The sequence below is a fragment of the Coffea arabica genome, chromosome 2c (assembly GCF_036785885.1).
Source record: "Coffea arabica cultivar ET-39 chromosome 2c, Coffea Arabica ET-39 HiFi, whole genome shotgun sequence".
Classification (NCBI taxonomy): Eukaryota; Viridiplantae; Streptophyta; class Magnoliopsida; order Gentianales; family Rubiaceae; genus Coffea; species Coffea arabica.
The window spans coordinates 35,284,322-35,356,410 of record NC_092312.1 but is presented as its reverse complement, the minus strand read 5'-3'; the positions used below and the strand labels follow the sequence as shown (position 1 = coordinate 35,356,410).

Here is a 72,089-nt window from a genome sequence, read left to right as displayed (position 1 = left end):
ATAGACTGATGCATCGCAATGAATTTTTTGAAACTATCAATAGGTAGCCAATTCAATAAACTCTCATTTCCATTCAATTCATTTAATCAAATTATCCATCAAATTCATCCAATCTATTTGGTCAATTCATTCATTTTTAGGACAATTCGGTCAATTTTGAATAAATCGTCATTTTCATTTATTTGACCAATTTATCCCTTTTTAGGGTGATTCAATCAATTTTGAATAAATTAAATTTCATTCAATTCATTTGATCAGTTTGCCTATTTTTAAGGTGATCTAGTCAATTTTGAAATAAATCATTAATTTCATTCAATTCATTTGACCAATTTACCCCTTTTTAGGGTGGTCCAGCCAATTTTTGAATAGATCCTCAATTTCATTCAATCAATTTGATCTGTTCATTCACTTTTAGGATAATTCAGTCAATTTTGAATAAATCGTCAATTTCATCCAATCAATTTTACCAGTTTATTCATTTTTTAGGACAATCCAACCAATTTTTGAATAAATCCTCAATTTCATTCAATCCATTTGATCCGTTCATTTACTTTTAGGATAATTCAGCCAATTTTGAATAAATCATCAATTCCACCCAATTCGTTATTCTTTTTAGGACAATTCAATCAATTTTTTAATAAATCATCAATTTCATTCGATCCATTTGACCAGTTTTATTCACTTTTAGGATAATCCAATCAATTTTTGAACTAACCATCAATTTCATTCGATTCATTTAACCCATTTATTCTCTTTTAAAGTTTCGATCTATGGTTCACCGAAGAAACTAGTCAAGACATTTCAATCCTTTCAAAAAATAAGTTTTTCACACTAAATTGATTTTTAATATCACTTTATATGTCAATCAAAATAATCAATCCATTCGAATTTTGTCCTCATTTTGTTAGTTATCTATTATTTTCGAAAAAAAAGATCCATTTAGTCCAATTTTTTTTCAAATGCTCTTCAATTGAATCTCAATAAGTCGATCGGATCCATCAGGTATTGTATGGTGCCTACCCCAGAGGATTGCATTTTTCATGTTAGGCCAACCCTTGGCATAAAAGGGCTCTCCCATAGGACATGCATACCAATTTTACAGTTTTGATTACTAACTCTGGGTATTTTTCTTTTAATTTTTCCCCCTCCCCTGCATTTATAAAAGTTGTTTTAATAAGGTAAAAATATTTTTCCTATATCTGATAATATTTTTTGATCTGATAAATTTTGAAAATTACAAGTGTTACTTGATTTTGGACAGATCCTACAATGAAAAAAAAATGATGAATGAAAAATTTCATCTGTAAATGCCAATCTAAAGTATCTCAAAAATCTCTTGATTCATTGTTTCTAATACATTTTGTCTCAAAAGATAGAAAGAGAAAGTGTGTATATATTTGAAAATATATTCTTTGGAGATTTTTACTTTCTCATATATATTATATTTGAGCAAAAAAAAAAAAAAGAATTTTTGAACAATAAAGTTTTTATTTAGACAATTATTATTTTGTATATATATTCATTCTTTATTTGCTTATTGGGAGATTTCATGATGAATCCTAAGAAATAAGATTAAATTGAGATTTTTCGACCTCTTGTTCTAAAATTCATGAGTGTATGTCCAATCCCCAAAATTCTTTGCATACACTAGATTTGTGGTCTAAACTATTCAATGGGGATAGTCGGAAATAAAAGGGTCATTCAAATTTGATAGCTTGTCATAAAAGATCAACCCTAACACTTTTCATTTTCATTTTTTGTCCACTTCTATTGAACCTCCAAGATCAGTCGCATTGGTTGACTAGCTTCAAAGTGAGATAATTTTTTTCATGAAAATGTCTGGTGTGTCTAATCAGATTCAATCCACATCTGAGTGAAAGCAAAAATGTACATTACTGCTTATTTTGTTTTGAAAATTTGGAATGATACTTTAGGCTTTCGTTTCTCTATCTATACAGATGCTATCATTTGTTTTCCCATTTGAGCCTTTAAAAATAGAATTTCGTTTCAAATAAAATCCTAAATGATCATGACCTTCCATGGAAAATTTTTCGAATGTCAAATGGAAATGGATTTTTCCAACGGGTTATTCTTTACTTTGGTTGTCATGAGAAATAAGAATGATGCTTTGGCCATCGTTTCTACCATCTAAACACTTTTATCCTTTGCATCCTCATTTGAGCCTAAATTGGTGGTTCGTTTCAAAAGCACTTATGATTGCACCCCCACACTGGGGAAGGAGATTTCAAAAAAAGAAAAAAAAAAGAAGAAAAAAAGGAGAAAATGCTACAAGTTGGGGAATTTGACTCTACCATTGATATTTGGTCTTCAATATCAAAAGAAACAGGGGCCATCTACACTCCAAATAAGGGAGTTTTCAATTTTATCATTGACATTGGGATATCAGTATTGGTAAAAAAAAAAAAAAAAAAAAAAAAGGGAAAAGAGAGAAAAGAAAAATGTGAAAAAAATGAAAAAAAATGATGAAAGAAAAAAAAAGAAAAAGAAAAATGCGAAGACATCCAACGCTGCATTCCTCTTAGTGATTGTTGAAGAAAAAAGAGGATTGATAAGAAAAAGGGAGTCAAAATGGGGTCCCGGATTTTAAATCCAAAACTGGGGCAATTTTTGTGAAAGAAGGTGATTTTAAGTGCATTGTCCTTGAAAGTTTTTTTCCTAGCTATCGTTGTTAAACTACATTACATAGCCCATAAAGTCCATTGCTGACTTGTCTTTCATGACAATTTGAAGTGAAAATCTTGCCTCTAAGGGATCTACCAATCACTCATGATCAGAAGGCCATAACCTGTTTTCATATGTTTAGCTATCGTTTCTACCCATATATTACAAGCATATACAGCTTATATGTTGACTGAGTTTTCTTAGAAAATAAGAGTGATAAACTATTTGCTTTCACCAAGATGTGATATTGAATGTGTTGGGTACAATTTGGCAAAAAAAAAAAAAAAAAAAAAAGACAAATCCTAACATACCATTCCCCTGAGTCACCTCAAAATCATGAATAATACCCATTTGGTTGGTTCTAAAAGATGAACTAACAAGAAAGGGACCCCTTTTCCCTCAACACCGATCCCAAAATGAGGAAGAGATCTTTTGCAATTTGGTCCTATTTTGAGAGATTTAGCATGGAATCTTCTATATGAGTTTGGATATGACATTTAATTTTTTTCATTTGAAAAATATAGTTTCTATTCACATTGCATGTTAGTCTTCTAAATTTTGAAAAAAAAAAAAAAACAGTTTTCTGGTTTTGTCTGGTTAAATGGAGAACCATTCGATAAAATTCTATAATAGGCCCAAATTGGGGCAAATTCTTTGTAATATATTTGTGAGATTTTTGTCAAATAGGTTCAAATTGAGGCAAAATTTTACAATGCATTTGTAGGGTATGTCCAAGGTCAAGTATATTTTTCAAATTTTGATAAGTCAACACTTGGCATGAATCTTAATTGTTACATCATTGCTCAAAAAAAAAAAAGAATTTTGAAAAATTCAAGTGTTTTGAAAAACCCCCCTTGTGCAGGTGTTTATGGTTGAGTTTGAGGAAAAGACGCAAGTGAAAATCTTGCAAATTTGGAGGGTAATCACGAATAAAAAGGGGGCAATAATACTACCTTGCAAAGTGGAGGATCGGCTATTTATTCAGAAAGAGTGCATACTTCAACAATCAACTTGGAAAAAAAAAAGAAGAAAAGAGAAAATAAAAGAAAGGGGGAATGAAAAAAAAAAGAGAGAGAGAATAGTAAAAAAAAAAAAAAAAGGGAAAAAATGAAAAAAAAAAGAGGAAAAAACGAAAAAAGAGAGAAAAAGAAAAAAAAAGGGGATTGAAAAAAAGAAAAAGGAAAAGAGAGTTTTTCCTTCGATTTTGCAAATTTTGCAATTGAACTCTGGGAGCATTTCATTAGAGATTACATTTCTAAGTTGGGGCAACACCTTGCCCTCTTATGTCGAAATGGAAGTGGTAATGCATGCCAAAATCGAGATCCCGTCCTTGCACATTTTGACAAAGGCTCAGGCAGAAGAAATCAAATGGATTAAGGAGCACAATGAGTTGTTGTCTCTAATTGATGAAAAAGAGGTTGAATGTTTGTCATGGACAATGCTATCATCAAATGATGGTTCGTTAGAAAGACAAATCTCGCTTATTTGAAGTGAGGGATAAGGTTTTGAAGTAAATTTTTCCGATTCAAGAGGAGGTTAAAGAAAAGTTTGCTCCAACTTGGCAAGGGCCATTTATTGTTCAAAGAGTGCTATCCGGAGGAACGTCCATTCTTACAGAACTGGATGGACAGGTTTTTCCTTTGCCAATCAAAGACATGTGTAATAAATTTTTTATCTGATTATGTGATTTTTCTTTTTGAAATACCATCTATGGCGGATCAAAGGCGAGCCTTCTTCTTTTCTCTTTGAACATCTTATCCCTAGTTTTCCCCATTGAACCTCCAGAATAATTTAACCCTTTATTTGATAGCCCTCCTAAAGATTGCAAATTCCACACCAGGGCAAATTTTATCTCCTATTTGTCCAAAAAAAAAAAAAAAAAGAAAGAAAAAAAAAAGGGATTCAAAAGCCAAACTGGGGCAATTTTTTTCAGTATTAATACCCTCATACTGGAGCAAATATTGATAGAACGTCATCTTAGGGTTTTGAAACCTTTTTGAAGATTTTGCTTTCAACCTTTAATATTTCTCTACCCCATCTGAGCCCATCACAAAAATCATGAAAGTCTCGACCTCCGTTTTAGTGGCATTTCTGATAAAAATCACTTAATCAAATGGCAAATGATGTCAATACACCTTCACCAATTTTGCATGGGAAGGATTGTCACACTGATGCCATTATTCTTTAAATATATTTCTGAGTTGATAAAGGTCGTTGGCAAGATTTGTTCATTGAGTGAAAACCGGAATGGGTGTCTTTTCAAAAGGAAAAAAAGAGAGAGAGAAAAGAAAAATGAAAAAAAAATGAATGGAAAAAAAAAGAAAAAAAAGAAGAAATAGAAAAACGAAAAGAAAATGGGGGTGACCTTAGGAAAAATCCGAAATGCTAAGGTCATCAATGTAAGGTTTTGGAGCACAAGAGAATCATGAACGAAGAGCAGAGTGTTGAAACTTGAAACGGACATTCCTTCAAATCTGGTCATTAGAAAGAGTTGATTTGTGATACAAAGGGAAGTATGACTGACTGATGCTAAAAAACTGAGAAGATTCAACACAAGTTGCAGCACAACTCTTGGGGGGCAGTTTTGACATCAAAAGATCATGCTTACATGGTTCTCAAGGCCAAAGGAATCACAAGGGATCACATGGGTGGTGGCATTATGTGATCACTTTTTTTTTGTCTTTTCGAAAGCATGAAAAATGTGGTTTTTGTTAAACATGATTTACGCTGGATCAAATAGCAAAAGGAGTGAGCTCCAATTTTGGTAATGCATTCTAAATCGGTTTTGTGAAAGAAAAAAAAGTGAAAAAAGAAAAAGGGCCTTTTAAAATCGAGAGGATAGTGACATATGTACCTCTCGAATCTCTTGAAGGGAGAATTGTCATTGGTATTTTTCTAGTTTTAAAATTCGTCACTTTGGACTTTTTCAAAAAAAAAAAAAAGTGTGTTTCTTTCATTTCTTCTAAAAAATTTGAAAAAAAAAGAGAGAAAAAAAAGAGAGATTGCAAATCCACCAACTTGAGCAACGTGCATTTAAGCCTTTCAGTTAGATAGTATAGGACTTGCGTTTTCGTTTCTTTCAGTATTTCATTGGGCTCGGGTCAATCCCACCAATCTGTTATTTAAAAAAAAAATCAAAAATCAAATCAAAATCAATCAAGAAGATCCAATTTAAATTCCTGTTGGAGCGTAATCGCGTCCCTCCCCGCATATTTAATTTCTTGTTGGTGAGTCTCAGCGTCCACCGCGTACCCTTCTATCTCCCCTTCTTGACAGATCAGAAGATCATATTTAATTTCTTGTTGGTGAGTCTCAGCGTCCACCGCGCACCCTTCTACCTCACCTTCTTGACAATTTAAATTCCTGTTGGTGAGTCTCAGCGTCCACCGCGCACCCTTCTATCTCCCCTTCTTGACAAATTTAAATTCCTGTTGGAGCGTAATCGCGTCCCTCCGCGCATCAATTTAATTTCCTGTTGGTGAGTCTCAGCGTCCACCGCGCACCCTTCTACCTCTCATTCTTGACAATTTAATTTCCTGTTGGTGAGTCTCAGCGTCCACCGCGCATCCTTCTATCCCCCTTCTTGTCAATTTAATTTCCTGTTGGTGAGTCTCAGCGTCCACCGCGCACCCTTTTACCTCCCCTTCTTGAAAAATTTAATTCATGCTGGTGAGTCTCAGCGTCCACCGCGCATCCTTTTACCTCCCCTTCTTAACAATTTAAATTATTGTTGGAGCGTAATCGCGTCCCTCCGCGCATCAATTTAATTCCCTGTTGGTGAGTCTCAGCGTCCACCGCGCACCCTTCTGTCCCCCTTCTCGACAATTTAATTTTCTGTTGGTGAGTCTCAGCGTCCACCGCGCACCCTTCTATCTCCCATTCTTGACAATTTAATTTTATGTTGGAGCGTAATCGCGTCCCTCCGCGCATCAATTTAATTTCCTGTTGGTGAGTCTCAGCGTCCACCGCGCACCCTTCTATCTCCCATTCTTGACAATTTTATTTTCTGTTGGAGCGTAATCGCGTCCCTCCGCGCATCAATTTAATTTCCTGTTGGTGAGTCTCAGCGCCCACCGCGCACCCTTCTGTCCCCCTTCTCGACAATTTAATATCTTGGTGGTGAGGTCTCAGCGTCCGCCGCGCACCCTTCTACCCCCATTCTAAGCAATCACATTTAATTTTCTGTTGGAGCGTAATCGCGTCCCTCCGCGCATCTTTTTCTAGTTATGAGAAGTTATTTTTCTTGACTGTTTTGATTAATAATTGTGTTGTCTCATTCATTTTGTATTTCATGTTTAGAAGTTCTGATAACTCAGACTTTTTTGACTTTGCAAAGATCACAGTTGGTCAATGCACTTGTTTCATTGTGGTTACTTGCATTTGAACTACGTTTGACCTGATTCCCATGGCGGGATACGTAGGCAACTCTACATGAGTTCGGTCACGTGCTTCCTGTAATGTTATTGCATCATTTTACTCAATAATTTCAGCCAAGTGTTGGCTTGTTTATTTTAGTTCAGGTGCAACTACAAGAGACAGGTAAGCAATTTGGTGTCTACGTCTTTGTCTTGAGTTTCTTTGAAACTCTAGACAAAGAGGGGCAAGCTGTAGACACCAAATTTTTGTCAATTTTTAATATTTTCTCAAGATTTTTCTATTTAATGAATTATTTATTTTCTAGCATTTTAATGTGCATTTTTCTCATTTTTGCAGGTTTGCTTTAAAAAAAAAAGGAAAAAAAAAAAAGAAAAACAAACCAAAAAAAAAAAAAAACAAACAAACAACAAAAATAAAATAAAAGTAAAAAAAATAAAAAAAATCATCATAATCATTTTCTCTACCAAAACCCCTATTAACCCATTCCACACTCAATTGCCAGGCACCTTTCTTTTCATTGGCAGAAGCTATCATTTGAAAAAAAATCCTACACACAAGCCCCATTTTTTTTTTTTTTCCTACAAGTCCCTCTCGATTCTCTGCTCTCTGGACGGACCATCAGGTCAGACAGAAGAAGAAAAAAAGACTCCAACTCTCACTCTGACTCTGGGCTCTCTCCCTCTCGGTTCCTTTTTCTTTTTTTTTGTTTCTCCCAACACACTCACACACAACTTAAAACAACAAAAGGAAGCAGCGATCGGTTAGGCTATTTGGAGCTTGGCAAATTTCATCACAAACTTTGGCCAAGGGACCAAACTCCTCATTGAGGTATTATTATTATTTTTTTTCCAGCTTTTCATTTTATTAACTAATTAGATTAAATTCATGTTTTGCTATCTATTTGTCTCTTTCTTTTATTGATGTTGTTGTTATGTGGTGTTGTTGAAGTTTTGGGGTAAGCCATGTATGAAATTAAAGGAAAAAGATGATTTCTTGTGAATGCATGTTAATTGTTTGAAAAAATGCCAAAAAGAATTTTAGGGACTGTTTTGATTTAATGCATCCTTTTGTTGTTGTTTACTTGTCAAACTAAGATTATAGTTGTATTGTAGAAGTTATCAGGAGGGTTTTGGCATAATTTTTATGATTTTTGGTGAAGATTTGAGAGTTTTAAAAAATAAAAACTGAACTGATTTCTTGGCATTTTGACCACTTTTGGGTCATCTTTTGTAAAAACTAACTTCAAAAATGGAGTCTGCGCGAAAAATGGAGTGGGGAGGTGTATTTTGAGAAATTTTGGCGACCGGAGAAGTCGCCGGCGACCGCCGCCGGAGGTGGTGGCCGCGGTGGCGCTACCGGCGGCCACCATGGCCGCCAACTGGAGTGAGCTTCGGATGGCCAGAGGAGAAGAAGAAACGAATGGGGAAGAAAGAAAAGAAAGAAAAGAGAAGAAAGAAAAGGAAAGGAAATTGGGCTGATGTTTATTTTTCTGATGGGCCAAGAGTTAGTTTTGGTTGGGTTTTGTAAATGGGTTTTGGTTTTGTTTCTTAATTTCGGTTGGGCTAGAAGGTCAGAGCCCATGCCTTTATTTTGGTTGGGTCTGAGTGATAGAAGACGGGCTGGCATTGTGTTTTCGCTTGGACTTTCGGCTGGGCTTAGGTAATGTTTGGCCCAAAGAAATAAAAATGATGGCCCAGTGGCCTGTTTTCTTAAGAAGATCTGATAACGAATTTGCACTTTAACCCCTGATCTTTGGAGTAGTTTCACTTCGGCCCAGAACATTTTGATTTCTTTCACTTTGGTCCTTATAGTAATTGCATTTTGGTCCCTGAATTTTATCTTTTATTTAATTTTGACCTCTGAACTTTAGAAAAATATAATTTTTATCCCCAAAAGTTTTTCAATTTTTGCAATTCAGTCCCTAATGAATTTTGACTCTTTTTTATTGTGATTGCTTCTTTTCTTTAATAGCTAATTATGTTACTTTTGAATATATTTAACTTGCAATTTTTAGATGTTCTTAAATTTCTTTGCGTTTGACGTGTTAATGTGAATTTAGTGTTTTAACATTATTATTATTTTCAATTAAAGTGGTGCCATGATTCTTTTGTTCATTGTGAGTATAAATAGGACAATTTGACTCCATTTAGTCACCACTTCAAACGGGAGGTACCCCTATTTTTATTGTTTCAATGTCAATTATGTGCTCTCATGTGCTCCTATGTGCTCCTATGTGTTTATCTATTTTTATATGTTTTATTTATTGCATTTAAATGTTCATTTAAATTTTCTTATATTATATTCGTTTAGTTAATTTTTTATAATGATTCAAGAGGCATTTAATTACCTCAAAAATGTAATAGATAGGATAATTAGATTTGTTTTATTATATTTTTCCCTTCTAAATTGTAGTTGGGCGCTCCCCGATGTAATAGATAGGTTGCGTGTTTATGTGGCTTATGTGTTATGTGTTTTATCCGCTTTCCTTAGGATTTTCGCATCTAGATATTATGTTTACGTGTTATGTGCTACGTGCTCTTATGTGTTTATTTGTTTTAATTTATGCTTTAGTTGTTTCACTATGAATTGTTAATGCATGACGTCACCACACTAGTCCAACGCTAGTTGTGGCTTCTCCCTCTATTTACTTGCTAGTCCAACGCTAGTAAGGAATTTTAGAAATGGGCTAGTCCAACGCTAGACCCTTTAGGTTGTCTTGCGCTAGATTCATCTTTGTGTGCTATTCACTACATTTTCATGCATATTTTCATTTTTAAGATCTTTTCTCATTTGCATGATATTCCCTATTATATTATCCCTTATCCTCTATATGTGTTAATCATATCATTTAAAATTGCATTTCATTTAGGACATTGTATAATAAGTTAGCTCATTTGCTTGTGCATATTAGGAGAATTATTTTTCAAACATGGGAAATGGGTGATTATAACCTTTTAGTTTAAATACCCCATTAATCCCTGTATAAGAAAATTATGTCACGAGTTTTTGCCTCCCATACCCTTTATGTTGCATTCCCTTTTTCTTCGATCACTTATATCTATGTATATAATTTAATTTACTTTCTTTACTTTTCTTTTTTTTCATCATTTGCATACTCGTGATCCTTTCAAGGAAATATTTTGGCTTTCGCAATTAATGCGATTGTTTCAATTAAACCCTTGAATGGATATTTTGACCCTTTCGATATTTTATAAATTTAAATTTGCATCCATGTAGGGAACATCCAAATAAGATAAAATTAAGGGTTAGATTAGGAAATTTTTGACCAAACCTCGCAACTAGCTTAGATTAGGTTGAAAGGGTGCCTTAGGTTTGATTTAATCGAACCTTTGCCTTCCCTTTCTTCAATCGTGACTCCCGAACCCATTTTCTCTTGTTTTTTCGAAGACCTGGAGTTGTCAAAAGGGTTTTTATTTTATTTTATTCTTATCAAAAAGTATTTTTGGGGTGACTTGGTACACCCAAATTCAATACCAAGTGGCGACTCCTCTTTTTTCTGAAAAACCCTTTTAGACTAAATTTTGGACCCAAATTGTCGCATTTTTTAAAAGTCCCATTTTAGGTCCTTTTTCATTTATTATTAATAAATCACATCTTTTTATAAACACTTTCTTTTCCATCGCGAAAAAATGGGGCGCGACAACTTGGCGACTCCACTGGGGACGTTAGAGAGTCCAAGCACTTGGTTTAGTCGTCCTTTCTCTCTTTAACCCTTATATTTATCATATTTGCATGTTTTAGGTTGCATTTTTCTTTTTTAGGATGTTTTGCATTTCACACTCGTAATCGTTCCTCGTCTTACGTCTATGTGATGAATGGTTTATTTATTTATTTATTCGTATCGCGCTTTGCATTTGGGTGAGGGGATATATCACCTTAAAGCCTCCATGCTTGTTTTAATAATCCCTCCCTTCAAAAGGAAGCACCTCATACGTGCATGCATTACTTTTCACCCTATTTTTATTTTTTCCGTGGGCGCCATCCCACATCTCCTTGTAGGATTAGAATCGATTTCCTTAGGTATGCGGATGGTGTGCGCTGCGCCCATAGCGGTACCTAAGGGATCACTCAAGCCACCGATCAAGGGCCTTGGGATTGATGACCCTTCGCCTTTTGGTTTGAAGGCTTGGGAACCTGAAACTTTATCGAGTCTAGATGCATTAGTGAGCCCAAGCTCATGCATCCATATTAGAAATACCCTAGGATAGAGTCAATCCTTATCCAATTAGGAACATTAGACACGAGGGGAGGGATTTCACCCCTCTTTCTTTACTTTCTATTGTTGTATTATTTATTGTTCCAACGTGTTATGTGTTATTTGTTGAACTAACCTTCCCTTGTTTTCTCTTTTCTGCATAAACAAACTTTAGAAATAAGAGTTCTGGCATGATACTCGTTTAGGACAAGACAGCCTTTCATATCAAGCACGTTTAAATTTTAATTAATTGCATACGCATATATATTGCACATCATTTTAGGCTTACCCCGGCATTTAAATGGGGCACTTTTAGATCATATGTCAATTATTTCATTGCATATTTAACCGTTTTAATAAATTGGCATCATACATCAACTTTAGAGGGAATGCCGCATAGGGGATCCCACGTTAAGAATAAGCCACCTTTTGTCTCGGATATATAATCCAATGAGATTTGCACGTTTATATTTTTTGTACCATCCAAAGGGGTAGTGCACAAGGTAAGGTAGGATCCGATCATTTTTTCATAACATGATTTTTGGAATATGAGCACCTAACAATCATCTTTTGGCCATTTTAACATATTTGATAAAATCCCCTTGCGCAAAGGGTATTAATTTGGAGAAGTTCACAAATAATTTCACATTGTTGAGACGATAAATATAATCGAGGCCAAATCTTGATTTTAGAAGGCTCATAGACTGATGCATCGCAATGAATTTTTTGAAACTATCAATAGGTAGCCAATTCAATAAACTCTCATTTCCATTCAATTCATTTAATCAAATTATCCATCAAATTCATCCAATCTATTTGGTCAATTCATTCATTTTTAGGACAATTCGGTCAATTTTGAATAAATCGTCATTTTCATTTATTTGACCAATTTATCCCTTTTTAGGGTGATTCAATCAATTTTGAATAAATTAAATTTCATTCAATTCATTTGATCAGTTTGCCTATTTTTAAGGTGATCTAGTCAATTTTGAAATAAATCATTAATTTCATTCAATTCATTTGACCAATTTACCCCTTTTTAGGGTGGTCCAGCCAATTTTTGAATAGATCCTCAATTTCATTCAATCAATTTGATCTGTTCATTCACTTTTAGGATAATTCAGTCAATTTTGAATAAATCGTCAATTTCATCCAATCAATTTTACCAGTTTATTCATTTTTTAGGACAATCCAACCAATTTTTGAATAAATCCTCAATTTCATTCAATCCATTTGATCCGTTCATTTACTTTTAGGATAATTCAGCCAATTTTGAATAAATCATCAATTCCACCCAATTCGTTATTCTTTTTAGGACAATTCAATCAATTTTTTAATAAATCATCAATTTCATTCGATCCATTTGACCAGTTTTATTCAACTTTAGGATAATCCAATCAATTTTTGAACTAACCATCAATTTCATTCGATTCATTTAACCCATTTATTCTCTTTTAAAGTTTCGATCTATGGTTCACCGAAGAAACTAGTCAAGACATTTCAATCCTTTCAAAAAATAAGTTTTTCACACTAAATTGATTTTTAATATCACTTTATATGTCAATCAAAATAATCAATCCATTCGAATTTTGTCCTCATTTTGTTAGTTATCTATTATTTTCGAAAAAAAAGATCCATTTAGTCCAATTTTTTTTCAAATGCTCTTCAATTGAATCTCAATAAGTCGATCGGATCCATCAGGTATTGTATGGTGCCTACCCCAGAGGATTGCATTTTTCATGTTAGGCCAACCCTTGGCATAAAAGGGCTCTCCCATAGGACATGCATACCAATTTTACAGTTTTGATTACTAACTCTGGGTATTTTTCTTTTAATTTTTCCCCCTCCCCTGCATTTATAAAAGTTGTTTTAATAAGGTAAAAATATTTTTCCTATATCTGATAATATTTTTTGATCTGATAAATTTTGAAAATTACAAGTGTTACTTGATTTTGGACAGATCCTACAATGAAAAAAAAATGATGAATGAAAAATTTCATCTGTAAATGCCAATCTAAAGTATCTCAAAAATCTCTTGATTCATTGTTTCTAATACATTTTGTCTCAAAAGATAGAAAGAGAAAGTGTGTATATATTTGAAAATATATTCTTTGGAGATTTTTACTTTCTCATATATATTATATTTGAGCAAAAAAAAAAAAAAGAATTTTTGAACAATAAAGTTTTTATTTAGACAATTATTATTTTGTATATATATTCATTCTTTATTTGCTTATTGGGAGATTTCATGATGAATCCTAAGAAATAAGATTAAATTGAGATTTTTCGACCTCTTGTTCTAAAATTCATGAGTGTATGTCCAATCCCCAAAATTCTTTGCATACACTAGATTTGTGGTCTAAACTATTCAATGGGGATAGTCGGAAATAAAAGGGTCATTCAAATTTGATAGCTTGTCATAAAAGATCAACCCTAACACTTTTCATTTTCATTTTTTGTCCACTTCTATTGAACCTCCAAGATCAGTCGCATTGGTTGACTAGCTTCAAAGTGAGATAATTTTTTTCATGAAAATGTCTGGTGTGTCTAATCAGATTCAATCCACATCTGAGTGAAAGCAAAAATGTACATTACTGCTTATTTTGTTTTGAAAATTTGGAATGATACTTTAGGCTTTCGTTTCTCTATCTATACAGATGCTATCATTTGTTTTCCCATTTGAGCCTTTAAAAATAGAATTTCGTTTCAAATAAAATCCTAAATGATCATGACCTTCCATGGAAAATTTTTCGAATGTCAAATGGAAATGGATTTTTCCAACGGGTTATTCTTTACTTTGGTTGTCATGAGAAATAAGAATGATGCTTTGGCCATCGTTTCTACCATCTAAACACTTTTATCCTTTGCATCCTCATTTGAGCCTAAATTGGTGGTTCGTTTCAAAAGCACTTATGATTGCACCCCCACACTGGGGAAGGAGATTTCAAAAAAAGAAAAAAAAAAGAAGAAAAAAAGGAGAAAATGCTACAAGTTGGGGAATTTGACTCTACCATTGATATTTGGTCTTCAATATCAAAAGAAACAGGGGCCATCTACACTCCAAATAAGGGAGTTTTCAATTTTATCATTGACATTGGGATATCAGTATTGGTAAAAAAAAAAAAAAAAAAAAAAAAGGGAAAAGAGAGAAAAGAAAAATGTGAAAAAAATGAAAAAAAATGATGAAAGAAAAAAAAAGAAAAAGAAAAATGCGAAGACATCCAACGCTGCATTCCTCTTAGTGATTGTTGAAGAAAAAAGAGGATTGATAAGAAAAAGGGAGTCAAAATGGGGTCCCGGATTTTAAATCCAAAACTGGGGCAATTTTTGTGAAAGAAGGTGATTTTAAGTGCATTGTCCTTGAAAGTTTTTTTCCTAGCTATCGTTGTTAAACTACATTACATAGCCCATAAAGTCCATTGCTGACTTGTCTTTCATGACAATTTGAAGTGAAAATCTTGCCTCTAAGGGATCTACCAATCACTCATGATCAGAAGGCCATAACCTGTTTTCATATGTTTAGCTATCGTTTCTACCCATATATTACAAGCATATACAGCTTATATGTTGACTGAGTTTTCTTAGAAAATAAGAGTGATAAACTATTTGCTTTCACCAAGATGTGATATTGAATGTGTTGGGTACAATTTGGCAAAAAAAAAAAAAAAAAAAAAAGACAAATCCTAACATACCATTCCCCTGAGTCACCTCAAAATCATGAATAATACCCATTTGGTTGGTTCTAAAAGATGAACTAACAAGAAAGGGACCCCTTTTCCCTCAACACCGATCCCAAAATGAGGAAGAGATCTTTTGCAATTTGGTCCTATTTTGAGAGATTTAGCATGGAATCTTCTATATGAGTTTGGATATGACATTTAATTTTTTTCATTTGAAAAATATAGTTTCTATTCACATTGCATGTTAGTCTTCTAAATTTTGAAAAAAAAAAAAAAACAGTTTTCTGGTTTTGTCTGGTTAAATGGAGAACCATTCGATAAAATTCTATAATAGGCCCAAATTGGGGCAAATTCTTTGTAATATATTTGTGAGATTTTTGTCAAATAGGTTCAAATTGAGGCAAAATTTTACAATGCATTTGTAGGGTATGTCCAAGGTCAAGTATATTTTTCAAATTTTGATAAGTCAACACTTGGCATGAATCTTAATTGTTACATCATTGCTCAAAAAAAAAAAAGAATTTTGAAAAATTCAAGTGTTTTGAAAAACCCCCCTTGTGCAGGTGTTTATGGTTGAGTTTGAGGAAAAGACGCAAGTGAAAATCTTGCAAATTTGGAGGGTAATCACGAATAAAAAGGGGGCAATAATACTACCTTGCAAAGTGGAGGATCGGCTATTTATTCAGAAAGAGTGCATACTTCAACAATCAACTTGGAAAAAAAAAAGAAGAAAAGAGAAAATAAAAGAAAGGGGGAATGAAAAAAAAAGAGAGAGAGAATAGTAAAAAAAAAAAAAAAAGGGAAAAAATGAAAAAAAAAAGAGGAAAAAACGAAAAAAGAGAGAAAAAGAAAAAAAAAGGGGATTGAAAAAAAGAAAAAGGAAAAGAGAGTTTTTCCTTCGATTTTGCAAATTTTGCAATTGAACTCTGGGAGCATTTCATTAGAGATTACATTTCTAAGTTGGGGCAACACCTTGCCCTCTTATGTCGAAATGGAAGTGGTAATGCATGCCAAAATCGAGATCCCGTCCTTGCACATTTTGACAAAGGCTCAGGCAGAAGAAATCAAATGGATTAAGGAGCACAATGAGTTGTTGTCTCTAATTGATGAAAAAGAGGTTGAATGTTTGTCATGGACAATGCTATCATCAAATGATGGTTCGTTAGAAAGACAAATCTCGCTTATTTGAAGTGAGGGATAAGGTTTTGAAGTAAATTTTTCCGATTCAAGAGGAGGTTAAAGAAAAGTTTGCTCCAACTTGGCAAGGGCCATTTATTGTTCAAAGAGTGCTATCCGGAGGAACGTCCATTCTTACAGAACTGGATGGACAGGTTTTTCCTTTGCCAATCAAAGACATGTGTAATAAATTTTTTATCTGATTATGTGATTTTTCTTTTTGAAATACCATCTATGGCGGATCAAAGGCGAGCCTTCTTCTTTTCTCTTTGAACATCTTATCCCTAGTTTTCCCCATTGAACCTCCAGAATAATTTAACCCTTTATTTGATAGCCCTCCTAAAGATTGCAAATTCCACACCAGGGCAAATTTTATCTCCTATTTGTCCAAAAAAAAAAAAGAAAGAAAAAAAAAAGGGATTCAAAAGCCAAACTGGGGCAATTTTTTTCAGTATTAATACCCTCATACTGGAGCAAATATTGATAGAACGTCATCTTAGGGTTTTGAAACCTTTTTGAAGATTTTGCTTTCAACCTTTAATATTTCTCTACCCCATCTGAGCCCATCACAAAAATCATGAAAGTCTCGACCTCCGTTTTAGTGGCATTTCTGATAAAAATCACTTAATCAAATGGCAAATGATGTCAATACACCTTCACCAATTTTGCATGGGAAGGATTGTCACACTGATGCCATTATTCTTTAAATATATTTCTGAGTTGATAAAGGTCGTTGGCAAGATTTGTTCATTGAGTGAAAACCGGAATGGGTGTCTTTTCAAAAGGAAAAAAAGAGAGAGAGAAAAGAAAAATGAAAAAAAAATGAATGGAAAAAAAAAGAAAAAAAAGAAGAAATAGAAAAACGAAAAGAAAATGGGGGTGACCTTAGGAAAAATCCGAAATGCTAAGGTCATCAATGTAAGGTTTTGGAGCACAAGAGAATCATGAACGAAGAGCAGAGTGTTGAAACTTGAAACGGACATTCCTTCAAATCTGGTCATTAGAAAGAGTTGATTTGTGATACAAAGGGAAGTATGACTGACTGATGCTAAAAAACTGAGAAGATTCAACACAAGTTGCAGCACAACTCTTGGGGGGCAGTTTTGACATCAAAAGATCATGCTTACATGGTTCTCAAGGCCAAAGGAATCACAAGGGATCACATGGGTGGTGGCATTATGTGATCACTTTTTTTTTGTCTTTTCGAAAGCATGAAAAATGTGGTTTTTGTTAAACATGATTTACGCTGGATCAAATAGCAAAAGGAGTGAGCTCCAATTTTGGTAATGCATTCTAAATCGGTTTTGTGAAAGAAAAAAAAGTGAAAAAAGAAAAAGGGCCTTTTAAAATCGAGAGGATAGTGACATATGTACCTCTCGAATCTCTTGAAGGGAGAATTGTCATTGGTATTTTTCTAGTTTTAAAATTCGTCACTTTGGACTTTTTCAAAAAAAAAAAAAAGTGTGTTTCTTTCATTTCTTCTAAAAAATTTGAAAAAAAAAGAGAGAAAAAAAAGAGAGATTGCAAATCCACCAACTTGAGCAACGTGCATTTAAGCCTTTCAGTTAGATAGTATAGGACTTGCGTTTTCGTTTCTTTCAGTATTTCATTGGGCTCGGGTCAATCCCACCAATCTGTTATTTAAAAAAAAAATCAAAAATCAAATCAAAATCAATCAAGAAGATCCAATTTAAATTCCTGTTGGAGCGTAATCGCGTCCCTCCCCGCATATTTAATTTCTTGTTGGTGAGTCTCAGCGTCCACCGCGTACCCTTCTATCTCCCCTTCTTGACAGATCAGAAGATCATATTTAATTTCTTGTTGGTGAGTCTCAGCGTCCACCGCGCACCCTTCTACCTCACCTTCTTGACAATTTAAATTCCTGTTGGTGAGTCTCAGCGTCCACCGCGCACCCTTCTATCTCCCCTTCTTGACAAATTTAAATTCCTGTTGGAGCGTAATCGCGTCCCTCCGCGCATCAATTTAATTTCCTGTTGGTGAGTCTCAGCGTCCACCGCGCACCCTTCTACCTCTCATTCTTGACAATTTAATTTCCTGTTGGTGAGTCTCAGCGTCCACCGCGCATCCTTCTATCCCCCTTCTTGTCAATTTAATTTCCTGTTGGTGAGTCTCAGCGTCCACCGCGCACCCTTTTACCTCCCCTTCTTGAAAAATTTAATTCATGCTGGTGAGTCTCAGCGTCCACCGCGCATCCTTTTACCTCCCCTTCTTAACAATTTAAATTATTGTTGGAGCGTAATCGCGTCCCTCCGCGCATCAATTTAATTCCCTGTTGGTGAGTCTCAGCGTCCACCGCGCACCCTTCTGTCCCCCTTCTCGACAATTTAATTTTCTGTTGGTGAGTCTCAGCGTCCACCGCGCACCCTTCTATCTCCCATTCTTGACAATTTAATTTTATGTTGGAGCGTAATCGCGTCCCTCCGCGCATCAATTTAATTTCCTGTTGGTGAGTCTCAGCGTCCACCGCGCACCCTTCTATCTCCCATTCTTGACAATTTTATTTTCTGTTGGAGCGTAATCGCGTCCCTCCGCGCATCAATTTAATTTCCTGTTGGTGAGTCTCAGCGCCCACCGCGCACCCTTCTGTCCCCCTTCTCGACAATTTAATATCTTGGTGGTGAGGTCTCAGCGTCCGCCGCGCACCCTTCTACCCCCATTCTAAGCAATCACATTTAATTTTCTGTTGGAGCGTAATCGCGTCCCTCCGCGCATCTTTTTCTAGTTATGAGAAGTTATTTTTCTTGACTGTTTTGATTAATAATTGTGTTGTCTCATTCATTTTGTATTTCATGTTTAGAAGTTCTGATAACTCAGACTTTTTTGACTTTGCAAAGATCACAGTTGGTCAATGCACTTGTTTCATTGTGGTTACTTGCATTTGAACTACGTTTGACCTGATTCCCATGGCGGGATACGTAGGCAACTCTACATGAGTTCGGTCACGTGCTTCCTGTAATGTTATTGCATCATTTTACTCAATAATTTCAGCCAAGTGTTGGCTTGTTTATTTTAGTTCAGGTGCAACTACAAGAGACAGGTAAGCAATTTGGTGTCTACGTCTTTGTCTTGAGTTTCTTTGAAACTCTAGACAAAGAGGGGCAAGCTGTAGACACCAAATTTTTGTCAATTTTTAATATTTTCTCAAGATTTTTCTATTTAATGAATTATTTATTTTCTAGCATTTTAATGTGCATTTTTCTCATTTTTGCAGGTTTGCTTTAAAAAAAAAAGGAAAAAAAAAAAAGAAAAACAAACCAAAAAAAAAAAAAAACAAACAAACAACAAAAATAAAATAAAAGTAAAAAAAATAAAAAAAATCATCATAATCATTTTCTCTACCAAAACCCCTATTAACCCATTCCACACTCAATTGCCAGGCACCTTTCTTTTCATTGGCAGAAGCTATCATTTGAAAAAAAATCCTACACACAAGCCCCATTTTTTTTTTTTTTCCTACAAGTCCCTCTCGATTCTCTGCTCTCTGGACGGACCATCAGGTCAGACAGAAGAAGAAAAAAAGACTCCAACTCTCACTCTGACTCTGGGCTCTCTCCCTCTCGGTTCCTTTTTCTTTTTTTTTGTTTCTCCCAACACACTCACACACAACTTAAAACAACAAAAGGAAGCAGCGATCGGTTAGGCTATTTGGAGCTTGGCAAATTTCATCACAAACTTTGGCCAAGGGACCAAACTCCTCATTGAGGTATTATTATTATTTTTTTTCCAGCTTTTCATTTTATTAACTAATTAGATTAAATTCATGTTTTGCTATCTATTTGTCTCTTTCTTTTATTGATGTTGTTGTTATGTGGTGTTGTTGAAGTTTTGGGGTAAGCCATGTATGAAATTAAAGGAAAAAGATGATTTCTTGTGAATGCATGTTAATTGTTTGAAAAAATGCCAAAAAGAATTTTAGGGACTGTTTTGATTTAATGCATCCTTTTGTTGTTGTTTACTTGTCAAACTAAGATTATAGTTGTATTGTAGAAGTTATCAGGAGGGTTTTGGCATAATTTTTATGATTTTTGGTGAAGATTTGAGAGTTTTAAAAAATAAAAACTGAACTGATTTCTTGGCATTTTGACCACTTTTGGGTCATCTTTTGTAAAAACTAACTTCAAAAATGGAGTCTGCGCGAAAAATGGAGTGGGGAGGTGTATTTTGAGAAATTTTGGCGACCGGAGAAGTCGCCGGCGACCGCCGCCGGAGGTGGTGGCCGCGGTGGCGCTACCGGCGGCCACCATGGCCGCCAACTGGAGTGAGCTTCGGATGGCCAGAGGAGAAGAAGAAACGAATGGGGAAGAAAGAAAAGAAAGAAAAGAGAAGAAAGAAAAGGAAAGGAAATTGGGCTGATGTTTATTTTTCTGATGGGCCAAGAGTTAGTTTTGGTTGGGTTTTGTAAATGGGTTTTGGTTTTGTTTCTTAATTTCGGTTGGGCTAGAAGGTCAGAGCCCATGCCTTTATTTTGGTTGGGTCTGAGTGATAGAAGACGGGCTGGCATTGTGTTTTCGCTTGGACTTTCGGCTGGGCTTAGGTAATGTTTGGCCCAAAGAAATAAAAATGATGGCCCAGTGGCCTGTTTTCTTAAGAAGATCTGATAACGAATTTGCACTTTAACCCCTGATCTTTGGAGTAGTTTCACTTCGGCCCAGAACATTTTGATTTCTTTCACTTTGGTCCTTATAGTAATTGCATTTTGGTCCCTGAATTTTATCTTTTATTTAATTTTGACCTCTGAACTTTAGAAAAATATAATTTTTATCCCCAAAAGTTTTTCAATTTTTGCAATTCAGTCCCTAATGAATTTTGACTCTTTTTTATTGTGATTGCTTCTTTTCTTTAATAGCTAATTATGTTACTTTTGAATATATTTAACTTGCAATTTTTAGATGTTCTTAAATTTCTTTGCGTTTGACGTGTTAATGTGAATTTAGTGTTTTAACATTATTATTATTTTCAATTAAAGTGGTGCCATGATTCTTTTGTTCATTGTGAGTATAAATAGGACAATTTGACTCCATTTAGTCACCACTTCAAACGGGAGGTACCCCTATTTTTATTGTTTCAATGTCAATTATGTGCTCTCATGTGCTCCTATGTGCTCCTATGTGTTTATCTATTTTTATATGTTTTATTTATTGCATTTAAATGTTCATTTAAATTTTCTTATATTATATTCGTTTAGTTAATTTTTTATAATGATTCAAGAGGCATTTAATTACCTCAAAAATGTAATAGATAGGATAATTAGATTTGTTTTATTATATTTTTCCCTTCTAAATTGTAGTTGGGCGCTCCCCGATGTAATAGATAGGTTGCGTGTTTATGTGGCTTATGTGTTATGTGTTTTATCCGCTTTCCTTAGGATTTTCGCATCTAGATATTATGTTTACGTGTTATGTGCTACGTGCTCTTATGTGTTTATTTGTTTTAATTTATGCTTTAGTTGTTTCACTATGAATTGTTAATGCATGACGTCACCACACTAGTCCAACGCTAGTTGTGGCTTCTCCCTCTATTTACTTGCTAGTCCAACGCTAGTAAGGAATTTTAGAAATGGGCTAGTCCAACGCTAGACCCTTTAGGTTGTCTTGCGCTAGATTCATCTTTGTGTGCTATTCACTACATTTTCATGCATATTTTCATTTTTAAGATCTTTTCTCATTTGCATGATATTCCCTATTATATTATCCCTTATCCTCTATATGTGTTAATCATATCATTTAAAATTGCATTTCATTTAGGACATTGTATAATAAGTTAGCTCATTTGCTTGTGCATATTAGGAGAATTATTTTTCAAACATGGGAAATGGGTGATTATAACCTTTTAGTTTAAATACCCCATTAATCCCTGTATAAGAAAATTATGTCACGAGTTTTTGCCTCCCATACCCTTTATGTTGCATTCCCTTTTTCTTCGATCACTTATATCTATGTATATAATTTAATTTACTTTCTTTACTTTTCTTTTTTTTCATCATTTGCATACTCGTGATCCTTTCAAGGAAATATTTTGGCTTTCGCAATTAATGCGATTGTTTCAATTAAACCCTTGAATGGATATTTTGACCCTTTCGATATTTTATAAATTTAAATTTGCATCCATGTAGGGAACATCCAAATAAGATAAAATTAAGGGTTAGATTAGGAAATTTTTGACCAAACCTCGCAACTAGCTTAGATTAGGTTGAAAGGGTGCCTTAGGTTTGATTTAATCGAACCTTTGCCTTCCCTTTCTTCAATCGTGACTCCCGAACCCATTTTCTCTTGTTTTTTCGAAGACCTGGAGTTGTCAAAAGGGTTTTTATTTTATTTTATTCTTATCAAAAAGTATTTTTGGGGTGACTTGGTACACCCAAATTCAATACCAAGTGGCGACTCCTCTTTTTTCTGAAAAACCCTTTTAGACTAAATTTTGGACCCAAATTGTCGCATTTTTTAAAAGTCCCATTTTAGGTCCTTTTTCATTTATTATTAATAAATCACATCTTTTTATAAACACTTTCTTTTCCATCGCGAAAAAATGGGGCGCGACAACTTGGCGACTCCACTGGGGACGTTAGAGAGTCCAAGCACTTGGTTTAGTCGTCCTTTCTCTCTTTAACCCTTATATTTATCATATTTGCATGTTTTAGGTTGCATTTTTCTTTTTTAGGATGTTTTGCATTTCACACTCGTAATCGTTCCTCGTCTTACGTCTATGTGATGAATGGTTTATTTATTTATTTATTCGTATCGCGCTTTGCATTTGGGTGAGGGGATATATCACCTTAAAGCCTCCATGCTTGTTTTAATAATCCCTCCCTTCAAAAGGAAGCACCTCATACGTGCATGCATTACTTTTCACCCTATTTTTATTTTTTCCGTGGGCGCCATCCCACATCTCCTTGTAGGATTAGAATCGATTTCCTTAGGTATGCGGATGGTGTGCGCTGCGCCCATAGCGGTACCTAAGGGATCACTCAAGCCACCGATCAAGGGCCTTGGGATTGATGACCCTTCGCCTTTTGGTTTGAAGGCTTGGGAACCTGAAACTTTATCGAGTCTAGATGCATTAGTGAGCCCAAGCTCATGCATCCATATTAGAAATACCCTAGGATAGAGTCAATCCTTATCCAATTAGGAACATTAGACACGAGGGGAGGGATTTCACCCCTCTTTCTTTACTTTCTATTGTTGTATTATTTATTGTTCCAACGTGTTATGTGTTATTTGTTGAACTAACCTTCCCTTGTTTTCTCTTTTCTGCATAAACAAACTTTAGAAATAAGAGTTCTGGCATGATACTCGTTTAGGACAAGACAGCCTTTCATATCAAGCACGTTTAAATTTTAATTAATTGCATACGCATATATATTGCACATCATTTTAGGCTTACCCCGGCATTTAAATGGGGCACTTTTAGATCATATGTCAATTATTTCATTGCATATTTAACCGTTTTAATAAATTGGCATCATACATCAACTTTAGAGGGAATGCCGCATAGGGGATCCCACGTTAAGAATAAGCCACCTTTTGTCTCGGATATATAATCCAATGAGATTTGCACGTTTATATTTTTTGTACCATCCAAAGGGGTAGTGCACAAGGTAAGGTAGGATCCGATCATTTTTTCATAACATGATTTTTGGAATATGAGCACCTAACAATCATCTTTTGGCCATTTTAACATATTTGATAAAATCCCCTTGCGCAAAGGGTATTAATTTGGAGAAGTTCACAAATAATTTCACATTGTTGAGACGATAAATATAATCGAGGCCAAATCTTGATTTTAGAAGGCTCATAGACTGATGCATCGCAATGAATTTTTTGAAACTATCAATAGGTAGCCAATTCAATAAACTCTCATTTCCATTCAATTCATTTAATCAAATTATCCATCAAATTCATCCAATCTATTTGGTCAATTCATTCATTTTTAGGACAATTCGGTCAATTTTGAATAAATCGTCATTTTCATTTATTTGACCAATTTATCCCTTTTTAGGGTGATTCAATCAATTTTGAATAAATTAAATTTCATTCAATTCATTTGATCAGTTTGCCTATTTTTAAGGTGATCTAGTCAATTTTGAAATAAATCATTAATTTCATTCAATTCATTTGACCAATTTACCCCTTTTTAGGGTGGTCCAGCCAATTTTTGAATAGATCCTCAATTTCATTCAATCAATTTGATCTGTTCATTCACTTTTAGGATAATTCAGTCAATTTTGAATAAATCGTCAATTTCATCCAATCAATTTTACCAGTTTATTCATTTTTTAGGACAATCCAACCAATTTTTGAATAAATCCTCAATTTCATTCAATCCATTTGATCCGTTCATTTACTTTTAGGATAATTCAGCCAATTTTGAATAAATCATCAATTCCACCCAATTCGTTATTCTTTTTAGGACAATTCAATCAATTTTTTAATAAATCATCAATTTCATTCGATCCATTTGACCAGTTTTATTCAACTTTAGGATAATCCAATCAATTTTTGAACTAACCATCAATTTCATTCGATTCATTTAACCCATTTATTCTCTTTTAAAGTTTCGATCTATGGTTCACCGAAGAAACTAGTCAAGACATTTCAATCCTTTCAAAAAATAAGTTTTTCACACTAAATTGATTTTTAATATCACTTTATATGTCAATCAAAATAATCAATCCATTCGAATTTTGTCCTCATTTTGTTAGTTATCTATTATTTTCGAAAAAAAAGATCCATTTAGTCCAATTTTTTTTCAAATGCTCTTCAATTGAATCTCAATAAGTCGATCGGATCCATCAGGTATTGTATGGTGCCTACCCCAGAGGATTGCATTTTTCATGTTAGGCCAACCCTTGGCATAAAAGGGCTCTCCCATAGGACATGCATACCAATTTTACAGTTTTGATTACTAACTCTGGGTATTTTTCTTTTAATTTTTCCCCCTCCCCTGCATTTATAAAAGTTGTTTTAATAAGGTAAAAATATTTTTCCTATATCTGATAATATTTTTTGATCTGATAAATTTTGAAAATTACAAGTGTTACTTGATTTTGGACAGATCCTACAATGAAAAAAAAATGATGAATGAAAAATTTCATCTGTAAATGCCAATCTAAAGTATCTCAAAAATCTCTTGATTCATTGTTTCTAATACATTTTGTCTCAAAAGATAGAAAGAGAAAGTGTGTATATATTTGAAAATATATTCTTTGGAGATTTTTACTTTCTCATATATATTATATTTGAGCAAAAAAAAAAAAAAGAATTTTTGAACAATAAAGTTTTTATTTAGACAATTATTATTTTGTATATATATTCATTCTTTATTTGCTTATTGGGAGATTTCATGATGAATCCTAAGAAATAAGATTAAATTGAGATTTTTCGACCTCTTGTTCTAAAATTCATGAGTGTATGTCCAATCCCCAAAATTCTTTGCATACACTAGATTTGTGGTCTAAACTATTCAATGGGGATAGTCGGAAATAAAAGGGTCATTCAAATTTGATAGCTTGTCATAAAAGATCAACCCTAACACTTTTCATTTTCATTTTTTGTCCACTTCTATTGAACCTCCAAGATCAGTCGCATTGGTTGACTAGCTTCAAAGTGAGATAATTTTTTTCATGAAAATGTCTGGTGTGTCTAATCAGATTCAATCCACATCTGAGTGAAAGCAAAAATGTACATTACTGCTTATTTTGTTTTGAAAATTTGGAATGATACTTTAGGCTTTCGTTTCTCTATCTATACAGATGCTATCATTTGTTTTCCCATTTGAGCCTTTAAAAATAGAATTTCGTTTCAAATAAAATCCTAAATGATCATGACCTTCCATGGAAAATTTTTCGAATGTCAAATGGAAATGGATTTTTCCAACGGGTTATTCTTTACTTTGGTTGTCATGAGAAATAAGAATGATGCTTTGGCCATCGTTTCTACCATCTAAACACTTTTATCCTTTGCATCCTCATTTGAGCCTAAATTGGTGGTTCGTTTCAAAAGCACTTATGATTGCACCCCCACACTGGGGAAGGAGATTTCAAAAAAAGAAAAAAAAAAGAAGAAAAAAAGGAGAAAATGCTACAAGTTGGGGAATTTGACTCTACCATTGATATTTGGTCTTCAATATCAAAAGAAACAGGGGCCATCTACACTCCAAATAAGGGAGTTTTCAATTTTATCATTGACATTGGGATATCAGTATTGGTAAAAAAAAAAAAAAAAAAAAAAAAGGGAAAAGAGAGAAAAGAAAAATGTGAAAAAAATGAAAAAAAATGATGAAAGAAAAAAAAAGAAAAAGAAAAATGCGAAGACATCCAACGCTGCATTCCTCTTAGTGATTGTTGAAGAAAAAAGAGGATTGATAAGAAAAAGGGAGTCAAAATGGGGTCCCGGATTTTAAATCCAAAACTGGGGCAATTTTTGTGAAAGAAGGTGATTTTAAGTGCATTGTCCTTGAAAGTTTTTTTCCTAGCTATCGTTGTTAAACTACATTACATAGCCCATAAAGTCCATTGCTGACTTGTCTTTCATGACAATTTGAAGTGAAAATCTTGCCTCTAAGGGATCTACCAATCACTCATGATCAGAAGGCCATAACCTGTTTTCATATGTTTAGCTATCGTTTCTACCCATATATTACAAGCATATACAGCTTATATGTTGACTGAGTTTTCTTAGAAAATAAGAGTGATAAACTATTTGCTTTCACCAAGATGTGATATTGAATGTGTTGGGTACAATTTGGCAAAAAAAAAAAAAAAAAAAAAAGACAAATCCTAACATACCATTCCCCTGAGTCACCTCAAAATCATGAATAATACCCATTTGGTTGGTTCTAAAAGATGAACTAACAAGAAAGGGACCCCTTTTCCCTCAACACCGATCCCAAAATGAGGAAGAGATCTTTTGCAATTTGGTCCTATTTTGAGAGATTTAGCATGGAATCTTCTATATGAGTTTGGATATGACATTTAATTTTTTTCATTTGAAAAATATAGTTTCTATTCACATTGCATGTTAGTCTTCTAAATTTTGAAAAAAAAAAAAAAACAGTTTTCTGGTTTTGTCTGGTTAAATGGAGAACCATTCGATAAAATTCTATAATAGGCCCAAATTGGGGCAAATTCTTTGTAATATATTTGTGAGATTTTTGTCAAATAGGTTCAAATTGAGGCAAAATTTTACAATGCATTTGTAGGGTATGTCCAAGGTCAAGTATATTTTTCAAATTTTGATAAGTCAACACTTGGCATGAATCTTAATTGTTACATCATTGCTCAAAAAAAAAAAAGAATTTTGAAAAATTCAAGTGTTTTGAAAAACCCCCCTTGTGCAGGTGTTTATGGTTGAGTTTGAGGAAAAGACGCAAGTGAAAATCTTGCAAATTTGGAGGGTAATCACGAATAAAAAGGGGGCAATAATACTACCTTGCAAAGTGGAGGATCGGCTATTTATTCAGAAAGAGTGCATACTTCAACAATCAACTTGGAAAAAAAAAAGAAGAAAAGAGAAAATAAAAGAAAGGGGGAATGAAAAAAAAGAGAGAGAGAGAATAGTAAAAAAAAAAAAAAGGGAAAAAATGAAAAAAAAAAGAGGAAAAAACGAAAAAAGAGAGAAAAAGAAAAAAAAAGGGGATTGAAAAAAAGAAAAAGGAAAAGAGAGTTTTTCCTTCGATTTTGCAAATTTTGCAATTGAACTCTGGGAGCATTTCATTAGAGATTACATTTCTAAGTTGGGGCAACACCTTGCCCTCTTATGTCGAAATGGAAGTGGTAATGCATGCCAAAATCGAGATCCCGTCCTTGCACATTTTGACAAAGGCTCAGGCAGAAGAAATCAAATGGATTAAGGAGCACAATGAGTTGTTGTCTCTAATTGATGAAAAAGAGGTTGAATGTTTGTCATGGACAATGCTATCATCAAATGATGGTTCGTTAGAAAGACAAATCTCGCTTATTTGAAGTGAGGGATAAGGTTTTGAAGTAAATTTTTCCGATTCAAGAGGAGGTTAAAGAAAAGTTTGCTCCAACTTGGCAAGGGCCATTTATTGTTCAAAGAGTGCTATCCGGAGGAACGTCCATTCTTACAGAACTGGATGGACAGGTTTTTCCTTTGCCAATCAAAGACATGTGTAATAAATTTTTTATCTGATTATGTGATTTTTCTTTTTGAAATACCATCTATGGCGGATCAAAGGCGAGCCTTCTTCTTTTCTCTTTGAACATCTTATCCCTAGTTTTCCCCATTGAACCTCCAGAATAATTTAACCCTTTATTTGATAGCCCTCCTAAAGATTGCAAATTCCACACCAGGGCAAATTTTATCTCCTATTTGTCCAAAAAAAAAAAAAAAAAGAAAGAAAAAAAAAGGGATTCAAAAGCCAAACTGGGGCAATTTTTTTCAGTATTAATACCCTCATACTGGAGCAAATATTGATAGAACGTCATCTTAGGGTTTTGAAACCTTTTTGAAGATTTTGCTTTCAACCTTTAATATTTCTCTACCCCATCTGAGCCCATCACAAAAATCATGAAAGTCTCGACCTCCGTTTTAGTGGCATTTCTGATAAAAATCACTTAATCAAATGGCAAATGATGTCAATACACCTTCACCAATTTTGCATGGGAAGGATTGTCACACTGATGCCATTATTCTTTAAATATATTTCTGAGTTGATAAAGGTCGTTGGCAAGATTTGTTCATTGAGTGAAAACCGGAATGGGTGTCTTTTCAAAAGGAAAAAAAGAGAGAGAGAAAAGAAAAATGAAAAAAAAATGAATGGAAAAAAAAAGAAAAAAAAGAAGAAATAGAAAAACGAAAAGAAAATGGGGGTGACCTTAGGAAAAATCCGAAATGCTAAGGTCATCAATGTAAGGTTTTGGAGCACAAGAGAATCATGAACGAAGAGCAGAGTGTTGAAACTTGAAACGGACATTCCTTCAAATCTGGTCATTAGAAAGAGTTGATTTGTGATACAAAGGGAAGTATGACTGACTGATGCTAAAAAACTGAGAAGATTCAACACAAGTTGCAGCACAACTCTTGGGGGGCAGTTTTGACATCAAAAGATCATGCTTACATGGTTCTCAAGGCCAAAGGAATCACAAGGGATCACATGGGTGGTGGCATTATGTGATCACTTTTTTTTTGTCTTTTCGAAAGCATGAAAAATGTGGTTTTTGTTAAACATGATTTACGCTGGATCAAATAGCAAAAGGAGTGAGCTCCAATTTTGGTAATGCATTCTAAATCGGTTTTGTGAAAGAAAAAAAAGTGAAAAAAGAAAAAGGGCCTTTTAAAATCGAGAGGATAGTGACATATGTACCTCTCGAATCTCTTGAAGGGAGAATTGTCATTGGTATTTTTCTAGTTTTAAAATTCGTCACTTTGGACTTTTTCAAAAAAAAAAAAAAGTGTGTTTCTTTCATTTCTTCTAAAAAATTTGAAAAAAAAAGAGAGAAAAAAAAGAGAGATTGCAAATCCACCAACTTGAGCAACGTGCATTTAAGCCTTTCAGTTAGATAGTATAGGACTTGCGTTTTCGTTTCTTTCAGTATTTCATTGGGCTCGGGTCAATCCCACCAATCTGTTATTTAAAAAAAAAATCAAAAATCAAATCAAAATCAATCAAGAAGATCCAATTTAAATTCCTGTTGGAGCGTAATCGCGTCCCTCCCCGCATATTTAATTTCTTGTTGGTGAGTCTCAGCGTCCACCGCGTACCCTTCTATCTCCCCTTCTTGACAGATCAGAAGATCATATTTAATTTCTTGTTGGTGAGTCTCAGCGTCCACCGCGCACCCTTCTACCTCACCTTCTTGACAATTTAAATTCCTGTTGGTGAGTCTCAGCGTCCACCGCGCACCCTTCTATCTCCCCTTCTTGACAAATTTAAATTCCTGTTGGAGCGTAATCGCGTCCCTCCGCGCATCAATTTAATTTCCTGTTGGTGAGTCTCAGCGTCCACCGCGCACCCTTCTACCTCTCATTCTTGACAATTTAATTTCCTGTTGGTGAGTCTCAGCGTCCACCGCGCATCCTTCTATCCCCCTTCTTGTCAATTTAATTTCCTGTTGGTGAGTCTCAGCGTCCACCGCGCACCCTTTTACCTCCCCTTCTTGAAAAATTTAATTCATGCTGGTGAGTCTCAGCGTCCACCGCGCATCCTTTTACCTCCCCTTCTTAACAATTTAAATTATTGTTGGAGCGTAATCGCGTCCCTCCGCGCATCAATTTAATTCCCTGTTGGTGAGTCTCAGCGTCCACCGCGCACCCTTCTGTCCCCCTTCTCGACAATTTAATTTTCTGTTGGTGAGTCTCAGCGTCCACCGCGCACCCTTCTATCTCCCATTCTTGACAATTTAATTTTATGTTGGAGCGTAATCGCGTCCCTCCGCGCATCAATTTAATTTCCTGTTGGTGAGTCTCAGCGTCCACCGCGCACCCTTCTATCTCCCATTCTTGACAATTTTATTTTCTGTTGGAGCGTAATCGCGTCCCTCCGCGCATCAATTTAATTTCCTGTTGGTGAGTCTCAGCGCCCACCGCGCACCCTTCTGTCCCCCTTCTCGACAATTTAATATCTTGGTGGTGAGGTCTCAGCGTCCGCCGCGCACCCTTCTACCCCCATTCTAAGCAATCACATTTAATTTTCTGTTGGAGCGTAATCGCGTCCCTCCGCGCATCTTTTTCTAGTTATGAGAAGTTATTTTTCTTGACTGTTTTGATTAATAATTGTGTTGTCTCATTCATTTTGTATTTCATGTTTAGAAGTTCTGATAACTCAGACTTTTTTGACTTTGCAAAGATCACAGTTGGTCAATGCACTTGTTTCATTGTGGTTCACTTGCATTTGAACTACGTTTGACCTGATTCCCATGGCGGGATACGTAGGCAACTCTACATGAGTTCGGTCACGTGCTTCCTGTAATGTTATTGCATCATTTTACTCAATAATTTCAGCCAAGTGTTGGCTTGTTTATTTTAGTTCAGGTGCAACTACAAGAGACAGGTAAGCAATTTGGTGTCTACGTCTTTGTCTTGAGTTTCTTTGAAACTCTAGACAAAGAGGGGCAAGCTGTAGACACCAAATTTTTGTCAATTTTTAATATTTTCTCAAGATTTTTCTATTTAATGAATTATTTATTTTCTAGCATTTTAATGTGCATTTTTCTCATTTTTGCAGGTTTGCTTTAAAAAAAAAAGGAAAAAAAAAAAAGAAAAACAAACCAAAAAAAAAAAAAAACAAACAAACAACAAAAATAAAATAAAAGTAAAAAAAATAAAAAAAATCATCATAATCATTTTCTCTACCAAAACCCCTATTAACCCATTCCACACTCAATTGCCAGGCACCTTTCTTTTCATTGGCAGAAGCTATCATTTGAAAAAAAATCCTACACACAAGCCCCATTTTTTTTTTTTTTCCTACAAGTCCCTCTCGATTCTCTGCTCTCTGGACGGACCATCAGGTCAGACAGAAGAAGAAAAAAAGACTCCAACTCTCACTCTGACTCTGGGCTCTCTCCCTCTCGGTTCCTTTTTCTTTTTTTTTGTTTCTCCCAACACACTCACACACAACTTAAAACAACAAAAGGAAGCAGCGATCGGTTAGGCTATTTGGAGCTTGGCAAATTTCATCACAAACTTTGGCCAAGGGACCAAACTCCTCATTGAGGTATTATTATTATTTTTTTTCCAGCTTTTCATTTTATTAACTAATTAGATTAAATTCATGTTTTGCTATCTATTTGTCTCTTTCTTTTATTGATGTTGTTGTTATGTGGTGTTGTTGAAGTTTTGGGGTAAGCCATGTATGAAATTAAAGGAAAAAGATGATTTCTTGTGAATGCATGTTAATTGTTTGAAAAAATGCCAAAAAGAATTTTAGGGACTGTTTTGATTTAATGCATCCTTTTGTTGTTGTTTACTTGTCAAACTAAGATTATAGTTGTATTGTAGAAGTTATCAGGAGGGTTTTGGCATAATTTTTATGATTTTTGGTGAAGATTTGAGAGTTTTAAAAAATAAAAACTGAACTGATTTCTTGGCATTTTGACCACTTTTGGGTCATCTTTTGTAAAAACTAACTTCAAAAATGGAGTCTGCGCGAAAAATGGAGTGGGGAGGTGTATTTTGAGAAATTTTGGCGACCGGAGAAGTCGCCGGCGACCGCCGCCGGAGGTGGTGGCCGCGGTGGCGCTACCGGCGGCCACCATGGCCGCCAACTGGAGTGAGCTTCGGATGGCCAGAGGAGAAGAAGAAACGAATGGGGAAGAAAGAAAAGAAAGAAAAGAGAAGAAAGAAAAGGAAAGGAAATTGGGCTGATGTTTATTTTTCTGATGGGCCAAGAGTTAGTTTTGGTTGGGTTTTGTAAATGGGTTTTGGTTTTGTTTCTTAATTTCGGTTGGGCTAGAAGGTCAGAGCCCATGCCTTTATTTTGGTTGGGTCTGAGTGATAGAAGACGGGCTGGCATTGTGTTTTCGCTTGGACTTTCGGCTGGGCTTAGGTAATGTTTGGCCCAAAGAAATAAAAATGATGGCCCAGTGGCCTGTTTTCTTAAGAAGATCTGATAACGAATTTGCACTTTAACCCCTGATCTTTGGAGTAGTTTCACTTCGGCCCAGAACATTTTGATTTCTTTCACTTTGGTCCTTATAGTAATTGCATTTTGGTCCCTGAATTTTATCTTTTATTTAATTTTGACCTCTGAACTTTAGAAAAATATAATTTTTATCCCCAAAAGTTTTTCAATTTTTGCAATTCAGTCCCTAATGAATTTTGACTCTTTTTTATTGTGATTGCTTCTTTTCTTTAATAGCTAATTATGTTACTTTTGAATATATTTAACTTGCAATTTTTAGATGTTCTTAAATTTCTTTGCGTTTGACGTGTTAATGTGAATTTAGTGTTTTAACATTATTATTATTTTCAATTAAAGTGGTGCCATGATTCTTTTGTTCATTGTGAGTATAAATAGGACAATTTGACTCCATTTAGTCACCACTTCAAACGGGAGGTACCCCTATTTTTATTGTTTCAATGTCAATTATGTGCTCTCATGTGCTCCTATGTGCTCCTATGTGTTTATCTATTTTTATATGTTTTATTTATTGCATTTAAATGTTCATTTAAATTTTCTTATATTATATTCGTTTAGTTAATTTTTTATAATGATTCAAGAGGCATTTAATTACCTCAAAAATGTAATAGATAGGATAATTAGATTTGTTTTATTATATTTTTCCCTTCTAAATTGTAGTTGGGCGCTCCCCGATGTAATAGATAGGTTGCGTGTTTATGTGGCTTATGTGTTATGTGTTTTATCCGCTTTCCTTAGGATTTTCGCATCTAGATATTATGTTTACGTGTTATGTGCTACGTGCTCTTATGTGTTTATTTGTTTTAATTTATACTTTAGTTGTTTCACTATGAATTGTTAATGCATGACGTCACCACACTAGTCCAACGCTAGTTGTGGCTTCTCCCTCTATTTACTTGCTAGTCCAACGCTAGTAAGGAATTTTAGAAATGGGCTAGTCCAACGCTAGACCCTTTAGGTTGTCTTGCGCTAGATTCATCTTTGTGTGCTATTCACTACATTTTCATGCATATTTTCATTTTTAAGATCTTTTCTCATTTGCATGATATTCCCTATTATATTATCCCTTATCCTCTATATGTGTTAATCATATCATTTAAAATTGCATTTCATTTAGGACATTGTATAATAAGTTAGCTCATTTGCTTGTGCATATTAGGAGAATTATTTTTCAAACATGGGAAATGGGTGATTATAACCTTTTAGTTTAAATACCCCATTAATCCCTGTATAAGAAAATTATGTCACGAGTTTTTGCCTCCCATACCCTTTATGTTGCATTCCCATTTTCTTCGATCACTTATATCTATGTATATAATTTAATTTACTTTCTTTACTTTTCTTTTTTTTTCATCATTTGCATACTCGTGATCCTTTCAAGGAAATATTTTGGCTTTCGCAATTAATGCGATTGTTTCAATTAAACCCTTGAATGGATATTTTGACCCTTTCGATATTTTATAAATTTAAATTTGCATCCATGTAGGGAACATCCAAATAAGATAAAATTAAGGGTTAGATTAGGAAATTTTTGACCAAACCTCGCAACTAGCTTAGACTAGGTTGAAAGGGTGCCTTAGGTTTGATTTAATCGAACCTTTGCCTTCCCTTTCTTCAATCGTGACTCCCGAACCCATTTTCTCTTGTTTTTTCGAAGACCTGGAGTTGTCAAAAGGGTTTTTATTTTATTTTATTCTTATCAAAAAGTATTTTTGGGGTGACTTGGTACACCCAAATTCAATACCAAGTGGCGACTCCTCTTTTTTCTGAAAAACCCTTTTAGACTAAATTTTGGACCCAAATTGTCGCATTTTTTAAAAGTCCCATTTTAGGTCTTTTTTCATTTATTATTAATAAATCACATCTTTTTATAAACACTTTCTTTTCCATCGCGAAAAAATGGGGCGCGACATTTTAGCCTTATGTCCCAGCTTTCTAACGCCTTTGGAATTTCTTGATTTCGATTTCTGAGCCATGAGTTACGGCCTTGTAAACAGGGACTGTTTGGTAACTCGCAATGAAACAGCTGGCACAATTTCGTGCATTTTTGACCTATATCTATTGAGATCTGGGTTGAGATGTCTAAAGGGAAGTTGTAGCCCTTCCTCTTAGCTTCGCAACGGTACCTCATGTACCTTGATCCGACACTCCTAGCCTAACTTTTGACCAAAACGGTTTGAGATGGCAGATTTGGCCGTCCCGTTTGCCGTTCCGCGCGCGCGCGTGTGCCATTTTTGTCGTTTCCGCACTTGCGCGTGCCAATTTTGCCGTTTTGCTTGTTTTAAGTACGTTAGTTGCCGTTTGTGATATATTGTGACATAATCTTCGATTTCAGACAGTGGTGAGCTAGGCGGAGCCGGTGGGGCCCACTACTAGCCAACACACAAAGTGAATTCCGCCTTTGTACTACTTTTGGTATTTTGAGTAAGTATTCAGGCCGCTCTTACGTGTTAGTTGCTTATGTGTTTCGATATGTATGAAAAGGGTACCTAGGCGAGGGTGTACTTTATCGCACTCGACCTAAACCCTAATTTGAATGTATAATTGTACTTGGCATATGTATATGAACCTTTTGGAACCAAAACCCTTGAGCTTGTGGCTCGGGGCGACTTTCGAATAAAGTTTGGGAAGTTTGCAAAGTTTGTGATTTTGAATAATTTTGGTGAAGTTTGTGAGTTTGGGGCGAACTCTTGACCTGGTTGGACTATTCGAGCCGGTTAGGGCTTGGTCGAAGTCAGTCCAACTTAGTCTGAGGTCACCAAGTTTGTAGGTTCATGTTATGAACCAATTTTGTGAATCCGGTTCACCGAGAAGGTGACCAAGTTTGTGACCCGAGCTTGTGACTCAAGCTCAAGTTTGTGATTTCGTTCGCCCGGGCAAGTTTGTGAGGTGACTGGCCAGTGAGGGTGATAAGGTGTCGGTGGGTGTACAAGTGAAGTTCTACGGACTATTATTTGCAGTCGACGGAGTGTCGGCAGGAGATCACGCATGGCACATGAGTTGGCTTTGGAGCCACCTGTATCCTTATTATGATGTTGTTCTTTTCTGCTTTTGCTTTACTCTAAATGTGTAATTGTTGCTACGTGAATTTATGCTTTCGCCCCTGTTTACTTACTAAGCATATAGCTTACCCCATTCCTTTTGTTTTCCTTAGCAGGGGCCGACGCGGGGACTTTTGGCTCGTATACTAGTTTAGTTAGTTTGGCTTGTAATAGTTGAATAGTTAGAATGTTTGTTTTTGTTTCGGTGGTTTATATAAGGACCCTCCTTAGGGTCTATCTTCTGCTGGTTGTGATTGTAGTATATTAGAGTGGTTTGACTCGAGACTTTTGAAGATGTGAATATAACTTTTGGGATTGTATATATTGTATTTAGTGCTCTTTTGAACTTTAAGTTTTGAGTCCTGGCGCGAGCTAGGCAGGCGGCCCGCCGATACCCTTGGGTTCGCCCTTGGGAGAAGTGGGGTCGTCACAGTTGGTATCAGAGCTTAGGCTTCAGATTTCTGTAGTGTATCCTAGGCTTGAAGTTTAGGATGCCGGACTGTGGGATACTTGGCTATTAAGGTAAATATTGAATGCTAAGATTTTGATATTGACTTTTGTAATTTTTCCATAAGGCAAAGTGGGGATTGAGTTGATTGCACTTGGAGATGGCCAGTCCCAGTGTGAATCGATTTGGTTCTTACTTAATATTGAAGTTAGCTATTTGGACCTATTCTTTAGGTTTGCACCCTAGGGCCGCCGGGGCGGTGCTGGTGGATTAGGTAGGTTCCGTAGGGGAGGCGTGTAGGACCGTTGATGGAATTTCGTTTTGACTATCTGATATGTTTAATTTGTTATATCTGCCATGTTTATTTTGTTATAACCAGTATGCCTGGCTTCTTTTGTTACCCAGTGATTGACTACATTTTTGGAGCCGTAGTGCTCACGTAAATAATGGATTTTGCACCGACCGGATGTCGGATAACTTGTATATTTTTAGTGTGACTTTGTAAAAATATGTATATTTGAGTATAATCTTTTGAGCTTATTTGTTTGAACCCGGCTTTTGAACTTATTCGTACTTGTGTAGTTGTAGACCGGCTACTACTCGAGTGGTTGAACTTTTGAGGCATTGCCTGTTGTGTACTTGACTGCTTTTGAGGATTATTTGATCTGATTAGTGCAAGTTGGAATTTCGAGGACGAAATTCTTTTAAGGGGGGGAGATTGTGAGGCCCCAGTTCGTACTACGTTGATATATTCATTAATTTGGCGGTAACGTTTGGTTTTGGGAGTATTTCGAAAACCCTAAGTAGGGAGTAAGATTTAAACCCTAGTTTTGTATTCGAACAAGTTTGAGTGGTGATTAAAGTTAGTTATGTTAATGTGTGTTTTAGTGTGGGTAAGTATAGGATTTAATCCATTTTGTATAGATTAATTAAGTTTAAGAAGGTTAGAAACCCGAAGTGAACAAAAACCCTAATTTCCGGTTAAGATTGGAAACTCGTCTTTTCTACATTTTTCTGTATTAGAAAAATTCCCCAGATAATTTTTATTGAGTAAATGGAGTTTTTAGATGATTTTTCTAGTATTAGTTGGTTTTTGAGAAATTAACAACGTATATCGAACGTGGGACCCACGAGTGCGAAAAGTTCGGAAAATTTCGGCCGATTAGGTTAAGTTTCGAATACTGGGTTTAATTTACCGGGTGTTAAGAGATAAGTAGAGATTGCAATTTGGATTGATATGAGAGAGAAAAGTTAGGTAGATATTTCAAAAAAGGTGACAAGTGTCACCATAAGATTAACTCTTACAATAAGATTTACTATTCCATTTTTTGACTTTTGACCCAATTGGTTAAATATCTTAAAATTAACCAAAAATCACCATTTTTCTCTTACCTTTGGCCGGCCCTCTCTCTTGCAAGAAGGAAGAAAACCTCTCTCAATTCCTTGCTCTAATCTTGCCCAAATCAACAACTTAACCGTTTAATCTTGAATTCCTTCCATAAAACCTCTTAGTTTAGTGCTTGTAAGGAGTTGTGTGGAGTTGTTTGGAAGCTTAAGGTGCTAAGTGGTCTCTCTTCTTTGGTTCTAAGGTAAGTGACTATGGAACCCCTCTCTTCTATCTAAAGATGCTTAATAAATGACTTGTGGTTGTTATGAGTGTGATTTTGTGGACTATTTCTTGATTTTAGTTAAGATTGATGAAGTTTTCTATTTATTTGGAATTTTTGCTGGTTGCATATGATCACTATGATGTGGCTATGTATGATGATTGGAAATGAGGGGTAACGACTCTAGTAAGTGCAAATGAGTGATAATTGCAAGTAATTTTGGATTTGGAGGAAATTTCAGCAACTTAGGGTTTCACCACCCCCTTTTCTGTCCGGTTTTGTATCTCCTACTTAGAGGCCGAATTGGCCTTTGCTTAAAACATGAAAGTTGTAGGTATTGATGTGTTTGAGGTGCCTGTAAAATTTCAGGTCATTTGGAGTAGTGTAGAGTGAGATATGTCGATTTTACTGTTGGTGTTCTGGGTTGATCAGAATGTGAAAACTGCACTTGTAATTGGTTGTTTTGGCTGGTATTGCTTCAGAATTAGTTGTTATGGTCTTCTAATGAAATGTAGCTTGATGTATTAGCTACCATATGCCTTTGGAATTTCTGGATTTGGACTTGTGTAGGCTGAGTTATGATGTTTGCACTAGAATACGTTTTGTGAATCTGTTTTTGCGATTCTGGTATAGTATATTGCACTTTCGACCTGGTTGCACTCGAAACTAGATTGAGTAGCCTTCTTCAACATTGTAGCCCCTTGAGTCCTGTGTATGCCTGTAAAATCTCAGGTTAAACGGATTAGTGTATCATGAGTTATAGATGAAATGCTCAAGCCTGTTTTGAACATCAGATTTGGTACGTCTTTTAGTTTAGCTTCTGCCCGTGATCTTTCGGTTTTGATACAGTATGATTTGGGTGTCAACTCCTTCATAAGAAATTTAGATCTTGGTCTCAGCTTCGAAACGGTATAAAGTACGTTGAAATCTGAGTTCCGTAGCTCCGGTTTTGATCAAAACAATATCGATCGTCAGAACTGCCCGGTATTTGGACAGTTCTGACGGGTATTTTGGCACTCGATTTTCGTTCTGTTCTGAATGGATTCAGGTCTTGGCCAAAACAAGAAAGTTTTAGCCTTATGTCCCAGCTTTCTAACGCCTTTGGAATTTCTTGATTTCGATTTCTGAGCCATGAGTTACGGCCTTGTAAACAGGGACTGTTTGGTAACTCGCAATGAAACAGCTGGCACAATTTCGTGCATTTTTGACCTATATCTATTGAGATCTGGGTTGAGATGTCTAAAGGGAAGTTGTAGCCCTTCCTCTTAGCTTCGCAACGGTACCTCATGTACCTTGATCCGACACTCCTAGCCTAACTTTTGACCAAAACGGTTTGAGATGGCAGATTTGGCCGTCCCGTTTGCCGTTCCGCGCGCGCGCGTGTGCCATTTTTGTCGTTTCCGCACTTGCGCGTGCCAATTTTGCCGTTTTGCTTGTTTTAAGTACGTTAGTTGCCGTTTGTGATATATTGTGACATAATCTTCGATTTCAGACAGTGGTGAGCTAGGCGGAGCCGGTGGGGCCCACTACTAGCCAACACACAAAGTGAATTCCGCCTTTGTACTACTTTTGGTATTTTGAGTAAGTATTCAGGCCGCTCTTACGTGTTAGTTGCTTATGTGTTTCGATATGTATGAAAAGGGTACCTAGGCGAGGGTGTACTTTATCGCACTCGACCTAAACCCTAATTTGAATGTATAATTGTACTTGGCATATGTATATGAACCTTTTGGAACCAAAACCCTTGAGCTTGTGGCTCGGGGCGACTTTCGAATAAAGTTTGGGAAGTTTGCAAAGTTTGTGATTTTGAATAATTTTGGTGAAGTTTGTGAGTTTGGGGCGAACTCTTGACCTGGTTGGACTATTCGAGCCGGTTAGGGCTTGGTCGAAGTCAGTCCAACTTAGTCTGAGGTCACCAAGTTTGTAGGTTCATGTTATGAACCAATTTTGTGAATCCGGTTCACCGAGAAGGTGACCAAGTTTGTGACCCGAGCTTGTGACTCAAGCTCAAGTTTGTGATTTCGTTCGCCCGGGCAAGTTTGTGAGGTGACTGGCCAGTGAGGGTGATAAGGTGTCGGTGGGTGTACAAGTGAAGTTCTACGGACTATTATTTGCAGTCGACGGAGTGTCGGCAGGAGATCACGCATGGCACATGAGTTGGCTTTGGAGCCACCTGTATCCTTATTATGATGTTGTTCTTTTCTGCTTTTGCTTTACTCTAAATGTGTAATTGTTGCTACGTGAATTTATGCTTTCGCCCCTGTTTACTTACTAAGCATATAGCTTACCCCATTCCTTTTGTTTTCCTTAGCAGGGGCCGACGCGGGGACTTTTGGCTCGTATACTAGTTTAGTTAGTTTGGCTTGTAATAGTTGAATAGTTAGAATGTTTGTTTTTGTTTCGGTGGTTTATATAAGGACCCTCCTTAGGGTCTATCTTCTGCTGGTTGTGATTGTAGTATATTAGAGTGGTTTGACTCGAGACTTTTGAAGATGTGAATATAACTTTTGGGATTGTATATATTGTATTTAGTGCTCTTTTGAACTTTAAGTTTTGAGTCCTGGCGCGAGTTAGGCAGGCGGCCCGCCGATACCCTTGGGTTCGCCCTTGGGAGAAGTGGGGTCGTCACAGTAAAGCTTGAGGGAGTGAACACATGGGTGGAATTCAAGTATGAGAGATGCTCAGATTTTTGCTACAATTGTGCGATCATTGGGTATGGGGACAAGTCATGTACAGGGGACAAAAGGGAAGGACTGTCTTGTAGGGAAGGCCAGTATGGTGCTTGGATGAGGGCAGGAAATATAATGGCCTCCCCCTTGAAAGCATGCTTCACGTCTAACACAGAGGCGAGTCAGAAACCTAAAGAGTTGACAATGGTAGACAAAGGATCCAATAGCAGGATAGGGGGGATACTTGAGGGAGGATCTGGAGTCATGGGTGGTATAAATAGCAGGGGGGTAACAAGGAGACTAAGGGAAATGATCAGGAAAAACTGGCAATGGAGGAAAAATAGGGAGAGATTCTGAGGGAAAGTGCAAGACTAAAAGGACGAGTAGAGAAAGAGGGTAAGGGTGAGGGAAAACGAAAAGAGGGGAGTGGAACTACAGTACAGGGAAATATTGAAGCCCATAAGGTGGTAGTGGACCTGGGAGTAGGCTTGATTACAAAAGAAAATCAGATCCCAGAGAATATGGTGTTAGATGACTGTGTTGTTAGAGAGGGGATAGACAAGTCAGGAAAGGGGAGTTTGACTAGCAAAGACAGTAACACAATAGATGCCATGAGCCGAACCCAAGTAAGTGAAAGCAAACCAGGAAGGAAAAATCAGTGGAGGAGGAGTTTGGGCACCAAAAGGGTACCATTGAAAGATATCACGGACAGGGGGACAGAGAGCAACATTGGAGAGAAAAGAAAAACATAGGAAGAATGCCATGACTTGGATCTAATGGAAGAGGACACAGTACAAGGTCCACACCACAAGTGCTTAAAAAGGGATCAAGATGATGCACACATGGAGGGGAATTGGAGGCTAGCCCCGCAATGCCTCCACCAACACAATGAAGATGGTGGTGTGGAATTGTCGAGGTGCAGGAGGCCCCTTGACAATTCCCCAACTTAAGGAGGTACTCCACCTTCACTCTCCTAGTATAGTATTTTTGTGTGAAACAAAAAACAAAGAATGGTACATGAAGCAGGTACAAAAAAGGATTAAATTTGAACATAGCCTTGTCGTGAATCCCAAGGGTAGAGCAGGGGGATTAGCTTTGTTTTGGAAGGAAGGGTTGCAACTGCTTGATGTACACAGCATTGAGTGGTACATTGCAGCAATGGTGGTAGATAAGGAGTTAAATGATCACTGGTGACTGGTAGGAATATATGCAAGTAATGAGGAAAGAGCAAGAGTGCAACAATGGGAGACTATAAAGGAAAAGAAAAGGGAATGGGGGGGAAAAGGGGATAATAGTGGGAGACTTCAATGATATCTGCTCAAATGGGGAGAAATGGGGAGGGAAAGAGAGATCAGATGGTAGTTTTAGGGAGTTCAATAGTTTTATTTCTAGGAATGAATTGGTGGACCTTAGACATGGAGCAACACATGGGAAGGGGAGGGAGAGATAAAAGAGAGGCTAGATCGATGTTTAGGGAGTGTTGGATGGATGCAAGCGTATGAGAATACTACAGTTGAACACATTGAGAAAGAAGCATCAGATCACTGCCTGCTAATGGTGGATACTAAACCGAAGCAAAGGGGTATAAAAAGAAGGTTCTGTTTTGATCAGAGATGGGCAAAGGATGAGGAGTCTGTGGCTGTTATCCAAAGAGCTTGGGGGCTGGAGCAACATGGGTCTAGAATGTTTAGAGTGGTGAGACGAATCAAGGAATGTAGAGTAGCTTTGATTGAATGGCACAAGGCAAATAAAGGCAATACAAAGGCAAAAATTGAGGAGCTAAAGGAACAACTAAGGGTAGCACGTGAGGGGAGTGAGTTGGATAAGAAAGGAGCTATTGCAAACTTGGAGCTACAACTGAGTAAAGCATACAAGGATGAAGAGCTATATTGGAGCCAGAAATCAAGAAGCAGATGGCTCAAGGAGGGGGATAAGAATACAGCTTACTTTCACCTAAGTGTCATGGCTAATAGGAAACGGAACAATATCAGCATACTCCAGAAGACAAATAGGGGTGTGGTGTGCAAATGAAGAGGAAATTGAAGCTGAAATTAGCAAACACTATGCGGAGCTCTTCAAGTCTAATGATCCTACCGAATTTGAAGAAGTGTTGCTAGGCATACCTCGCACTATTTCCAGTCTCATGAACACACAGTTGATTAAACCTGTGACTGAGTTGGAGATTCAACAAGCCATTTTTTCCATGTTCCCTAATAAAGCTCCTGGAGTTGATGGTATGCCCCCTTTATTCTTCTAAACATTCTGGCATATTATCAAAAATGATGTTGTTAATGCTGTGACTAGCTTTTTTCATTCTAGCAAAATCTTAACAGCCATCAATGAGACCATTATCTCCTTAATCCCTAAAGTTGAAAATCTTGTAGTGCTTACTAACTTCAGACCCATTAGTCTTTGCACGGTGATTTATAAAATTATATCTAAGATCTTGGCCAATAGACTGAAAAAAGTCCTCAAGCATTGTATTAGCCCATCACAATCTGCCTTTGTACCAGGGCGACAAATTCTAGACAATGTGATCATAGCTCATGAAATGTTGGATTTTTTGAACAACAAGAGGAGAGGTAGAGTAGGCTTCATGACCTTAAAGCTTGATATGTCTAAAGCCTATGACAGAGTGGAGTGGAAATTCCTAGGCAGAATTATGTTGCAAATTGGATTTTGCCCTATTTTTGTTCGCTAGATCATGACGTGTATTTCCACAGTCCACTACTCCTTTAATTTAAATGGACAAAAGGTGGGCAACGTCAAACCTTCTAGAGGAATCCGACAAGGAGACCCCCTTTCTCCCTACCTGTTCATTATATGTACAGAAGGGCTGTCTAATTTATTCAAGAAACCTGTGGAAAAAAAGCAACTAACTGGCATCAAAGTCTGCAAGGACAGCCCTATGGTTTCACATCTATTTTGTGCAGATGACTCATTATTGTGTTGCAAAGCAAGCAAGGAGGAGGCACAAAAGGTCAAGGAGATCATTCAGATATATGGTCAAGCCACGAGACAGGTAGTAAATTTTGATAAGTTAGCTATGTTTTTCTCTAAAAATACTCCCAACTTGATTAGAAGGGAAATTAGTGAGGTCTTGGACAACATGAGAGAAGCCTCTAGTGGTAAATACTTAGGCTTACCGATGACTATTGGGAGAGCTAAGAATCAGATTTTTGGGTACCTGAAAAGTGTAATCACAAGTAAACTTCAAGGGTGGAAACATAAGTTGCTTAGTCCAGGGGGTAAGGAGGTTTTAATCAAATCAGTCATTATGGCCATGCCTACATACATTATGTCTTGCTTCAAGCTCCCTAAAGGCTTGTGTAAGGCCATTAGTGCAACCATAGCTAGATTCTGGTGGGGTGGTGGGGTTGCAGAAAATAAAATTCATTGGGTTAGATGGAGTAAGCTGTCGGAGGTTAAAGGGAAAGGGGGTTTGGGCTTTAGAGACTTGAAAGCTCTCAACGTGGCCTTGCTTGCAAAACAAATTTGGAGAGTTGTCACCAATCCAAATTTATTAGTAAGCAAGGTCCTGAAAGCTAAGTACATGAAGCATGAGGACTGGTTAGACCAAAAGCCCCCGCACACAGCTTCTTGGTGCTGGAAAAGCTTGCACAAGGGGGGAGAGCTCCTTCAACAAGGGTTATACAAGCCTCCCCGTTTCGGAGTGGTGTTCCCCGTTTTGGAATGGTGTTCAACTTCTTGCTTATGAACCTTGGCAATTTTAGCTCTGTATCCAGCACAGAAACTTTATCAATGTTCTCTTGATTTTACTGTCTCTCATGCTTTTGTTAGTACTCGCAAATTGCATATTCCATTGTTTATCAACTGTCAAAGCGAAGCATAATTGGGATGAACTTGTAACATTGAGATGCATTGTGCCTAAAATAAAATGTGAATGCGTAATTTGATAGATTTTGATAACTTAACTTGTCCAAAACATAAGTCTAGTGTTCAGAGTCATAAACGATGAATACGTAGAGAGTGCAAAGGTAAAGTTCGATCTTTACTGTTTAACCTCGGCTATCGTTTGGTCTGAAGATTTCTGCAAACGAAAGTAAGGACAGGAAACATATAAAGTTTAGGTCCATCTTCAATATTTCGATAATTTTCAGAATTGGTTATGGAAAAATAATGATTAAAAACTAGCAATCTACTCAAGTTTAAAAAAAAAAAAAAAGAAACTCAGTAAAGTGAATGATAATACCTCACAGTTCAAAGACATGGGGGCTTGAATCTTTAGACTTTACTAAACAATCATATACTTCTAAATCTTCAATAATAGAAGTTGAAGAGAGGGTGCAGGTAAAAGCTAAGCACAGAATAGAACTGAGGAAGAAGTTGAATACACTATCAAACTGGAAAAATCCATTTCCAGTTAAACAGCAGCAATTCAATTGTCTCGCCAAAACATTGCTTTAAGCAACAAGTTAAAATTGGTACAAAAAATGACAGCATTCAACTATTTCACTGACTTGTTTGACAACCAAAACCAGCTGGGGGGTTTCCAGGGTGATGGGTGCTGGCAAACATTAATAAAATGAACAAATTGCTTTGACAATCACATCAATGCCCATGCGCTGCCATTGGACACTCCAGTTACAAGCTAAACTACGTATCAGGCGTCCAATTTAATTTTATGTCAACGTATTGTAGGAACGAAACCGTAACATAGGCAAGACTTGCTCTATCGCTTGACCCACTGGAAGCTCTTTCTTGCTTTTGCTTTTCCAGGCTTTTTCCTTTCAACAACCCTCGAATCCCGTGTCAAAAAACCACCTAAAATTGACAACTGACAAGGTCAAAAGCTCCAAATTTGACATAAAACCAAACGTGAAATGCAAGAAGGCAATGTTTCAGGTCGCAATAGAACACACATTTAACGTACAATTATACACACAAAATAATAGATTACTTTTGATTTAATCATCATGTTTTCAAGATCAGTACATGCATGCTTGTACTCCTTAAAAAAATTCAGATTTGGTGAAGAAAGACCAAAAATCTAGTCTTTCCCTATTGTAAGATGGAAGAAGCAGCAAGGTGAAGAAAACAATTAAGAAAGATAACACTGCTCCAAGTAAATGTACCTTCTCTCAAAGGAGGACGTAAATCTGGTGCCCAGTTTTGCAGTGCCCGGCTGATGCCCAATTGAATAGCACCAACCTGACCTGTTCCGAAGAGCGAACAATAACAATTAGCTGATAACAGGAGAAAATTGCTAAAGTTGAATTGAATCATCAAATAACTCGTCCTAGGCAGGTAGAATGATTCCACACACAGCTTGCATGATTAAGGAACCATGTGGTTTTAAATTTGCTCAAAAAATTAATCCCACAGTAAGGACTAAAACCTCAAACACCACCAACCAACCTCCCAAAAGAGACCCCAAAAAAAAAAGCAATAATAATAATCAAAGAAGAAAGACTGAAGCAGAGCTAAGTTACATAAAGGAAACACTGGGGTTTCATTGGTTATCAAAGAGCCGCAGAAATAGCCTAGGATTCAATGCAGCCAAAAAAGCACCAAAGAATAGGGTCAAAAGAGGAACCAGGTCCAGATGTATTTCACTATTTTGAATCTCAACAAGTCTTCTTACTGAAACCTGACTGAATTAACCCTAAATTAACAAGAGAATTCATGCAATACAATGCTCAAAGATTTCATAATCAATATAATTCACATTCTTTCAATTTGCCTTTTTCGGCTAAATTTTATATTTGTACAACAACTCCTGAGCCAGTAATAACATGACTAGGAAGAAAAGTACATAAAAGTGGAGGCCAAAAGGAAATAATGCTCTGTTGTTTATATCAATTTTAACAACAATACCATGCAGGTTATAACTATGAAAAGAAGCTCGTGGCCAGCAAATATGCAAGATGCTGCAAATTTGAATTCAGTAAAACAGCAATAAGAGAGTATAAGCAGTTTTATGTGCAGCATGAATCATTCAGATTAATATTAAGAAAACACCAAAACACACATCAAATGCATCTTTCCTTGTAAACTAAGTCTAACAAGTGCCAAAAGAAAGCAAAAATGGCAAATCAAATTCCTTTAAAGCAAACCACAAAGTGTCTTGCTTTCCATAAAAGATATATTTTAGCGAAAGATTAATATAGCACATAATTTTCAGGCCTGCGAGGAGTAAGTCAATGGCATCCTTACCTGATACACCACCCCCTTTTACAGTGCAACTCACGTCCCACATACCCAATGTCTTAGTTTCAGAGAAAGGTCGAAGAAGGGCAGCTCGATGATCAAGCATTGGGAAATAGAAATCGAACTCTTTGTCATTCACTACAAATTTACCATCACCAGGTTGAACCCATACTCGAGCTATACTGCATTTCCTCCTTCCTGTCCCATATGCCCTTCCCTTATCATCTACTTGCCTGACTCGCGCCTTTGCAGCCTCCTCCTGCTTCTGGCGCTCGATTTCAGCTCTTGCGGATTTTCTTGTACTCTTTGCATACCGCATATCTTCAATTTCTCGCAGCGGAGGAAGTCCTTGAATTCCTTCAAGGTCCTTCAAAGCAATCAAACTATCCAACATAGCTTCTGTGATTCCAGAAGCTGCAATAAGATCTCCAAATGCACGATTTGGACCTGCAACAAGAGGATTCGTTAAGTGCATCCAGATGCTAGAAACAAAAAGATATGCATCACTACGTCATGCAGCTGATTATTAAGATTTTTTGAACTGATAAAACTATATGTGAAGCTTCTACATCAAACACACTGAAATGCTTTGAATGATGTGTGCAAAAAGTAGAATTTGTAGGCACTACCTGCAGGTGACAAACTTTAGCCAAGGTCTTACTTCCATAAACCGTCGATTGAAAGCAAGTACTAATTCCTACTATATTTGTCTGAGCAGGCCATCTAGCTAGTATATTCACTAGTGAAATTCAGGAACAATGTTCTACTAGGGAAATAATGCTATTAGTAAAAAGATGGCCAATTCCAAAAACTGCCAACTAATATGGGTAAAGCAAAACATGGACACTATGAGACAGTTATGAATAGGAAAAACAAAACTTAAAAGTCGTCAAAAAGAGCATTATTTAAATGAGGATGATTAAAATCTATCGGAAAGCCAAAAAAAATGCATAAGTAAGAACAAAAAAATCTAAGCATGAGTCTATAGATAAATTAATCATAAATGGATGACATTTTTAGCCTCATAAAGCTCAATTGAACTTTTCAATGTCAGTTGTATTCAAAAGTCTGAGAAAACTTGAATTTCTATGCCAAATCTGTTAGTTTCAGTTGCTCCAAACATATAAAAGTGTATTAATCTTCAAATCTATTACTTGCAGTACTTTTCCAAGAAAAATATCTTATTCTTTCCAACTATTGCTCTCCTTAATTTTTTTTTTTTTTTTTAAATGTTCTACCCCACTTTGGACTTTGGTTTTGGAAGTTTCTTTGACTTAAAAGAGTAGTATTCTATGCATCAAGTAATTAATAATCAGGATGTTAGGCTGCAATACAGATCAAAGATGCAAGTTTGCAAATCAAGTCTCAGCTATTTAGTTACAAATTATGGTCAAATCTTTATATACTTTTCGCTTTTTATTCTGACAAAAGAAACATTAAAATGTCTTTTATCACTAATTCTAATCAGCAACCATGCCAACTGTGTACCAATAATTGCTGCCATTAGCGTTACTCTTTTCTGCGAAAAAGAAGCAGAAAAAGACTTTCTCAAGCTTTTCCACATCCATGTCAAGATCATGTCTGTATAGTAATAATGTGGCAGTAATCAATTTCTCGAGCATTTTTACATCCTGTCAAGATCATATCTGATAGTCTAAGCTGCCGTTAACATTTATAACCTCAGGAAACTCATCGAGTCTAGAAAATTGCGAAATACTCCCATTCAGAGCCATGGGGTGATAAAGATGTTGCAGTTAAAACTGCATCCCCAGTATACTTCGGCCCTCAAGACAGGAAGGAAGCTGTAAAATTAAAAGCTTTCTCAGGACAGCAAGAAGGAGCTGATTTCAGCCAATACACAGGCTACATGGTGGTGAATTTGAATGTTCTGGAGCTTTTGTTATTAGTTTGATGAGTTGCATCAGAATTTTTCCACCAAACCTCTAGCGCAGTGGCTGAATGGAGTTACTAGGATTTCAAACTACTATTAGCTTCCATTTGCTTCATCCTTCGGGCATTATGTAACTCATGCCTATCAATTCTTTGCTTTCATATTTTCCTTTATTCTATTAGAACCATTTCTTAATAGCATTCATTGGAATATAATTAGCCATAGTAAATCCTAAACTGACCTCAAATGCAATTCAAATAGCATGTAGGCAAGTTATAGACTCCAAACCTCATTAGCCTGAAATTACCAAAAATATATATATATATATCTATTATGTGGCCAAGAACCTCGATAACCCACAATCAGCTCAAAACGGGAACAAGCTAGATAGCTTTCAACAAGAACAGTCCACTTAAGCATCCATACTTAAAATACAGAATCCTATACAATCATCATAACCACCAAAGGGTTGAAAACGGATAAAAGTGTATTATTTCAAAATGCCCCTGTTCAACAACTTTTAAGCATTGAATCCCCCACATAATCGTCAGAACTAACCAAAGAGGGTTCATCACGCACGAAGCTGTATATACTAAGAAAAGAAAATTAGAAAACCCGCTTGGGAATCCATAATAGAACACAGAATAATGCCTACCCAAATATATCCCATAAAGCCGTGAATTTGTACGCATAAATATGCATCTACTACGTCAAAGCCATAAAATTTACCTTTAAGAACATCAGTAAGAGCTTTCTCCTCAATTTCCAGCTGCTTCTCCTCCTCTGCACTCCTCTTCTTTACCAAATCCTCCCCTCTAGAACCCTCCAATCCCCACTCCCCACTTTCTCTTCTTTCCTCCACTCCTTCTTCCCCTCCGACATCAAACAAATTCCGCTCATCTTCCTTATCCTCCCCAGCAAAACTCCACGGCTTATACCCCTCTGCTGTTGCCCACCCCTCGTGACCATCTCCACCACCCTTCACTTCTTCCGTCACCCCTTTAAATATATCAACACCATCATCAACGCCGCCACCCGAATCCAATGATTCTGCCAACCAAGAGTCAGACCCATTTGCCGATTCCTTCACTTGCTCCACGTGTTCATTATTTTCCTCCGATTCTACCCCGAAAATGGACTCGATGGAATCGTCTGCTTCGGACGACAGCTGCCACAGATTTGGAATCGAGTCTTGCCTATCTCCATTGTTGCTGGTGGAGTAGAAATGAGGGATTTTGGAGAGATTGGGGTGCGGGTATATGGGTTTGATTGAGGTTAACGGGTTTTGTGGAAAGATGGGATTAGGGCTTTGAAGGTGAATTTGGGAGGAAATTAGGGTCAGAAATCGAAGATTGGAGGATTTGCTGATTAACCGAGAAAGCATGGTTGCTTCCAGTGTGAAAAGTGGAGTGAACTCTCCACCGCGGGCAGAAGAAGGGATACCTTAAGAGTATGTTTTTATACATAAATAATCATTTTAACTTATAACACAGTAAATTTGATTAATGACAAAAACATACTAATTTATGACAAAAATATTCTATTATGCTTAAAAAACTTATGCCAAAGCCCATAGTTTAGTGTTATTTGAAATAACACTAAAATTTTTATTAATGATTAAAACTGAATACTGTTCGTAGGAAGTACTGTTAAAATACTTGTATAAATACTTGATCATACGTGAATAAATTAGTATTTTTGAAATGTATACATAATTAAATTTTTTCTGTTGCAGTTAAAAAAAAAAAGTAAGCAAAATTTTTTGTTGCGCAAAGCACAAAAATCCACAAGTAAAAATAGTTGGTCCGAAAGGGAAAGATACAGTTGAATATCATTGTTTAAAGTACTAAACAAATAGATGTAAAATACTGGTTAAAAACTGGTACTTTGACATATAATAAAGGAAAGTCATAAAAAGCAGGCCATTTATGAAAAAAAATTTCATTAATAAAAATACCAGCTCTTCACGGCTTTCTTACCAGTCCTCCAAATATGAGCAAAGTGTCAATAATTGAAATAGTATTTTTTTCGATTTATACAGAATTAATTTGTTTTTTGCTTTTTTTAAAAAATAATGAAAATTTTTTATCAGAAAGCACATAAGTCAAAAGGATTGGTCTAAAAGGGAAAGGAATAACAAATATGTACAGTACTTGTATTTTACGTTCGAAAGACTACGTGCTGTTTTTGAAAAATATCCCAAAAAATATCTAATCCAAACGGAACCGATTCTCCATTGTTTAAAATACCAAATCAGTGATTGTGTTTTAACTGTTATCCATTGGTATCCTAAAGTATCATTTTTTTTTATCAAATACCACCTCTTTAACACCCATTTTTCCTTAAAAAATTTATTTATTGGATAAAATAAAAATAAACCGGTTTTGCAATAAAACAGTACCTCTTTATAGCTTTCCTCCATTATAAGAACAGGGTACCCATTTTTTTTATAAAAAAATTTATTTATCGGATAAAATAAAAACGAACCCGTTTTTCAATCAAACACTAGCTCTTTATGACTTTCCTCCATTATAAGAACAGAGTACCCATTTTTTAATAGAAAAATTTATTTATCGAATGTTATAATAATAAACCCGTTTTCCAATAAAACACTAGTTCTTTTTGGCTTTCCTCCATTATAAAAACAGAGTACCCATTTTTTTCATAGAAGAATTTATTTAGCGGATGAAATAAAAATGAACCCGTTTTTCAATAAACCACTAGCTCTTTATGACTTTTATCCATTATAAGAACAAAGTACCCATTTTCTCATAAATAAATTTATTTATCGGATAAAATAAAAATAAACACATTTTTTAATAAAACATTAGCTCTTTATGACTTTCCTCCATTATAGGAATAGAGTACCCATTTTTTCAAAAAAAAATTTATTTGTCGGATAAAATAAAAATAAATCCGCTTTCCAATAAAACACTAGCTGTTTATGACTTTTGTCCATTATAAGAATAGAGTACCCATTTTTCATAAACAAATTTATTTATTAGATAAAATAAAAATAAATCCATTTTTGAATAAAGCACCAGCTACTTATGGATTTCCTCCATAAATTATGTATTTTCATAAGTTAATTTATTAGTTGGATAAAATTAGAATAAGATTAGGTTGAACAGCAAATTACCCTTGAGGATAAAATTGAAATACAGGAAAGTAACCTATAGCAAGTTTTAACTCCATTTCCAATACAAAAATATGCTACAAATTCTTTTTGCAAATGCAAGACACCTAATTCATAAAGTCTCAAGAAACCTTTACAACTGTTATGCAAAAGCAAAATTTTTAGTATCAATTTGATTATCTGTTGGACGTATCCACCTGAATAGGATAATATGTATTTTCTGGGACACGAGACATAATAAGAATTAAACTTGTATTAATGTAGACCTAACAAAATGAGAGAAATAGCGTAACAATTAATACAATAATAAGAATAACAGAGTTCGTATAATAAAATTAGTATAGTCTAGAATTTTATTTTTTTGTTCACATAGTTCACGAATATGAGATTGAACGACTAAAAAATAGACATGTATATCTATCTATATGTATTGCAAAGGGAATTTTGGATAAGGAGCTTTCCAAATTGTCATGTTGTTTGAATACTATTTTATTAGAATTTTACATTTCTAAAATTAAGAAATGTTTATCTAACAACTAATCCTATAATTGCTCGTACAAATCATATAATCATGCTCATATTTTTCCCACATTTCCCTCACGTTTTCCCTACTAACCCATAAAATTAAACTGCTAAATTTTAAGTAACAGATAATAGCCACCCATGTAAAATGATATCTGCAAATTCTAATTAATGTCTCACATTTACTGCTGACTTTACTGATAGTAATAACTAACAGCTATTACTGACATTCACATCTCACACTTACCACATTACTCATACTAATAACTAACTGTTAATTTAAGAAATTCGCAACTACGAAAGTCACATATCCAAAATTTAGGAGCATGTTTAAATTCTAATTTTCACAATTCAACGTATTTTATTGTCATAATATAGTTTACTCTCATAATCATTCACAAAACCGATGCTCACTAATCCAATTGACCCATTTCATTTGGCATCATATAAATTCAATACAGTGAAAAAATTATGTAGCATACATTCATCATGGATAAATCTTAGTTACAAACATTTCAGTCAGTGACAAAGCCAAGAATTTTTTTGTAGAGGGGCTAAAATTTTTCTAGATGGGCTAAATTTGTAAAAACTTAGGAAGGCTAACTTCATTTTATACAAATAATTACAAAAGTGAAACAAATTTTTTAAAATTTGAGGGAGAGTGGAGTTATGACCCCATTAGTCGCTATTGGTTCCATCATTGAACTCAATAGCGTCTTAATTTCAAATCTACAAGATTACAAAGGAGAAAACAACTAATCATAAAATGAATTTTATACTATGGTGATGGCACTCAAATATTTTAAGAAGGTTCAACAAGTTCACTTATAAAAAATACAGGTCTCACTGAATACTTGTTTGTAGTATCATGAAATTATTTTTATGTGTTATGTTCAAAATAATTTTCATCTATTTAAATATATGACATTTAAAAAAATGAAATATTAATTATAATTATATAGAGATGTAAAAAATAAATAACTTTTTAAGAAAATTAATTGAAAAGTAGTTAATTCACACAAACATGCGCGCATATATATATATATTCTTATAATATAAACTAAAATTATAAAAATTAGGAGGGCTAACTTCGTTTTACACTAATTTTTACACAGTATGAATTACAATTTGCAAAACTTGGGGGAGGGGGGAGCTATGCCCCCCATTAGCCCCTATTGGATCCAAACATGATTTCAATGGCATCTTAATTCCAAACTTGCAAGATTACAAAGGAAAAAATAACTGATCACAAAACGAATTTTACATTATGGTGATTGCACTAAAATGTTTTAAAAAGGTTAAGCAAGTTCACTTCTAAAAAATACGGGTATCACTGAACATTTTTTTATAGTATGAACTGCACAAAACATTCATTTGTATCCATGTATCATTCGTTTTGTAATAAAAATCTTTATTATTATTTTAAGATCCATGTTCCACAGAAATGCAATTCTTAAATGATCTACAAATTTTGTCATACTTTAAACTATTGGAGAGCACGTTTACTTCAACTAACATTAGGTTTTTATTCATTGATACTAAATCTTAGTAGTAACATGGTAAATTTTATTGACGATTACACTTACTGATTTTTGCTTTAGTTTGAGAACAGTTTTATACTAAAAACTGTTCTCAAACTAATATTATGAAGTTTATATCAATTAATGATAAGAGGTTTTATTAGTCATTAAGGCTGCAAGTACCTCATGGGGGTAAGTACTCGAAATGTACCTATATAATAATTGATTATAGATATTAATTCACTCTATTTTTATAATGAAGGAAAGCCATAAAGAGTTAGTGTTTTTATTGAAAAATGAATTTATTTTTATTTTATCCGATAAATAAATTTGTCTATGGAAATATGGGTACTCTGTTCTTATAATGGAGGAAAGCCAGAAAGAGCTAGTGTTCTATTGAAAAATGAATTTGTATGTATTTTATTCGATAAATAAATTTATTTATGGGAAAATGGGTGTTAAAGAGGTGGTATTTGATGGAAAAATGATACTTTAGGATACCAATGGATAACAGTTAAAACACAATCATAGATTTGGCATTTTAAATAATAAAGAATCGGTTCCGTTTGGATTACATATTTTTCGGGGTATTTTTCAAAAACAGCACTATAGTCCTTCGAACATCAACTACAAGTACTATATGTATCTGCTATTTTTTCCCTTTTAGACCATTCATTTTGACTTATGTGCTTTTTCATAAAAGATTTTCATTCAATTTTTTTAAATGCAAAAAAAAAATGAATGAAATAGTATACATCGAAAAATAATTATTTTAATTATTGCCACTTTGCTCATATGGCATGCAAATTTGTACATATAGTGAATAACAAATTGTGAAGAACGGAGAGCGGGAGAGGCGAAAAAAGAAGCGCCACAATTGCTTTTGAAAACTAAGCCAGAAATAAAGGTAATGGACTCTGGGCACTGTATCTTGTTGACTTTCAGTGTACCCCCCAAAACACGACTGAACCGGGGAAAAATTTGTACATAGCTTTACCGTCATTCGTTGTGAATCTCCAACAAAGTCAGCCGAGGTACAGTGACACTGCGGTGTTGAACATCAATTGTGTTTTTCAACAGTGCGACAAAGGTGCGTTGGTTGTTTTCTATATTTTCCGGAGATTTGCTTTCTAATTAATTAATACTTGCATATGTGAATGGAAACGATCTGCAGAGAACGTAATATTGGAAGTGTGTCATAAATAGCCTCTGCGTTTTAAGCTTCTTATGGATGGAAGGCAGCAGTGGAGAGTATCAAATGAGGAAGCGTATTGGTATGTCTTTATGTTGCGATTCCGTTTATGTTCGACAAAAATTCTGTGTCATATTTCATCATGAAAATGCAAGAACAAGACTGTAAGATGAACCTGTCTGTTGTGTAACCTACATTGATTGCCACAGAGGGAATCTTTACCCCACTTTGAGGGGATTATCATGTAATGATATTTACCTGTAAGAACATTGTGTACATCAGAAAATTGTTCGTCACCTATGATGGCATTGAATGATTAGTTTCATCCTTTATTTTAGGTTTCTGAGCTTATTTGCCGTCATTGAGTCGCATGGTTCAATCCCCTGTTCGTCGCGGGTTCTTTGGAGATAAGGCAGCAGTGGAGAGTGTCAATTAAGAAAGCGTATTCGCAAGTGTTTATGGGGGTGTTTGGTTTTTGAATGTCGTAGGGGAAAGTGCCATGGAAAGTTCCGCATAAATCTCGCACACAATGGCGACATGGTATACAGTGTGTTTGAATGGTAGGTAACGTCGGGGCTGCAAATGGAAATGGTGGAAAGGCATCCATCGGGTAGACGGTATGCTGCTGCGCATGCCGAAGTTGAAGAAAGTGCTAACAGATTAAAAATTGTCCATTCAACAACGAATTGCAGAACAGAAGGGATAACAGGGCAGGGGGCTGTAGGGGAGCATGTTGGTGAGGATGGGGCAAATGTAAACGCTATATTCGAAGGTATTGATGATATAGATATAGGTAGCATGGAGTTTGAGAGTACTGAAGAGGCAAAATCATTCTATATGATGTACGCAAGAGCAACTAATTTTGGGGTGTGAAAAGGGTGCAAGAGAAAAGATAAGAAAAGGAATGTCCGAGTAAGGTCATGGCTTTGTAATAAGGAAGACGAAAGACTTCAAAAGCACTTGAACAGAGGCGATTGAATAAGGGAACCGAAGGCAGTAACAAGAATGAGCTGTCAAACACGTTTGAAGATTCGATTAGATGAGACGAAACAGAAGTACGTTGTTGTAGAATTTGTTAGTACACATTACCATCGTTTGTGCAATCCTGAAAATGTTAGTTTCATGAGGTCTCATAGAAAGGTTGGGTAGTCAGACCTGCAACAGGCAGTAGTTATGCAACAAGCAGGCGCAAGAACAAATCACATTATGAGACTACTAGCTGTACAGGCTAGAGGATACCACAACTTGGGTTTCCATGAAACTGATATGTACAATGCGCTAAATCGGCAGAGGCAGGTAGCAGTTGGTGATGGGGACAGCAATTCGGCAATTGCATTCTTGTTAGGCAAGCAACGAGGCGATCCGAATTTATTTTTCAAATATTCTGTAAATGGTCATGGCCGTCTGAATCGCCTGCTTTGGGCTAATTCAGTGTGTAGAGACGACTACAGATGTTTTGGTGATGTGCTAGTGTTCGATAGCACGTATAATACGAACCAGTACAGATTTTCATTGGTTGTGTTGTGTGGGATTAACAATCACTACTCCACATGTATCTTTGCGTGTGTTTTTATCGTTCGTGAAGGAGATGAGAGATACGATTGGGCTATAAGTACATTCTTATAAGCAATGCATGGGAGGCAACCAATAGCAGTTGTGATAGATGGGGACAAGTCAATGCGAAAGTGCATTAAAAAATTAATACCCACAGCTAAGCATAGACTTTGCAGCTTCCATTTGGAAATGAATGCAACCACAAATGTAAAAGACAAAGAGTTCCTGCAGGCATTCAAGACCTGCATGTTTATGAATTGTATAGCAATAAATTTTGAAACGAGGTGGGTAGGGGTTGTGAGACGTTTTGGATTTGAAAATAACGAACAAGTTAAGAAGATGTACCGGAAAAGGGAGCTGTGGGTTATGGCTTTCCTGAGAGACAACTTTTTTGGAGGAGTGCGGAGTACCCAACGGTGTGAGAAAATGCATCAGGTTTTAAAATTACATCTCACCCTGAAGTTGAAGCTTTTTAAGTGCTTTCAAACATGCGACTTGGCCATGGGCTGTTTGCGGCATGAAGAGAGGTGACAGAGCACAGTACCCTTGTCGGAGCGACACATCTACAGGCGCTAGAAAAACATGCTGGTGAAGTGTTTACTAAATCCACTTTTGTTGTGGTACGGAAGGAAATGAAAAAATAGGGGTTATTTTGTAGGATTAATGGCATGGATGATGGAATCACCGCTGTCCACTTCATGAAGCATCCGTACAATTACTCGTATTATACTGTGATGTATAACAGGTCCACGGGACATATGAATTGCTCCTGCTTGAAAATGGAAACACATGGGCTGCCTTGTTGTCACATGTTTCGTGCAATGCTATTCGAGAAACTGAAAAAAATCCCTCTAAACTGCATCATGAAGAGGTGGATTCGACAGGCAAAGGAAGGCGTAATAAGTGACAAGGCGGCTGAAACAAGCAGCCTGCACCTCACAGAGATGTCCAGATATTCTACACTGCTGTCAGCAGCAAATGATGTATGTAGGAATACGTGCATGACGTCAGACGGATTCACAAATGCATTGGAACTGATCCATAATGTGGCAGTTCGAGCTGAAGAGCTGCAATGCAAGGGGCACAGAGGTGAGGGCTGTGCAGCTTTGCAATTGACCAATGAAACCGGGGGTCAAAGGGATTGGGTTAAGGACCCCGAATTCATTGCAGCATGAGTCATGTGTCGAGGGAAAGCGAGGTAGGCAACAATATCTATGGCATATTAGTGGAACATCTCATGTACAATGCATTTCGGCACACAATGCAACTTTGTATACATAAATAGGCATACATAACATATGTTACTTGCTATGGAACACAAAAAAGTGAGTGTGCAGTTTAGTCCGATTTGTTTTGTTACTAATGCAGGGGAAGAGGAAGTGGGCCAAACGCCTCTTCAAAGCGCAGAGCCACAGACAACGATGTTCATCATGCAAACAGTAGTTTCACTGCTCATGCACAACTAAGCAATATGGGGACGACATCCGCTGGCCGAATCACTGTGCCTAAAAAAATGGAGCTCCAGCGACCAATGAAACCCGTTGTTCGGATTCAGGTTGGAATGGATTTTATATGCAACATATGGACTATGGTCTGTATACAACCCTCGCTACCTTTACTGCTAAGTTTTGAGTACAATTAAACTCATGTTCATGCCCTCCTAACTAATGCGTACATCTTCTCGTCGAATGGTGACATAGTTGACAAGTTGTTGGCTTATTTTGATAATGTAGGAAGTAACATGCTGAAATAAACATAATATCACTAAAATTGGTGGTAGGTATAATTTGTATAGTTCCTATAAGGTATATCAAGGAGAGCACATTGTGTCCTTTAAATATTAGCCTGAAACCCTGTGTATCCGTATGCAAGCGCGTGTGCTAATATGGGATGTGTAATTGGTTGCAGGACATGGATGTGGGAGGAGCAGATGGCGTACGGCAGAGGAAGGCAATGGAATTGATAATTATTATAGTAGCATGCATTGGCATCTTAGTTTACTGCATAATGACTCGTTCGTGTCGCATGTCAATGCTTTTTTAACTGACCACCATTATTTGAATTTGATTAGGGAGGACGGGGCAGTGTGGATGGATTTTATGGCTTCATCCTACATTCACCTCGCCCTTCCTCGTATGAGGTATTCATGCACATTGTAATGTTTTTTGAATGTTTGGCCATGCAATGGATAGATGTGTAAGCAATCTGTAACTGTGTTCGGTACGGGATAATTTACATACTTTGTGGTCAGGTTGGGCAGGTTGATCAACCGCCAGGTAGACCTGCTGATGCCTTTGTACCAGCATCGACCAACGTTGTTGATTGGTAAAACATGTTGTTTTGGGTACACTGAATTGGCAGTTGCTTTTCTATGTAAATGTGCACCGTTCACTACTTGTTTGCGGTTGACAAAAGTAGGTCGGTTGTTATGTACTGATGTGTGAATCTAAATATACTTTTGTACTACTATTTGTGTTAGGTCTTATGTAATGTGCGAAGTTAAACTATATGCATCCTGCATTTGCAATTCGTTGGTAAGAATTCATGTGGTTTGTAGTCCGGTTTCATCAAATTAATGTGTAATGGGATAAACGTTCAGGTGCAACCTTTATGTGCGACCTAAACATTTTGCAATTGCATTTGTTTTGACACCTCAGTCACTATGCAACCAGCATCTGCATTCATACCTCAATTGGTTGCATATAAGCAACAGAAGTTAGTACAGGTTTGTTTAAAAGGGGCTTGTGCTGCCCAAGTTTAACTGACAATGGAGATTTACGAATTTCACCGCACCTCCCGCGTGTGTTAACTGCAGCGACGTGATCATAGACAGGGCAACAATCGGGTCTATTCAAGAGTTGTGCACCTGGTCCTCTCAAGCTCCCAAAATGTGTCGACAATACGTTTAACGAGTTGTGCACATACGGACTCAACCCATGAGATCGGGTTGAATGTGCATCTGTGCATGGGAAAATATTGTAAGCCACACTAACCAGCTTACTGACTTCATTTCAAATTAACCTCTATTTACAAAAACAGTAGTCATGGCCCTAAAATGAATCTTGACAATTGGACTATAACCGTTAAAAGTGTCACTCCACCCTAATAAGGCAACACACATGTTTAGGTTTGTTCGACGAATTAGAGGAATGCGATATTTACAAAGCAGGGGACAAGCACTGAATACAATAACTGTCGTAGCTAACTGTCCAAACCTTTCATTAACAAAACGTTCTATCGTGGGGGTTGTCTGTGTGATGGCATTAGATAATGCAAGTTCCCAACCTTTGGCGAATGGTGTGCATTCCAATAGTAGACCAACGCAATGACATCCACACACACAACATTTAATACCAAGAAGCACTTGTTGTAACACTGTAGCTTCCTGTACAGCAACTATTGCTTCTCTTCGCATTCTCGCACAACCATTCGCAAACCTTCATTCCCCTTTTTCAATTCTACCACCCTACGCGTCAAACATTGATTCCAGTTTATGGCATGGACGTTCATCGCTTGCAGAGCTGAATTGGCTTGCTTTAGTGTACATATCTTCTCAGCTGCTAGCCTAGCGAGTAATCTTCCCCTGTTGCAGCAACTATCAACATCGACCGACTTGAAAAAGAGCATCTGTGTGGCTGTATTCAAAGGGGGTTTGTGGCCCCTCCAGTATAATTGCATAAGTAGATGAACTATGTATAAACTTTATGTGATAACAGGGAACAAATCGGGTAATTACTGCATGCTGCAAATCTACGGCCTGGGTTGCCGCGCGTGAAAGAAATTTGTATACGGACAACCAATCCGCAGCGACATCGCACCTCCGATGTCGCAGTGGAGTCTTCACTTGCAGCTGCAAATGTCGCCATGTGAAATGTAGCTGTGGTTTACAATGAATGGGGGTTCAGTACCAGGGAATTGGTACTTCCTTTGTACAATCGTAGAGATGTTGTCCAAAGGCAACCGTTGCGATATGATGTTAAATGTACTTCATGAAAAAGTGGATAATGGATACAAGAGGGAGAGAGGAAGAAAGGAGACGAATAAAGAGCGAGAGAGACCAAAAAAGAAGGGATGCGGCTGTGGCAGTGGCGGTGTATGGTGGCGACAGTGGTGGTGACAAAGAGAAGAAAGAGGAGGAATGAGATGGAGAAGAGAGGACACGGAAAGAGGAGGAAATGAGACAGAGAATTTGTGAGACAGAGAGAGATGAGAGGGAGGGTGGTGGCGGAGCTGATAAAATTGGGGAAAAAGGAGATGGAGAAGACCGGAGAGCGAAAAAATCGAAGCACGGAGGGGGACACCGAAATAGAGGGAGAGAGAAAGAGAGACAGTAAAGGTGATAGCGGTGGCGGCGGGTGGTGGCTAGGGTGCTTGTTGGAGGAAAAAGAAATGGGAGGGGAAAAGAGGACAGGGAAAGATGAAGAGAGAACGGGGAGAGAGAGACAAACAGAGAGGAGAGGGAGAGAAAGAGAGACAGGGAGATGTGCAGACAGAGAAAGAGACAGACGGAGAGGGCGGCAATTGGGGTGGGACTACTAGTGGCTATGGGTGCGGGGTGATGGCAGGCACCAGAAATGTTGAGATGGACTAAATAAAATGGAGCAATGACAGGGAGAAGAAAGCAGCATGAAAGAGGAAGAAAGAATGGAAAGAAAGAGACAGAAAGAGAGAGAGACAGAGACAAAGCATTGCAGACAGAGAGAGAGAGAGGAGAAAGAGGGGGTAGCAGTGGGTGGTGGTGGAGGTTTGAGAGCGAATACCACTTGAACCATCTAGGCTATTGCATCTTCTTTTATCGAGGTATATGAGTTAGAACTTGGCCAAACTTGTACCCTCGGGAAATGAAATAACGACTACTAAAAATACGTCTTCCTCGTTCTTTTGACTCAAATGGTATTTCCAAATATAATTGCTACAAAATTTCCCAATTTGAAAAGCGAGCAAGTGTTTCACGAATATTCTCCAAACAAATTTCAATTACTTGATTCTTATTGAATGAAACATTTAAGTGTCAAACCTTAGCCGTTTTTCAAAGTTCTTAAACAAAGTTTTATCGTAGATATGGACTCCAAACCCAGAGTACAACCCAGACGTGATCACTAGAGGCACTACATTTTGGTGAGTGCTTCCAAATACCTGATTGAACTGGACACTTGTTTTCAATACTTGACCAATGTGATTTAATGATTTAATGATATGTCATTTGTTTGATCGGGTAAGAGTGTACTTTATCGTACTTGCCCTAATATGAGATATATTTGTTTATTGTTGCAATGGATTTGATATATTTGTGTATATGGTGCGCACTTCCTGGAATTCCAGAAACCCTGTGGCGAGTTACTCGAGTCGAGCCGGCAAGGGTTTGGTCGATTGGATAAGGAACCCTGGGTCTTTTGTTTTGTCGAGTGGAGTGATATCTCATGGACTAATCGGTATACTCAAGTATTACCACCAGTGTTTATTTAGGATTTTGGGCCTAATAGGGGATTTGGATGGTGGACGGAGAGTAATTTATGTGGTGCTCTACTGGATTGGTTACTTACTTGAAAGTTGACGGCAAATTGAGCAAGAAACATGGGAGAACAATCCAGCTATGGATTGAAGCTAGTTCAACTAGATACTTTAGCCAGATTCAAATTGAACTAAACCTCAACTTCAAGTAATCCAACCACGAATTGAAATGAGCTGGACTAAATCACTCAATTAGATTGGCGACACAGGCTTTACTCAAAAATAGGGCAAGCAATCTAGTCAAGCTGGAAGTGCAATCCATCCACAGATGATCAACTAGATTTTTTTGTGGCTGAGCATATATATGCAACATCCATAACTTGCTCTTTTCATCTTGCTGCTTGACATGACAAGGAGGAACAATTTTTAGAGGTGTTGAGGGGCTCTAGGAGCATGTCTTTTTGACTCTTCGGCAAGAAGAAACATATTGTGGATTACTTAGAAGTAGTTTAGCTCCTTGGACAAGAAGTTATCTCTAGCTTAGTTTAGTTCTAGTTTAATTTCCTTGGAGAAACTTGAAGAACTCTTGGTGTAATTCAACATTTTTTATGGCAATGAAGATGATGAAACTTGGAGATCTTGTTTCTTCATTTGTGTGACAGCCCCACTTCCTCCTAAGGTGAACCAAAGGGCTCGGCGGGCCGCCTGCCCAACTCTCGCCAGGACTTGTTCATTCAGTTCAAACAAAATAAGATAAAACCTCAAGGAAAAGTAAAACAAAACCAATTCCCAAACTTGAAAAGCATACTTACATTCATTTCTTTCTCGCTTCCAATACTTCCAACCCTAATCAAGCACTAGAGCGAGTACAAATTACAAAATTCAAATTCCAAAACTAGACTATGCTATTCTATACAGGTCTCTCGCCCTTGCTCGTATCCCCTGTAAGGAAAACAAAACTAACGGAATGAGCTAAAAACCCAGTGAGGTTCCAGACACATAATCAACATAAACAAGGACATTAATCATGTAATAACAAGTAATCCAGGAAACATTTACAATATGAAACAATGATAATACATTCATTAAAAGGATACATACTCACATAGAGCCTTTCGTTCTTTCATTCACCTTTCATTTCCTTATTCCTCCAATCATTTTAAAATGCATTTTGTAAGTGAAAACCCCTCCATTGACATTGTCATTCGTTCATTCATTTCATTCTTCCCCCTTCTAGACATTGGCCAGACTCCACCCAATAACGTGGTAATACTCGAGTATACCAAACTTTCACTCAGGGTCACCAAATCGCCCGACCGAATCCGTTTCTGGCTTGAGTCGACCGGCAACGATGGGCAAGGGCCAGTTCAGCCAAAAGGCTTACATTCATGCACAACTAACATTTAATCACTTAAACATTGAAAATTTCACATTTCATTTAGGTCGAGAGCGATAAAGTACACACTCGCCTAGCAAAATTCATTTGTAACAAACATTTATCATTTAATCAAATATCCACAACAAATCATATAGTTCATGGAAACATAACAAACATGGAAGCATAACAAACAAAGAACACTCACCTATTTATGCAAAGTAACGTCCAAAGTAACCCTTCGGGTAATACCCTCAATCACCGAGGAACTCTAATAATAACCAAAAGGACCCATTATGCTTCAACCATCAAAGATTTAAGTGATTCAAAGAAAATTCGAATACGTACTAGTACACTATATAAATATGAGTTTTAAAGTGAAAAGAGTACATTTAAACCAAAAAACATGAGTAACTAAGAGTTTCCCCAAACCAACCACAAAATTATACTCAAAAAAAAGTTTTTAGAAAATTCCCGCGGAAAACAAATGAACAGTGTCACGTCACAATCCGGCCAGAACTTGGCCGGATTCTCGGCCGGAATCAAGGCAGTGAGCAATCCCAATTTTTTTCTTCTTCCCCTGTCAATCCGGCCAGCAATCCGGCCAAGACTTGGCAGAATACACAGCCAGATATGAAAAAGCATTTGTTTCAAATTTTTGCAAAGTTTTTTGTTTGGCTCGAAACTAACACATATGCAAAGAAATAACGTATAACAAGTGTTTCGGATAAAATCATATGAAAAGGAAGATAAACAAATCCTAAATTCACACCTAAAGCCTCGCTTGATAAAATTAGGTTTTGCGGCCGAGAAACCTTATACAACTCTTCTTTGTTTCGGAAAGAAAATGAGTAAACATTTGAAGTTCAAAACTTGACATTTGTATCTAAGTATCATGTTTAAAACGGTTGTCACATTCACCATGCGGAAAAGTACAAGTTCAAATGGAATCTAGCTCAAATAACACCACTAAAGTGGACCTCAGTAAGTCTGAGACAAGTAAGTCCAACGCATCCCAAAATCGCATGTCAAATCTCACTTTTACTTATTCAAACTTCAAGAAAATAAATGGACAGCATTTCCCCTTAATTTCTTCACTTTCCATCCTACGATCAAACACCAAATCACATTCCAAAACAACCACAATTTCACATACAAATTATAGGCGATAAAACACCTTTCGGCATAACAACCACAACTGAAGCTACACTTATCGGATTGAAACAAATCTTATGACGTTTCGAAGCCAAGACATATACCTACATTCCTTATGAAGACCTCCAAAGCCAAATCATGTATTTTCAGGGTCAAAAATGGAAATCGCCATGAAAACAGAAAACTGTCCGCGAAACAGGGCTTATGGGCAGTCAAGGGTATTTTGGTCATTTCACATGTTACAGTGCTCCGATTCAGCTGAAATTTTGTAGGTAGCTGTAAAACATCACTTCCTACAACTTTCATGTTTTGACCTAAGGCTGATTCAGCCTCTAACATGGACTAAAAGACACAGTCAGAAACAGGACAATTTCAGCATGAAAACTGGAAATCAATTCTTACAAATCACCTTTCTTGCTGACCGAAATTTTATATGCTACAAACCCAACAAGTTTTAACCATGAATTCACTTCCATACACTAAGCATAAGCATTACCACAATATGAACTCCAAGAACAACCATCCATTTCAACAACCAAAGCTGAAAATTACACTAGAAGGCTGGCATTTACTATAACCACAACTAAAATCATGAAATCTACCTACACAAGCCATAACTTTCACTTGTAAACCAATAAAGAACACAAACATGAACTAATACCAACCTTACCTAGCATTAGAGAAGCACAACAACCCCTAGGAAGCTTGAACCACCAAAACACTCCACTCCAAGATAGCAATCCACCTTCCTAAGCAATTTCTATGGATTATTTGGTGAAACTATCGGTTAGTTTGCAAGATTGAGCCAGAAATCAAGAAACCAAAGTTGAAACTTTTCCTCTTGAACCTCCCATAGAGCTCTCGGCCCTCTCTCTCTCTTTTCCTCTTAATTTTCTGGCTTTGTTTTTCATTTACTAACAATAGAAGATATATTAGGCCAATGGTCAACTTAGACTTTTTCTCCACCAATCAAATTTAAGTTTAGGAAGATCCTAGAAGTTTTGATGTTACTAATAATCTTACTTTGCTAGTCCTCACACTATGACCCCAACTTCTTTTAATCTTTATAATTAACTCCATCGATCACTAACTTAATGAAATTCACAAGCTTAATTACACCTCATTAATCTACTAACCACCCAACCATAATAATTACCTATAATAAAATATGCATTGTCATACATAAACTCAATTACACAATAACCTTTTAGTCACAAGTAAAACTAGGGTTTTGATTTAAATTTAAAGTGTCCAATAAAAAAATAATGTTTTTAAAACAAAACAAAAGAAATAAATCGAAATTTTAAAAGAACGAGGGAAAACCATTGTCCTAAAATTCGGGGTACCACAATTTGAATGAGCACTTTCTTCATCCCTGCTCTCTTTATTGTTGGAATCTTGTTTAGTTACATTAAGATTTGAACTTCATTATTCTATCTATTATGTCTAGCTAAATCTTCTTATTGTAGCGGTAGATGAAGCCATTTGTGATTTGATTGTAGTTGAATGTTGTTTTTTCTTGTATTCGCTAGTTCATCTAATTTTGATCTAATACTTGTTAAAGTTTGATCACCATTTGCAAGCCATGTTAGTTGTCGTTAATCTATGAAAATAGTTGACAATGTTGGAAAAGGAATAGATGGAGCCTAAATAGTAAACACACGAAAGTAGCTGTACACGTAGGTGGATGATTTTGATATTTCTTGTGCTTGATTAAGTCATCACTTGTGATTTCACCACAAAAGTAGGTAGATTAGAGTGTTGGCTATACTTGGTTTATTGGCAAAAACCAGTTTCAATAGCTTGAGTGAAATGTATCTTTAACAAGGCAAAAGCATTAGCACTAATTGACCATTCATTTCATAGTTAGATTTGTTTAGTGGATTCTATACCCTAAAACACTAGTGTTTAGTTGAGTTAAATTTCCTTTGCCTGTTATAGTATTGTTGTTGTGTTACTTTAGTTAATATCTTTGTTAGCTTAGATAATCAAGTGAGTTCAAAGCCTTAGTAATTGGCAGTGATTCTCACGAGATTGATCATAACTCCTCAATATTGCAAATTGCGACCTATATACTTATAGTCTACAAGGGAATTAGGTATAAAATTTAGTAATTGCTCTCTTGAGATTGATCCTAACTCCTCAATATTGCAAACTGCGACCTATACTCTTGTAATGAATAAGGGAATTAGGTATAAAATTTAGAACATGGATATGAACCTCGTCAATCACAATTGTTATCATACCAAAAGCCCAAATTCATGGGTATTGCAAATAATATCTTGTTAGGGACTTCTAGAGCCCTACTGCCTCATAAATTGGGACGAAGATGCCATTGAGTAATGTGAGTGCTTTTTTCTTTTCTTGTTTCTGAACAGAAGATTAAGGATGGAAAAAAATAAGAAAATGATTGTAATTAGGAGGGAGATATATAAGAGAAGGGGATCTTATACAGATAGATTAGTTAGAGTTGGATTAGAATACAAACTACCATTAAGGGTGGAGGTTTTTGGATAGCTTTGGGGCTTTGAGGGTGAGTTCTTGAGGAAAAGTGGGAATATCAGAGATTCTCTCTGTAATCGGGACGGTGAGTTTTACAAAGTTCTGGATTTTTTTCGTTCAATTTTAGGTAACATGTGTTGTTTTCCCATGCTTTTCAATCAACAGGGTATGTACTTCTGTTTGTCACTTCTAATTGTTTTTCCCCCTAAAAAGTTCACTTTTAATTCTTTGGTTTAATTTTCTTTAAATTTTTTCCTATTTAGTCGGTTCATACACGTATTCATCTATGCTTTTTTGTAGCAGTAATTCTTTCCTTTAGATACTAAAGAAAGCCTTGCATACAGGTTTTTTTGTTTAGTCTTTTCAAATATTGTATTTTTGACAGTATGTCGCATTTGCTAGTTGGACTTAAACACTGTTAGTAGGAAGGGGATGAGTGTAATATGAGTAAACCTCAAGGTTTTATCTGTAATTTGATTAAATCTCAAGGAAGATAATGTAATTAACCCCCAAATATAAATGACTGTTGTTAAAAAAAAATCAATCTTTTCTGATGGCTTCATGTAGGTTCTCCGCATATAGAAGAGACGAGTTGAATTTATTTACATTGAATCAAATTTGACTCCTTTTTTGAGCAGAAACAGTTCATTGGGTTTGGATCTCTTGTTGATGAGTGAAAGGTGAAGGGCCTTTGTTTTGAAAATTAGATATAGGTTAGGGACTTATGTGTAATTTAGTAGAAGTCTTAAATTATGTGATGTAACTATTTTGATCCCTCAAAACATATATTTTCCTTTTCAAATTGTCCCTAAAAAATTTGTGAGAAATTTTTACTCTATGAAAATGCCCGTAGATGTCACATGCACAAATTTCTGTCTACTTTAAGTACTAAATTGGACGGAATGACAAGGAAATCATAATTTTTAAGTGATAAGTGACAAATATGGCTAAAGAAAATGTTAAGCCACAAAAGGCCATCAAAGTTAATAGTTTGGTGATGTCTTAGGGCATTCGCTCTAGAGGTAAAGATTGGTGTCAAAGATACACATTGTGGAATACAAATGGATGCAGAAGATTGTGTTTTCTGTCATCGCAGAGTCAATAAGCCAAACATCATGCATTTCCTTGTGGAGATGGGACTGTAGTATAAAGTATCCATCATTATTGAACCTATGACGTTACTGCAGCAGTTTTTGATGTGGTTAGAATGCTTGCCATCCCTGTACCTTACTATTTCTTTGTGTCCCATGCTTCAGATTGAATGTTGGTCAACCATTTTGTCCAGCCCCTTTTTGTAACTTCAAGCTCATTATTGCTCCTTAAAATTTTTGTGTGAAGCCATTGTTGGTGGTAGTAATCATTTTGAGAGTTTAGCATTCCTAAAAAAAAATTATCCTTTTAACCATATGCATAACAAGGAATTGCAACACCGTAAAAAAAGGACAAACAAATTTTTACCATATGGATTGATAAAAGGGAAGAAAGGTCAATTGCGCAGGTGTATTGACAATATAGAAAGACACAATTAAATGTGTGTGTGCATCCCAAAATGTACTAAACTATTTAGAATCCCTTGATTTGGTCACCATACTTTATTTTATTCCAAAATATCACTCAACCACCAAAAACGATCTTTGTTCAATTTCGTTTGGCTTATGCTCATCTTTTGCAGCCAAATGGAGACTTTTTTTTGTTATAAAACTGCTATATTGCATCCTTTGTATTTAAATTGTGAGCTAAATCTAATTAGATACACCGATAAGTTTTGCATAACTATTGAGAGAGAGAGAGAGTTTTGCATAGCGCCAATCGCATGGGATTTCTACACAGTTTTGATCAATGTTTTAAAAATCGGACCGTTAATTGAATCGGTGAAGTGAAAGGGTCAAAGTTCAACCGGTCAGACCGGTTCAACCTTGGTTCAATGAATTTTTAAAAAAATAATTTATATAAATATATATATGCACAAAATAAGACATGTAATGGACTAATTTAATGCTTTACATGATGAAAGTTTACTATTTTTGAATAACTTGGATTTTTAAAAATAAATTATTTATTTTTGAATTATAAGTTAAAACAAATAAATTTCATTTCAATTTCAATTATATCTACCAAAAAATCTTAAATCCAACCCAAAAATATCACAATATTTTGAAATTATACAAAATTCACGTCTATGAAAATTTAGACATTGTGAACTTAAATTTTAATTTACGTTTTGGGATTTAGAAATTGCAATTTAATAAAGAAAGTTTGGAATTCGAAAGAAGTCAAGAGAATCGAAAATAGAAATGCAAACTTGATAAGAAACAAAAAATGAGATAAAAGTAAGTGGTTGTGGCATTAAATAATTTGGGTTAAAAAAATAATTCTTTTTTAACTTTTTTAATTTAATAGACAAAAATAAAATTAAAAGATGTAAGAAAATATCAATAAATTAAAAATAAAGATGTTTGATTAAAAAGGGAGTGACAAAAGAAAAGAGAATAGAGAGAGAGAGAGAGAGTTGAAGATTAAAAAGAAAGATCCATGAGAGGATGAGATTTTGTAAGAAAAATGGAAAAAAAAATATGAGTGTTTGTTTTATAAAAATAAGTTATAAAAAAATTAATAAGATGTGATAGTGCAACGGTTACTGCATTGGTCTTCTATTACAAAGGTCATGAGTTCGAATCTTGAAAGCTACATTTTGCAAAACGTAAATTAAAAAAAAAAAAGGAAAACTCGAAAACCGGAAAAAACCGATTTAATCCACTTTCGACGGTTTCACGATTGGACCGGTTTTTGACCGGTTTTCTACCATGGTCAACCCTAACATAGAACCGGACCGGTGCCATGGCCGGTTCGTGGTTCAACCGGTCGAACCGGCCAGTCCGATCTAGTTTTCAAAACATTGGTTTTGATCCTATTATAGGTAGATATTCATGTCAAGGGTGTCTGCTGTTTTCAAGATTTGACGCTGGAATACAAATGGATGTCGAAGGTTACTTTTTGGTCATGCTAGAGCCAATAGCCAAACATCATTCATCTAGCTGTGGTGATGGGACTACAATATAAAAGATTTATTAATATTGAAAGTTGAAGCTATGCTATTACTCTAGTAACTGTTTGATGAGGTTAGCATGCTTTCCATTCCTGTATTTTACTATTCCCTCCGTCTCATTTATTTAGTCATATTTGGCAAATTCAAGTTTTTAAAAATAGTGATTTGATTGTAATTTTTGTGTTTCTTTTGTCAATGTTATCCTCATGAATTCAAAATTTAAATTTGAATGGCAACATGTATATGATTAGAAAGAAAAGTTATATTGAAAAAAGAGACTAAAAAGTGTTTTGATTTTTCTAAAATGATAATTATTTTGGAACATTCCAAAATGAAAAGTATGAAACTTTCAATGGAACGAAAGGAGTATTTCTTTATGTTCCATAGTTCAGAATTCAGATGGCCTATCTTTAGTAAAATTTGTAGTTTGTCCAGGCCCTTTTTGTAACTTCAAGCATATTATTTCTGCTTAAAAATTGTGTGTGAAGCCATTGTTGGTGGAAGTAATTTTCTTGAGAGGTTAATATTCGTGAGCATAAATTGTCCCCTTTAACCGTGCATAATACGGAATCATTACACGGTGAAAAGAAAGATAACAAGGACAAAAAAATAGACAATCAAAAGAAAAAAGAAAAGCAGAGAAAGGATAGTTTTGACCATATGGATTGATGCAAGTGATGAAAGGTCGATTTCGTAGGTGTATTGACAACAACTATAGAGAGTCACCACCATATGTGTGTGTATGTGACGGCCCCACCTCTCCCTAGGGCGTACCCCAGGGTTCGGCGGGTCGCCTGCCCAACTCTCGCCGGAACTCAGTCGTTCACTACAGTGCTCAATTAAAATCGGAATAAATCACAAGAATAAATAGGGCAGCGATCCAAACTTAAAGCGAAAATTATATACATTGCCATCTCAAAAGAGAATATAAAGATCGAATATACAAAGGTTCTCAATCCTTCATACGTCCAACCCGTGCCAAACACTAGGGCGAGAACCATTACAAAAAAAAAATAAAAACAAAAGAACTAGGCTAGGCTAGTCTATGCTCTCATCCTGCTCGCCGTCCCCTATTAAGGAAAACAAAACTAAAGAGGTGAGCTAAAAACTCAGTGAGGTTCCGAACACATAGTCAGATAGTCAATTCAATACGTTAAACATGGAGTATCAATAATTTAAGAAATTTTTACAATGAAAAGCGATAGTAACAAATTCATTAAAAGGATACGAGCTCACATGGAGCTATTCGATCATTCGTTCGTTCCCCTGACATTTCCCCTTATTTCTCCAATTATTTGAAAATTTCCTTTTTGAGAAGTAAAACCCTCGTGCCTTCGTTCGTTCATCCCCTTCCGGACGTTGGCCGGACTCCACCCATCCAGACGTTGGCCGGACTACAAGGTAATACTCGAGTATACCAAATTCACCCAGGGTCACCATATCGCCCGACCGAATCCGCTTCTGGATCGAGTCGATCGGTAACGAAGGGCAGTGCCCAATTCAGCCAAAAGGCTTACATCATGCGCAACTAATGTTTCAATCATTAAATCATGGAAAATTTCACATGTCATTTAGGTCAAGCGCGATAAAGTACACGCTCACCTAGAAAATTCGTTTTGAAAATCCTTGAAAACACTTAACACATCATTAAACAACAACAACAAGTCATGAAGTCATGGAGAATATAACAAACAAGAAACACTCACCTATGTAAGCAAAACAACGGGTAAAATATCATTCCGGATATTATTCTCAGTCACCGAGAAAACCTAAATTAAACGAGAAAAAATATTACAGATCATCTAGCACAATAATTAGGTGCAATCAAAGAAACTCGACAATTATTGAGTAGAACGTACAAAAAGATTTTAAAGTGAAACGAGGACATTTGGACCCATGGACGAAAATAACTAGGTTTTCATAGACCAAACGTAAGTATACCAGTTCAAATAAAAACTTAGTCCTCGAGCGAAAATTTGGGCAGCATGCCCTTTGTATTTTCCTATTTTCCAGCCATTTATGGCTTCATCCTTTTACTCAATCAAACCCAAGGTTATC

At 36.1% G+C, this 72,089-nt stretch overlaps 3 protein-coding genes and 2 long non-coding RNA genes across 6 annotated transcripts; 4 read left to right on the top strand and 1 right to left on the bottom strand.

Moving 5' to 3' along the window:
- The first annotated feature begins 31,382 nt into the window (after positions 1-31,382).
- LOC140035321 (uncharacterized) lies at positions 31,383-36,131 on the top strand. 2 transcript variants are annotated; one of them, XR_011839397.1, is made up of 3 exons: positions 31,383-33,168; positions 35,087-35,175; positions 35,909-36,131. It is a non-coding gene; the product is annotated as an uncharacterized lncRNA (long non-coding RNA). The 2 variants fall into 2 exon arrangements; XR_011839396.1 differs by having other exon boundaries at positions 35,906-36,131.
- A 1,400-nt stretch (positions 36,132-37,531) lies between these two features.
- On the top strand, positions 37,532-40,384 carry LOC140035920 (uncharacterized). Its single transcript, XR_011839815.1, has 2 exons — positions 37,532-39,428; positions 40,159-40,384. It is a non-coding gene; the product is annotated as an uncharacterized lncRNA (long non-coding RNA).
- A 4,459-nt stretch (positions 40,385-44,843) lies between these two features.
- Positions 44,844-50,011, bottom strand: LOC113727248 (small ribosomal subunit protein uS9m-like). Its single transcript, XM_027251282.2, has 4 exons — positions 49,308-50,011; positions 46,694-47,134; positions 45,613-45,693; positions 44,844-45,301 (listed from the first exon to the last, which is right to left on the bottom strand). Exons 1-4 carry the CDS (start codon positions 49,960-49,962, stop codon positions 45,210-45,212), a joined length of 1,269 nt encoding a protein of 422 aa, XP_027107083.1. The 5' UTR covers positions 49,963-50,011; the 3' UTR covers positions 44,844-45,209.
- A 6,110-nt stretch (positions 50,012-56,121) lies between these two features.
- LOC140035640 (protein FAR1-RELATED SEQUENCE 5-like) lies at positions 56,122-56,574 on the top strand. The gene has a single exon (XM_072076949.1). It carries the CDS (start codon positions 56,122-56,124, stop codon positions 56,572-56,574), a length of 453 nt encoding a protein of 150 aa, XP_071933050.1.
- A 596-nt stretch (positions 56,575-57,170) lies between these two features.
- On the top strand, positions 57,171-57,677 carry LOC140035639 (protein FAR-RED IMPAIRED RESPONSE 1-like). The gene has a single exon (XM_072076948.1). It carries the CDS (start codon positions 57,171-57,173, stop codon positions 57,675-57,677), a length of 507 nt encoding a protein of 168 aa, XP_071933049.1.
- Positions 57,678-72,089: the final 14,412 nt, after the last annotated feature.

Coding starts and splice junctions, on each gene's coding strand:
- LOC113727248 (XM_027251282.2), bottom strand. CDS start 49,962: ATGCTTTCTCGGTTAATCAGCAAATCCTCCAATCTTCGATTTCTGACC. Junction 47,135..49,307: donor TCTTACTGATGTTCTTAAAG/GTAAATTTTATG, acceptor CTCTTGTTGCAG/GTCCAAATCGTGCATTTGGA. Junction 45,694..46,693: donor AAAAGGGGGTGGTGTATCAG/GTAAGGATGCCA, acceptor TCTTCGGAACAG/GTCAGGTTGGTGCTATTCAA.
- LOC140035640 (XM_072076949.1), top strand. CDS start 56,122: ATGCAACAAGCAGGCGCAAGAACAAATCACATTATGAGACTACTAGCT.
- LOC140035639 (XM_072076948.1), top strand. CDS start 57,171: ATGGATGATGGAATCACCGCTGTCCACTTCATGAAGCATCCGTACAAT.